This window comes from Perognathus longimembris, chromosome 6 (genome assembly GCF_023159225.1).
Source record: "Perognathus longimembris pacificus isolate PPM17 chromosome 6, ASM2315922v1, whole genome shotgun sequence".
Lineage (NCBI taxonomy): Eukaryota > Metazoa > Chordata > Mammalia > Rodentia > Heteromyidae > Perognathus > Perognathus longimembris.
Window position 1 is genome coordinate 80,624,014 of NC_063166.1, and position 71,743 is coordinate 80,695,756.

General features: G+C 45.2%; 1 protein-coding gene across 4 annotated transcripts; it reads right to left on the bottom strand.

Annotated features, from left to right (window-relative positions):
* Window positions 1–9,050: 9,050 nt before the first annotated feature.
* Znf217 (zinc finger protein 217) lies at window positions 9,051–52,477 on the bottom strand. Of its 4 annotated transcripts, XM_048349637.1 has the most exons (7): window positions 52,355–52,477; window positions 44,649–44,738; window positions 22,164–23,892; window positions 15,326–15,442; window positions 12,779–14,332; window positions 10,399–10,533; window positions 9,051–9,236 (listed from the first exon to the last, which is right to left on the bottom strand). In XM_048349637.1, the coding sequence occupies exons 3-6, from the start codon at window positions 23,548–23,550 to the stop codon at window positions 10,421–10,423; spliced, it is 3,171 nt and encodes a 1,056-aa protein (XP_048205594.1). In that variant the 5' UTR covers window positions 23,551–23,892; window positions 44,649–44,738; window positions 52,355–52,477; the 3' UTR covers window positions 9,051–9,236; window positions 10,399–10,420. The 4 variants fall into 4 exon arrangements, with proteins under 4 accessions (XP_048205594.1, XP_048205596.1, XP_048205593.1 ...); XM_048349639.1 differs by lacking the exons at window positions 44,649–44,738; window positions 52,355–52,477 and adding an exon at window positions 36,702–36,936; XM_048349636.1 differs by lacking the exons at window positions 44,649–44,738; window positions 52,355–52,477 and adding an exon at window positions 33,400–33,549.
* Between the last annotated feature and the right edge of the window lie 19,266 nt (window positions 52,478–71,743).

Consider the following 71,743-nt stretch of genomic DNA (forward strand, 5'->3'; position numbering starts at 1 on the left):
ACTGGAAGCAAGAATGACCTGGGGGGGGGGGGGAAATAGGCTGGGGAAGGTCAGAAGGTTAAAGACTGACTTTGGTTTTTTCATATTACTAGAATAATGCCCAATGTGCGCCTTGTTTTCTTGGGACAAGATTGCAGAGCAGCAGAGTGAGACAAGGCTCAGAAGACAGAAAGATGGCACTTGTGATGAAAGGATGTAAAGAGAAAGATATTTCAAACAAATGGCACCTGAAGATAAACAGGAGTAGCTAATGCTCACATCTGACAAAGCAAACTTCAAAGATAGTCAGATGAGACAAAGAGGTTGCTTCATACTGATACAAATGCCAGGCACCAGTGGCTCACACCTGTAATCCTAGCTACTCAGGAGGCTGAGATCTGAGGGTTGAAATCCAAAGCCAGCCTGGGCAGGAAAGTCACCTGTGGGCTCATGGCTTGGGCAGTCACCCATGTCTACCTGCCTCGCCTGTGCCTCCTGCTTCTGTTTTTCTACCCTCGTCCAGGTGACTGCCTGTCCTCAGCTACCTCCGGATAACTCACCTGGAAATTCTGCTCACACACACAATGCTCACCTCGCCTCCTCCCGGGTTCTTCCTGAGTCTCTGCCTCTGCTTGCTCCTAGCATTCATGACATAGTCCTGGGGCCTTAGGTGCATTGGTGAGACAGGTATGAGAATGTACTGCCTAGCCACTGAAAGAAAAAGGCTTCCAGGGTTATCCTTGGGGTGGTCCATGGAGCCCCTGGAGAGAGGCTACCTTGTAAGGCCCAGAGACTGCAAAGAATCAGCTGCAGGAACCCTGTAAGCTGGACTCTTTCAGGAGATTCAAGGCCCAGGCTGGCCTGCACATAAAGACAAGACCCTATTCCAATAATAGTGAAGACAAGACCAGTGGCTCATGCCTATAATCCAAGAAGGCTGAGATCTGAGGATTGTAGTTCAAAGCCAGCCCAGGCAAGGAAATTGAAGACTTTCATCTCTAATTAGCCACCAAAAGAGACCTAAGTGGAGCTGGGGGAAAAGGGAAGGAAATGGGGAAGGGGGAGGGAGGGAGAAAAATGAGAGAGGAGGCAACAAGTTTGATAAGAAATGTACTCACTGCCTTACGTATGAAACCGTAACCCCCTCTGTACATCATTTTGACAATAAATAATTTTTTTAATAAAATACTTTGAGAAATTAAAAAAAAATAAGTAGAGCCGTGGTTTACAGGACAGAGTGCTAATTTTGAGCACCAAGACCAAGTTCAAGCACTAGGACCAGCACCAAAAAAAAAGGGGTGGGGGGCGACAAAAAGGGCTGATGGCATGGCTGAAGTGGTAGATCACGTGCCTGTCACAAGCAAGGTGCTGAGTTCAAACCCAAGTGTTTACTGAAAGAAAAAAAAAATCTCAGGGGCTGGGAATGTGGCCCCGTGGTAGAGTGCTCGCCTAGCATGCATGAGTCCCTGAGTTCGGTTCTTCAGCACCACATAGACAGAAAAAGCCAGAAGTGGCGCTGTGACTCAAGTGGTAGAGTGCTAACTTCAAGCAAAACCAAGCCAGGGGCAGTGCCCAGGCTCTGAGTTCAAGCCCCAGGACTGGTGCGCATGTGCACACACACACACACACACACACACACACACACACACACACACACACACCCCCTCAGGGAATTGGAGCTAAGTCACTAATTTTAGCTTCCCTAGGGACTTCTGGCTGCATTTGTTAGGTGGCTATGATTTTGCTAACAAAGGTTCTTGTGGAATTAAGCTTACCATCAACATATAACAACCAGGCAATGCCAGGCCAACATTTGATTTCTGGCTTCCCTTTAACCACGGGGACCTGTTCGGTTCAGCAGCGTTTCTTTCCCAGCACACCCCCGTCTCCACTCCTCCCTACCACCCCTTTGATCTGAAGACCCAGCGGCAGTCCTGCTTGCCATTATTCAGGCTCAGATACTTGTTTTGCTTGGAGTAGATAATTATTTCTCTGTGCAAAGCCATCCACGGGAAAACATGAACATGAAGGACAGCCCCGGAGAACCAGAGGATCTTCCTGACAAACCAGGTCACCTTCAGTCCACAGCCTGCCTGGCTCCTGAGGATACGCGGATGATGGCATCACTCATCTGTCCTCCTAGGAGCTCTGACTGGGGAAAACAGAACTCAGATTTGCTCCCGTTTCTGCTTGTCCAGTGTGTTCTGAGGGCAGTTAAGGGCAGAGCTGGCCATCAGCTCCCTCCGAGGAGAAACAAAGTCGGGAAGAACGGGAATAGTGAAGCGCCTGTGCGTGCCACAGGCTCCGTGTGGCCAGTGGCTCTCTATGCCCTCTCTGAACGCATCCGGAGCTGAGAAGACAGCGTGAACGAGGTAGGAAGCCTGCACATCCCGCTTCCACTGTCCAGGGCAGACATTACTAATCGATCACGGCCCCCTTCCCTCAGAACTCCCATGCGGCCTGAAGTCTCAATGTACTTTCAGGCCTTTTCCAAATGATGGACGTTGGTCGAAGCATGGGTTTTGTGCCAAGCTTCCAGGAGAGTGTAGTGAGTCCACAAACCCTGGTTCCTAAGTGTTTAAAACAGCATCACATAGATCCAAGCCTGGGCCCAACCTTCTAGCTCAGGAGCTGCTCAAAGCCTTCGCAAGCCAGGAGCTGGTGGCTCGTGTTTAGAATCCTGGATACTCAGGAGGCTGAGATCTGGGGGAATCATAGTTTGAAGTCAAGCTGAGCAGGAAAGTCTCTGAGACTCTCATCTCCAATTAACCACCAAAAAGACTTAAGTAGAGTTGTAGCTCCTCTCAAGCCTTGAGCGAAGATGATCAAGGACAGCATCCAAGCCCTAAGTTCCAGCCCCAGACCAGCAACAACAGAAAAAGGCCACTCAAAAGTCAATTTCTAACGCTTTTCCATCTTGATGAATATCAGCATTGTTTAAATATTAATGATTCTGTTTTCTTGAGAGTTCACTGACTGCTGGTTTCTCTATGCTGGAACAAATTCACTGGTAATGTTTTACAACCAGTGACATGGGTTTGGTGTTTATCATTATGTCTGCCTTACAGAGAAGCCTCGTGTTCTGAAAGGTTTAGGAACAGCACCCAGGGCACACGGCCCATGAGGAGCAGTGTGGGAACTTGGCCTAGGCCCTGGTTACAGCACACACTTGTGGTCAGTGTTCCGTACCCCTTCTCTTCTTGACCGTTCGCCTAACGTTGAGGACCTACAGCCCTGGCTTCAAAGACGAGGGAAACCCACTGCTCTACACGTGCCTCAATGAAACTTACGGTTTGTATTTCTGCTGAAAAAATCTTTGGGGTGCGTTAAGCTGTTAGGGTGCGTGGAAGTCTGTGTGATTGACTGTTTGGGGAATGTTAATCATCCCCAAAGAGCTGTTTCAAAGTTGAATTTTTTTCCTTTTTGTTTTGGACACAAGGTCTTCGTGTTGAGCACCAGCTGGTCTCAATTTCACAATCTTCCTGTCTCCACCTGGTGGAGACAGGAACTACAGGTGTGAAACGCTATACTCAGCATCGTGATTTCTTCCTAAATTGCCAGGAAATTCACTTCTTCCAAAAGCAACCAGAGGGAAGACAGGAACAAGGCCAGAGCAGCTCCATGGTGGGGGCGGGGGCGGGGGCAGGGGGAGGGAGGGATTCTGGGTGTTCCCGCGTGGATTCAAAGCTTAGTGCCCTGCCTTCCCCAAGTGGGTAAGGGTGCCATCAACTTGGAGGGTTGGTTGACTCCCCTGGAAAATGGAGATAGCAGTTTCCACGATTGGGGGAACCAGGAGACAGCTGGTGGAAGGCAGCAGCCCATGTGTGGAAGACGGGGGCCTCTACATGAGCTCCGTGATCAGTGTCCCCTTGTCTGCCCACAGGGGGTCTGCAGGGGGTGGGAGAGTCACGTGAGCGACCTTGGCTCTGTGGCCTTGGATCCCTTCAGAGTAACACCTCCGCCGATGTGTGCCCGTCGGGAGTTCCCACTCCCGGCTCCTCACCAGGTTTTCGGCTGGCCACTTTGAGGGGTAGGGGACCTGGGGACTGATATGGCCAGCACAGTGTCCAGTGATTTTCGACTCGTGTAGCTCGGTCCTAGAGACACCTCATAGACCCTTTGCACAATGCACCCCAGGAGGTGCTTCTCTTGGGAACCCCTCCTGTCCAGAGGGGTTTAATGTGCCAGTCTTGGGTCTTGAACTCAGGGCCTAGGTGCTGACCCAGAGCTGTTTTGGGCTCAAGGATGGTGCTCTACCATTTGAGCCACACCTCCACTACTTGGAGAGTCTCCCGGACATTCTCTGCCTGGACTGTCTTGGAACTCTGCTCCTCAGATCTCGGCCTCCTGGGTGGGGAGGTGTGGGTCACCAGCACCTGGCTTCTGCCTAGCTTTCCTCAGTAAATCTTTGCTGTTTTACTTCCCTCTCTTTGGATTCATTCTTCCAGACCATTAAGACAAAGATCATGTAGGGTGTTACAGGTTCTCAATATACTATGTTTCCAATTACTTTTATCTGTTGACCTTGATCCCATCTATGAACTGGTGGGGAGAAGAAATGTTACCTAATTTTCCTTTGATCTTCCTTACCTGTGAGTCACTATAAAAGGTTTCCCAGCACTTCCAGAAAAAAGTTCCCTGCAGACCTTGGGGGACCTGTGTCTATGGGTGAGAGCCCTTCCTCTGTGACTTCATAGGCAGGACCACCGCCCCCACCCTTTGAGTCTGAGCTGAAGCCTGGTCAGTTTTATTTTTGTTTACCCAGAGTAACAGTTACTGATTTATTTCCTTAAGTTGGCCTAGAAATCCGGAGCCAGAAATCCCAACCGCAACCGATTGCTACTCTTAGCTAATGCTGCCCCCTTGTGGCCAAAAGCTGCATTGCCAGCGCCAGAAGGGACGGGAAAGAAAGCTTTTCTGACCCACCATATAAGGAAGTGCCTTGTAAGGCTCTGTTTCAGAGGGCCAGTGTTTCCTGGGACTCAATACGCCTAGGATATAGACTGCATGCCTAACAACCTTTCAAATGCATGAAAACCAAATGTTACAATGACCAAGATGAAAATTCACTGACATGTGATAGGTGTCTTGGTAGTATTTGTCACTCAATGGCCTAAAAGTGGGCATGGTGCCACAGCACGGTAGTCTCTGCTATTCAGGAGGCTGAAGATCACTGTGCCCTGGAATTGAAGACAGCCTGACACAGAAAACACTATCTTAAAAATTAAAGAAAAGTTGCCTCAACATTTTTCCATTCATTAAATTAGAGTTCTAAGTTCAAGATATATGTGTTCAGATTAAACCAGTATTCTGGGCACTGGCAAATCATCCTATTTAGATTAAGAGCCCAGACAAAAGGATTGCAATAACCACGTCAGTCATATATTAAGCAGAAGAAAACAAGAGACCAACACAGTGATTCAAAAAATAGCTGAGTACATCCACTCCAACTAATTCAGACAGAACTTGGAGCCAAGAGCCAGTGGCTCATACCTGCCAGCCTTGCTACTCAGAAAGCTAAGCACAGAGGATCAAGGTTTGAAGCCAAGCTGGCCATGAAAAACCCAAGAGACAAGTATCTCCACCAAAAAGCCCGAAGTAGAGCTGTGGCTCAAGTGGTAAAACACCAGCCTTGAGCAGAAAGGACAAAGGGAGAATGCAAGGCCCTGAGTTCAAGTTGGTCCAATACTGGTACCAAGAGGGATGGAGGGAGGGAAGGAGAGAGAGAGCAGAGAAGGGAAAAATGGGACAGGGAGGGAGAGGGAAGGAGGGAGAGAGGGAGGGAGGGAGGGACACCAAAGCTCAAATCTGACCATTCTTTGTCTTTAGCATTTTCCATAGTCAAGGATAGTGCCTCAAACTCCTTGGGCAGCTCCCCGCATCTCTGCGGCAGCTTCAAGCCCTTCCCTGCCACACAGCCCTGACCCTGTGGCCTTGCTGCCTTGCACTGCACTGCAAGTGCAACCTCCCACTCCTGAAAACAATTATTGAGTTAGCTGCCTCCTCCTCCTCCTCCTCCCAGAACCCACCCCCACCCCTCCACACGCTCCTTGTGAGGCTCAGGTGTTTGTACAGACAAGTACCCCCTCAGCCCCAAAAAGGAGCTGCAGCTCAAAGTGGGAGAACACTAGCCTTGAGCAAAAAGAGCCCGGGGGCCCGCACACAGGCCCTGAGTTCAAGGCCAGGAACAGCAGCCAAAAAAACAAAACAAAGAAAAAAAGAAAACTATTTCTTGTTCTCAACATCAACCACCAGGAGCTCACGGCATCAGGAAAAATGAGCCTTTTCCTATCCCTTCCCCCCCCCCCGTTCCCCCCCACCCCCGCCCTGTCATTTCTAATTCCCATTTCCCACAAAAGAACCCAAAGGCAGCCAGGTGTGGTAGCGCCTATCAATCCTAGCAACTTGGGGAGACTGAGGTCCAAGGCCAGTAACAGCCAAGATTCTGAGGGGTGTAAGGTTCTGAGGGGTGTGACCTAGTAAGAGCAAGGCCCTAATTCAACCCTGGTTCCACACAAACTGAGGCCACTGGACAATGATTTCCCGGGGAGTTGGCTCCAGATTGCTTACCATCTTTGTCACAAAAGGCAAAGCTGCCACTCTGCCTGTCAAAAGAAAACATCCAATTCAAGACCCCCTGGGGTGTGAAGGAGTTTTAAGTCCAAAAGTTTGGTTCTGGGCTACCTCTGGAGAACTGGTAAATGCGGTGGGGGGGGGGGGGGGTCACACCAAACTGAGGCTACTTCTGAGAAGTCTCTGAGACTGCTTTAAAAATCCTCCCAGATGGAAGAATATGGCTTAGCAGTAAAGTACTTGCCTAGCATGCAGGAAGCCCTGGGTTCCATTCCTCAGCACCACAGAAACAGAAAAGGCTGGAAGTGGTGCTGTGGCTCAAGAGGTAGAGTGCTAGCTAGCCTTGAGAGAAAAAAAAACTCAGAGGCAGCCTCCAGGCCCTGAGTTCAAGCCCCAAGATTGGAAAAAAAAAAAAAAAAATCTTCCCAGAAAGGAAGGCCGCCGCAAGCTCACACCTGTAATCCTAGCTACTCAGGCTGAGATCTGAGAATCAAGGCCTAGCCAAACAAACATCTAACAGGTTATTTCCAATTAAGCAGGAAAATGCTGGAAGTGGAGGTGTGGCTCACGTAGTAAAGTGGCAGCCTTAAGAGAAAAAGCTAAGTGAAAGCATGATGCCCTGAGTTGAGGTGCCCTCCCCCCCACCCACTGCCTGACCCAGACACAAAAACCTCCAGGAGGGGGGTAGGGGAACATGGTGACCAATTTACATTCACCTGCTGGGGTAGGTGGACATGCATGTGTGCGTGCATGCATGTATATGTGTAGTTGCACCTATTAAAGAAAATCAGAACAGGGACACAATGAAGACCAAAAGCCAAGATTGCAAAACACCAAATCTATATTTACATCCACATAACATAACTTTAAGCTGAAATATAAATAAAACAAGTAATGTCTACTGTTTGACGACTTACGTATCAACAATTAAAATAAATCAAACTGGGATGAAATAAATAAACAAAAATCCAACGAATTGTACCTCTACATATGTACTGTTGTCCCAAAGGAAAAAGAAAAACATACAAAACCAGTAGTATCCCAATAGTTAATACTGATGGACCAAAAAAATAAGATTTTGAAGTACAAAGGGCTGTCAAAAACCGCTGGTTTTCTGCACTCCGAAATGTAGTTGAAAAGGAGATCTGAAAGCCCTCTGATTTCAGCAGAACACATACTGACTTGTTTTCAAATAGATTTGGTGATTTTTTTTTTAAATACAAGTTGAATTTCAGCCCGCTATCATCATCCCCCCTTTAAGATTTACATTTATAGCCACAGCAAGCTTCCTGTAATACTCACTGCATTAGGCAAAGATCGAGTCAATCATCTTGCAAATGTGTTAATCTTCAAAAATAGAATATAAAAGTGCAAAACTATGGAAACAAAATCTAGACTATGTACATATGGCTCAGCTTGACAGGGAGAGGGAGCGGTGAGCGCCTTCCTTCCTGACCCGAGGCCCCGCTGCAGTGGCCGAGACCCTCGTGGGCCCCATCTCCCTGGAACACAGGAGTTAAGACTTCTACCAACACCACCTTGTGCTGCATCAAGAAAACATTTAAAAAAGAAAACTGAGATTCTTGGCGCGCTTTACCTTTGTTCTATGGAGAGGACTGAGGCAAGGAAAGGAAGCAGTGCAAACTTTGTTTTGAAAGTTTCTTAAAATAATTTTGGGGTGCTAAGCCCACAAATTGCTGAACAAACTCAAGACACTAAAGGAACACAAGTTTAAAAAATCTCCAGCAAGCCGGCTGGTGTAGGGACTGTGTGCAGCGGGGAAGGGGAGAGAAATGCTGCTGCATTGTAATCCAGAAATGGGGGGCGGGGGGCGCCCAGAGGCTCAGCCAGCTGCTCCGGCTCAGCTCGGAACCGACATGGTTCTGAAACGCTGCCCTGTGTCCTCACTACCCCCCCCCCCCCACAAACCCTTCTCTTCCTTTTCAAAGTGCTTCCGGCCTTCCTAATCCCCATGTCTCTTCCAGCACTTCGATACCCCCAAGAAACTGGACTTCCTCCTCAATGACAACCCTGATAAAAACAAACGGAGAGAATGCCCCCGTGCAGCTGCTTCCAGGTAAAGGCCCCTCCTCCCCATGCTGTAACAGGCCAGGCCGTGCTCCCGTGAGGAGGCTCTCAGAGGGGGCCATCCGGAGAGAGGCAGCACGCACTTCTGAGAACACTTCTGTTAAGACCACAAGATGGGGAGGTACTGGCTGACACACATCCTTGATATTTGTTAAACAAAAGCAGACAGACAGCAGAAACTGCTCAAAGCACTGAGCTCCATAGGGAAAAGAACAGACAGTATCTAAACAAGCAGGTTTACAACTTAAGTATTTACAGATTTTACCTGAGGTGCAAGATTAGTTTTTTTTTTTCCTCCCACCCAAGTGATTTCTCCAGCAGCATAAATATGCAAAACTCCACTTATTTGGTCAATTCTTACAAAAAAAATTATTCTGGGACAAAACAGACTTCCAGTCCCCACTGTGTACAGCCAACTGTTCCAACTAGTTTTATTGCTATTTGGTACATTAAGAGAACGTTATAAACTGTAGTGTTCCTCTGTGCACCGCACACATGTATACAATCACAGCTTATTTCAGTAGCTTTCACCATTTTCTTCAAAGGACAAACTAAACCATTTTCCTGGAGACTGCGGAACTTATATCCAGCAAGACCTAGGAAGAGAAAAGTTTCACAAGGTGATTGAGATCAAAAATGAATGCAGGTCAGGAATCAGAATTTTCAAATGCTAGCAGTGAGTAAGAAGTAATGAATGGGATTGGAAACACTATGGGTGAGTCTGAGCAAGATTGGAGCATGGTGGTTTTAGGAGGCTGAGTCACCGGGCCACGTTGGGCCACTGTGAAGCCCTTCCTGTCCTCACCACAATTTAGAGAACATTTAGTGACAACTACTCCATACATGTGAGGCGGCAGCTCACATGTGACACATTACCAAGGAGCTACCTCGGTAATGTCTCGACTGAAGTTGTGAGTCCTAGTGTACCCTGCATACACAACTCGGCCTATGCCCAACATCTTTCCTGAACCTGACTCCAACTATACTAGTGAGTACAAGGTCAAATAGTCCACCTCCTCCAACAGATACAGATCTGAGAAGTCATTGTTGGTTTTGTGTGTGTGTCGCCCAGGACTCTGGGTGCTCTCTCAGCTTTTTCTGCTCACAACTGGCACTATACCATTTGACCCACAGCTCCACTTCCATCTTTTTGGTAGTTAATTGGAGTCTCACAGACTTATCTGGCCAGGCTGGCTTCAAACTGTGATCCTCAGATCTCAGATTCATGAATAGCTAGGATTACAGGCATGGCTCTGAGCAGCTCGAGCTAGAAGGCTGAGGCCAGGATTGGACTTGTGAGAACACAGGCTCCTGCTACAGTCTGGGCAGGTGACATGGCCCCAGCCCCAGCCTCTACTCTATTTTAGGCTGTGGGCTATGGGCCTGTCACATCTACCAGGTTTGCAGGGAAGTAGCTATATTCACTAAGTAAAACAAATAAATAGACCTGGCTGGATTCCAATAAAATTTTATTGACAAAAACAACCAGGTAAGAAGGCTGACTTGCTGATCCTTGTCCTAACAACACCCCCCTGCTGGAACGAGGTTAAATGACTGATGTTGAAGCACTTCAAGTGTTATCAGGACAGTTCTTCCTGTTATCACCAGTAAGGCTAGCTTTCCCCAGCAGTCCCCTCTGAGTTCTAAAACACACACACACCACTGAAGTAAATGAATTGCATATTCTATTCGAGAACTAGAGTTTATTTTCACTTAAGTAAAACCAACACACTATATTTAATGAAAACATATGCTCACCTTTTTCCCAATAAATAGGAATTCAAGTTGTTTTCTTGTCATTTGGTCGATAATGGGTATTCCCAATCAAAGTCTCATAGTTCCTCTTTTGTAGCATGCTGCTAGACAGGTGCTGGTAGGACACAGGTCTCTTTCCTGAAGGGAGAAAGTATAAAAAGCATAGGCTCAAGGGACTGGGTAAGACAAGTCACTCACAGTGAATTATTTAGTATGAACACTCAGGAACCCAGAATTTTAGGCCATACTAAATTTAAGGACCTTCCAGACTGTCATCAGGTAAGAATTAAAAAGCCAAAAGAAAAGGACAGAATAAAATATTCCGGGCTGGGAATGTGGCCTAGTGGCGAGTACTTGCCTTGTATACATAAAGCCCTGGGTTCGATTCCTCAGCACCACATATATACAAAAAGGCCAGAAGTGGGTCTGTGGCTCAAGTGGCAGAGTGCTAGCCTTGAGCAAAAAGAAGCCAGGGACAGTGCTCAGGCCCTGAGTTCAAGTCTCAGGACAGGCAAAAAATAAATAAAATAAAATATTTCAAACCTATGTGTGTTATGAAAACACTGGGTAGAGTGGAGGTGGGGGGAGGCCCATTTAAGAGAGAATTTGACAGCAGTGCTGGTGGCTCACACCTGTAATCCTACCTACTCAGGAGTCTGAAATCTGAGGACTGTGGTTCAAAGCCAACTCAGGTAGGAAAAGTCTATGAGACTCTTATCTCCAACTAACCACCAGAAAACTAGAAGTGGCGCTGTGGTTCAAAGTGGTAGAATGAGATTGCATGAAAAAGCTCAGGGAAAGCACCTGCCAAGTTCAAGTCTCACAACCCAAAATTAGAGAGAGGATTTGACTTACAACAGAGCATTTTCTCTTAAGCTTATGTTATGTGTTTGCTTCCTAAAACAAGGTCTTGCCACACAGAGCCTAGAGTAGCCCCAAACAGGATGCTCTTTCTGCCTCTGCCTCCTGAGTGCCAGTATTACAGGCCGGTATTACAGACCACCAGGCCTGGCTTCGGTAGTTTTAATTCATGCCCATTTTGAGCACCAGGGTCAGAAATGGACATTTTTAATCAGAAGGCAGCAAAAAAATTACTATTTCATCGTAACTTTAATAAAATCCAGTGGAGTGTGTGAAAGCAATTATTCTCCATGACACCAGGCCAATCACCAAGTCATCATTGATGGGCACTGTCACCACACTGCGCCCTTCATTCAAATTAACGCAAGCTGGAAGGTCAGAAGCCAGCAGCTGCTCCCTATCCTGAAAGGGAAGGTGCTGCCAGGGGGCCTGGTTTTCAGACACCCATTTTCCTTGCCACCTGCACACCAGGCTACAGAGCACATGACATGAAGAAGCACTTCTATGCCAGTCCCCCTGAGACTATGTTTGTTTAGTCGTGGGAAAATAAGGGCAACTCTCAGATTCACTCAAAAACTCGTCAAAAACTAATGAGCAGTGGGGTTCTAGATGAGCTCACATCAAAAAGGCGGCTCCTACTTCCTGCTCTGCACTGTAGCGCTTACTGAGCAGGGCCACATGGCCTTATCCTAAGAGCTTACAGACCAGAGGGGAGCAAGACACATGGAAGGACCTCAAACCCCACAGGGGACAGGCGGGCCTTGTGAGCATACTACTGTTCAAAGGAAGCACACCTGTGATCCCAGCCTTCCAGAGACAAAGCTGGAAGATCACAAATGTAAGGCCAGCCTGGGATAAAGCAAGACGGTTCCAAAAATTTTTGAAAATTAAAATACCTCCTAGGATGGCATAGTTCAGAGGGCTGTGGTTCGAGGCCAGCCCAGGCAAAAAGAAATGTATGAGACTCCACATGAGCAATGGCTGGGCATAGACGTGCACCCTGCCATCACAGCTCCTGAGGCGCAGCACTCCACACCTCGATCCCCAGGAACACTGGGAAGCACGGTGGTACTGCAACGCAGGCTGAGCCCAGCATAAGGTGAGACACTATCTCACAAATAACCATGGCAAAGTGGCTGGAAGCACGGTGTGGGTGGTAGGGACCCTGGCTATCAAGTGTGAGATCCTGGGGGTATGGACAGAGGGAGAGTGGAAGAGGAGAGGAGAGGAGAGGAGAGGGGTGGGGAGGGCACAAAGGAGAGAAGGGGCTTTGATGAGGTGGGGTGAGCTAGGCCTGCTCACACCAGGCACTGAGCAGCAGGGGAGAGATGGGAAGGGGCGGGGCACTCTCTCACCCACATCTCCATCAAGCCCCAGCTCCAGACATGGAGGAACACAGGCCACGACTGCCCTTCTACCCCCCCAAGGCCTTCCCTCAGGGTGCCACAGACAGCCAGGGAGGGGGTCAGGTGCAGCACCCTGGCCTAAATGCAACTGCAGCCCATACTGACACCCACAGTACCTTCAAGGCCTGGGCCAGGGGCTGGAGGCGCCGCAGGGTGGCGGGCGAGCAGCGGCCCCGAGCTGCTGTAGGGCTTGGGCATCGTCAGCATGCTGGGGGAGTCCACCTCCCCGGAGCTCAGGAACCGGGGCTTGGGAGGCAGCGCGGGCTGGGCCGGGCATAGGCGCTCCTGCTGCGGCAACAGCGACGGGAGGCTCCTGACCACTTGGTACTTGGGGAGCTCAAAGCCCCTTCTGCCATTGGGCCCGGGCTGCTCCACATCAAGGGCAACCACACTGGACTTGAGTCTTTTGGGGAGTGACTCCCCAAGCTCGGCAGCCCGTTTGCAGAAATAGTCTCTCCCGGAGGGTGCCCAGGGGCCATCAGCCTTTGGGGGGTGGTCAGTGGAACAGTTGCTGCTGCTGCTGCTGCTACTGAGGGAGGCATGAGAAGAGGCAGCCGGCAGCAGTTTCAACTTGGCCTCGGGTCTCTTTGATTTCTCAGGCACAGGAGGAACACTGGTCTTGGAAAATGCCTCTGATGGCTGCTGTCTGGCTGCCCCGGGGCCCCCAACGCCAGGCAGTAGCCTATGCGACTTCAGGTTACTTGGTGCTAAAGTGCTGGAGTCCGTCCCTGATGACAGGGGGGCCTTGCCTGGCCCTGATGGGCCCTGCCGCCCCTTCTCAGGATGCAGGGATTTGGGCTGTGCTGGGAGAGTGGCCTTGGACTTGGCTTTATGGAAAGTGGGTAGGGGAGGCACGTCTTTGCCCAGCAGGGCAGGTGGACAGCCAGTCCGCCGGCTCCTCAGCAGAGACTTGTTCCTGCAGCTTTTCTGGATGTCTGGGTTGTACTTGTGCTCTAGCCTCTGGTGCATCATGAGCACTTCCGGATAAAAGGTCTTAAAGGTACAGAATGGGCAGGTGATGCTGGGGATTAGACTTTTACTCAGAGAGAGTGCAGAGCAACCAGGGAGGACCCCCAGGGATAAGTTCAAAGGCTTCTCCTGACAGTCCAGGCTGGGCTTCATTGGCTTGCGATCGGCTGCAGTCTCTGACTGCTTCTCTATGTGGCCGGGGTGGCCCCGTGGGGCAAGGCTGCTGTCCTCGGAAGCCCCAACTGCTCCGGATTTACAGGTGAGGCTGCTGGCCTGAGGTTGACCCCCTGACCGCTTCTTCAAAAGGTCCAGGTAGGCAGGGGCAGGGATTCTGCTCCCTTTCTCAGTGCTACTGCTGGCTGCATTTTTATGGAAATCCTGAGTATCTCTGTGTGCTGGTGGCGGGACGATGGCACTGCCCAGAGCATTCTCAAGGACAGATGGCATCTCGCAAAGCTGCTTGGCAGGTGGACTGCCTTTACCATCTTTGGCACCATTGAAATACCGCTTTAGGTTTTTGGTCTGCGTGCTGTCGGCAGCTAATAGTGCATCTTCAGCCTCCTGGCCTTTGCCCTCGCTCTTCACATCAGCGGTGGCGGCAGCTGCCTGTCTGTCCTTGTGGTGTCTTTCCAGGTGGTACCTCAGAGAGGTCTTCTGGGCTGCAGCGTAGTCACAGAATTCACATTTGTATGGTTTTTCACCTAAAATAAGAAATGTTGCTTTATTATCAGATTGTGAAATGCACCAAAGTGAAACTTTAGAAAATCTATGAGAGTGCACCTCCACCCCTCCCTTTCCCTCGGCACCTAAGATTTCTCAGGGTTTCACTGCTCTCAACAGCCCCCATCCTAGAAAGCCACGTAACACGAGCACGCCCCTCGCCAGACAAAGTAATAGTGCTGTTAGCTAATTTACCTTCATCCTAGCCCCATGGAGACAGAGATTATCACCCTTTTTCCTCTAAGAAGATGGATACAACAAATAGATGTAACTCTGCCCGCATTGTACGCGGAATGAGAAGATGCTCAAATCTACTATGCCAGGTTTGATTCCACGACACTAGATGTGCTAACTTCATTCCACGTTGTAAAACATCGCTTTGAAAAAGCATGTGGCATTCAAAAATGCCAGAGAGGGGCTGGGAGTATGGCCTAGTGGCAAGAGCGCTTGCCTCTTATACATGAAGCTCTCGGTTCGATTCCCCAGCACCACATATATGGAAAACGGCCAGAAGGGGCGCTGTGGCTCAGGTGGCAGAGTGCTAGACTTGAGTGGGAAGAAGCCAGGGACAGTGCTCAGGCCCTGAGTCCAAAGCCCAGGACTGACCAAAAAAAAAAATGTCATGCGATTTTTACCTCCAACTAACCAGCAAAAAATTGAAAGTGGAACTGTGGCGCAAGTGGTAAAGTACCAGTATTGAGCAAAGAAGCTAAGGGTCACCACCCAGGCCCTGAGTTCAAGCCCAGAACTGGAACTGAAAGAAAAATGAATGTGTCAGTAGGTAGAGTGAGGTGTGTAACCTACATACCCCTGTGGGAAGGAGAACAAGGCCCTGCAGCAGTGCTAATTCAGCATTACACCCTTATTATGAGCACTTAGCTCTTTGCTTTTCACTCATAGGCATCGCCACAGTGCAACAGAGAATACATCTCAGCTCTTACCCACTACATGCGTTAAAAAACAAAGTCTTTTACCTGTGTGCGTCCTGAGATGAATATTGAGGTAATAGTTGGAACGGAAAAACTTTCCACAATAACTACACTCCCTCGAGGATGCGAGATGCTTTACTTTTCCTCCACCGTCACTCTTATCTTAAAGCAAAAACAAAAGTTTTTACGTAAGACAGCTTAAGCATGCAAACCAGGCACATTGTCCCAAACCTTCCTGATATAAACATGTTTATTTTAGTGGTGGGGTAGAAACAAAAGCTTTGTTTTCCAGCTTCTTTTGCTCAAGGCTAGTGCTCTACCACTTGAGTCCCAGTTCCACTTCCAGCTTTTTGCTGGTTACTTGATGAGTTTCCTGCTCAGGGTGGCTTTGAACTGCGATCCTCAGATCTCAGCCTGAGTAGCTAAGATTACAGGCACGAGGCACTGGTGCCCAACTCAACTATTTTTTTTTTTTTTTTGCCAGTCACCAGTCCTAGGGCTTGAACTCAGGGCCTGGGCACTGTCCCTGAGCCTCTTTGTGCTCCAGGCTAACGCTCTACCACTTTAGCCACACACAGTACCACTTCTGGCTTTTCCTGTATGTATGTGGTACTGAGGAATGACCCAGGGCTTCGTGCATGCTAGGCAAGCACTCAACCTCTATGCCACATTCCCAGCCCTGAACTTTTATAATGTATGACTTTGTTTTGTGGACACAGTCTGGAAAAACAAACTAGATCACAAACCAGATCAGTTGATGGAAGAAGTAAACCGGCAGCCTCCACCCATCCTCTCCACACGCAGTGTGCAGGACCAGGAGCCCCTGAAGGTGGAGGTGCTCACCACTCGATAATCACTCTTCAGTCAGGGATTTTCAAACTGAGTCAATGTAAATTATCAGCACTCCCAACCTCCAGGAGAAAAATCTTTCTTATCCTAAGATCGTACCAGTTTCCACTAGAGGGCAGCAAGCACAATCTAATCAGGCCAACACCTGGAAGTTTGAGAAAGCAGACTGTGTATACACTCCAAAAGCACCTCATAGGGCAAACTCTACCTCACAGGTCAAAACCTGTCTGTCCCTCACACTAAGGCAGTAGACCTAATGTGCAGGAGCCCACTAGGACTCTAATTAAAAGGTCACCAAGGCCCCAGCCTGTATCTGTCCTCCAACAAATAACTATGATCCTGGTTCAATACCACCATGATTATTCAGTTCTATATACTCCCTACTGCAGATCATATTTACACACATTACAATCAGAACTGACTACAAGTCTGTTCATCTCTTTAAGTTTAGCATAATCAGGGTTGGAGGGCAGGAGGCAACAAGGACATAAACTCAATTAAGAGTTCCCTGCTCCTCCTCCAAGATTCTTCATCCTAAACCCTTACAGCTTACTCATTTTGAAAGGCACCTACCACAAATCCCTTCAATGTAATATACAAAGGATTTCAATCCTCCATTTCACCAGAGCCCACTCTAGGGAAGGGTACAAGAGACAACCCTTGCCCTAAAAAGGAACCAGAAGACGTTCAAAATTAATCATTGACTTTGCTTTTTGATCTTACAAGTAAACCTAAGCCTGTAATCCTAAACTACTCAGGAGGCTGAGAGCTGAGGATTGCGGTTCAGTTCAAAGCCAGCCTGGTCAGCAAAATTCATGAGACTTGTACTTCCATTAACTACCAAAAAGCTGGAAGTGGAGTTATGGCTCAAGTAAGTGGTAGAGAGCCAGCCATGAGCAAAAGAGCTCAGTGACATCACCTGAGTTCAAGCCCCCAAGACAGGCACAAAAAAGAAAATTAAACCTAGCTATGCTCATGCTTTAACTGTAGCTATCTATTCAGGTGGCTGAAATATGAGGATCATAGTTCAAAGCCAACCTGGGCATAAAAGTCTTCCCGGGCCCTGAGTTCAAGCCCAGGGATCAGCGCAAAAAAAAATAAAATAAAAAAAAAACCCAAAGGAAAGGAAGCCAGACTGATAGTTCAGTAAGAGAACCTTGAAACTTGGAAGCAACCTAGCAACACAGATGTAGAAAAATCTATTTCCTGTGTGTCCAAGACCTGTTTCTTCTTCAGCATTTTCCCTGGGTTTACATTTTCTTTAGTCTTGGGCCTCCAACTGTGCATCAGAACATCTGTCACATCATGTCCAAAAAGTTATGAAATGTCTTCATTTTAAAATGAAGGATATGGGGCTGGGAATGTGGCTTAGCAGTGAGGTGCCAGACTTTGAAGTCAGGCCCCACCACGTGAACCCCATTTTAGAATCGAACCCTGAGCCAATCAGATTTGTACCTGTGTTCTAATCTTGCTTGCACAGCTGATTGTTGTAACCTTGTTCTTTGCCTTTATAAGCCCTGTGTAATCACAGCTCGGGGCTTCCTCCTAACCTCCGCTGTGTCGGTGGGTAGGACGAGGCCCGAGTTGGCAGCTCGTTAAATAAAGCCTTGCCTTGCTTTTGCATTTCGGAGTGTCTGAATCTCGGTGGTCTTCTTGGGGGTGGTCTTGCGCTTGGCACAACATTTGGGGGCTCGTCCGGGATAGCCCCAGAGACCCCGAGATCCCAGACTCCGAAGGTAAGAAAACAGCGCTCTTCATTTGTCTTGTCCTGGAATTTGTCTGTTTGTCTGTTTTGCTTTTGCTTATACTTGTAGGGCACGAGTCAGTTTGGTTTTTGGCCAGAACTGACCAGGAGGGCCTCCTAAACGAGACTCAACCCGCCCACCTTGTACTTGGGTCTGCTCCTTCTGCTTATCTGGCAGGAGGTTGTGGGCCAACTTGGGTCCACTCCTCCTGTACCCTGGCAGGAGGTTGTGGGCCAACTTGGGAGATCTCCAACTCGTAACTCGGGTCCACTCCTTCTGCACCCTTGCAGGAGGTTGTGGGCCAACTCGGGTCCACTCCTTCTTGCAGGAGGTTGTGGGCCAACTCGGGTCCACTCCTTCTTGCAGGAGGTTGTGGGCCAACTCGGGTCCATTCCTTCTGCACCCTTGTAGGAGGTTGTGGGCCAGCTTGGGAGATCTCCAGCTTTTCTTAGGCCTGTGTGTTTTCCTCCTTTTGTATTAATTGTTTTGTTTTTGTAGCCTTTTGGAAGAAATTTGGAAGTAAAATTGTCCTAAATAATTATTGCAAAGTGAGAAAAGGAGAATTATGGCTACCAAAATGTTTAATTGCCATTCCAGCTTCTTTGTAGGTTTTTTTGTAACAGTTTCCAGCAGGCCCACAGAGAAGCACAGGTGATTCCTACAAGTTTGTCGAGATCTAATACTGACCCCTTAAGTTCCAGGTAAGAGCATGCTTAAAAACTACTGTGTGGACCACCTTGTTGCTTATAATTGGAGTAAAGTGGCCCCTTATAAGACTCATTGATCTGAATCTGCGGTTCGAAGCCAGCCCGGGCAAAGAAAGGTCCCTGTGAGAGGCTTGTCTCTAATCAGCCAGCAGAGTGCTGGGAATGGAGTAGTGTGGAGCTCAAAAGTGGTACGGTGCTAGTCTTGAGCTGGAGAGCTGAGGGACAGCACTCAGGCCCTGAGTCCAAGTCGAAAGTCACTCCTCCTGGGACAAAAGTGATGGAGCATCCAGAGGCAGTAAGCCACTGCTTGGATGGCAGAGATGGTGTCAGATCCTAGAGTCACTACTGTTGGCCTTTCAAAAGTTAAAGCCGGGAAGTCCTAGAAGAATAGTTCCTAAGCATGCCTTTCCAATGCCCATGTCTGTCTACTGGGCAGGAATTTACCAGTCATCTGTGATAGTGGTTAGTAAGGGTAAGTTTGTCAAATGAGAGGATAGATTAAAATCTCACCCCCCGCATTTACTCAAAGCCCTGACTGGCAGTGAGAAAGCTCATACATCTGTTTAGTAAAGAAAGCTGTAGACCTGAGATTGTGTCCTTATTGAGATCTGTTAAAGGCCTGTCAGCTTGCCAATGCCCCCAATCAACAGATTACTAAAGGAGCTCGCCTCTGTGGGAATAGGCCGGGTGTGTATTGGGAAGTAGATTTCACAGAAATTACAAATATTTGCTAGTTTTTGTAGACACCTTTTCAGGATGGGTTGAAGCCTATCCAACAAAGCATGAGACTGCGAATGTAGTGGCTAAGAAGATCCTGGAAGAAATCCTACCCAGGTATGACTTCCCATCCACCATTGGGTCAGACAACGGACAGGCTTTCGTCTCAAAAGTAAGTCAGGGAATAGCTGCAGCACTGGGGACGGATTGGAAATTGCATTGTGCTTATAGACCCCAGAGTGCAGGACAGGTAGAGAAAATGAATTGGACTCTAAAAGATGTGATTCTGCTTCTGTCCCTACCCCCCATTTATTCAGACCAGGGGACTGAAATCCTAAGAACCATGGTGGAAGGAACCCTAGACGGCATCGCCACTTGGGTTCATTGCTTCCACGCCAGGCCAGCTGACCCCTATGCCCTGGATGACAACTACCGTGGTGGAACATGGGAGGTCTCCAAGCACCGAACTCAGCCGCTTTGCCTTTGCCTCAAGAAAAAAAAAAGTTAGACTGAGACTAAGGTTGTAGGTTCCTGGCTAGGTAAGGTCTACGCCCCTGAGTCAGCCTGAAGAAGTTACAGAAGATGGATGATCTTCACCCATCAGCCCCCCTTTAAAATCAAGGGACCAGAGTTGTTTTTGGGAAGATGAGGCAGGATAAACTAGAGACATGCAAAACAGAGGTACAGAGACTATTCTTGTAAGAAATTGTGACAAGTCCTTTGGTTACTACATTGGGCCCTACTGGCCCATGCCTTACCTCTATGTCATCCCCTAGACATGCAAGCGATTGAAATGGACAGAATGGAGCCATGATTGGCTCCCATGTACCAAAAAGAAAAAGGGGGAAATGAGGTGCCAGACTTTGAAGTCAGGCCCCACCACGTGAACCCCATTTTAGAATCGAACCCTGAGCCAATCAGATTTGTACCTGTGTTCTAATCTTGCTTGCACAGCTGATTGTTGTAACCTTGTTCTTTGCCTTTATAAGCCCTGTGTAATCACAGCTCGGGGCTTCCTCCTAACCTCCGCTGTGTCGGTGGGTAGGACGAGGCCCGAGTTGGCAGCTCGTTAAATAAAGCCTTGCCTTGCTTTTGCATTTCGGAGTGTCTGAATCTCGGTGGTCTTCTTGGGGGTGGTCTTGCGCTTGGCACAACAGCAGCAGAATGCTTGCCCAGCATGCACGAAGCCCTGGGTTCCATTCCTCAGGACCACATACACAGAAAAAGCCAGAAGTGGCGCTGTGGCTCAAGAGGTAGAGTGCTAGCCGTGAGCAAAAAGAAGCTAGGGGCAGTGCTCAGGCCCTGAGTTCAAGCCCCAGGACTGGCAACAAAAACAAAACAAGCAAACAAAAAATAAGTAAATAAAATGAAAGATGTGACATTTCCACCATCACCTGCTTTTTAGTTTTTCAGTGCTAGAGAGGGAACTTTTTACCAAGAGCCTGGGGAGGGAGAAGATGGGTTGTGAGAAACCATTTTGCAAATAGGGAACCAGAGCAAAGAAAGGTTAAGTGGCTGAGAATGGGTCACAAAGCACAGAGACAGATGCAGAACTGATGGCCTACCTGTGGGCACCAGTGAGTGGGCGTCCTGTCCCTAGTGATCCACCCTCCACCTACTAACAGCTCCATCCCTGTCGGGCATCAGGACACCTCACAGGAACCCAAGGTACTGACACTACTAGAAAATCACGGGGCAACTACAGGGCTGTCCTTAAATTGGTGATGCCATTAGCAAAGGTTTTTTCCTATGATTCTGGAAATGAGATTTGAGCTATGCTAAGTGCTGGATGCCTTGTGTCCCAGGAAGAAGCTCAACATATTACTAAACATTTCTGATGGAAGCTAAGGGACCCAAGTCAGTTACATGAACCAGGAAAGAAACCTGAGCGCCAGCTTAGGGAAGCTACTAGTGACAATTCCAGCACACTGTGCTGTCCACATCTTCCTGGGCCACAGAGTTCTCACAAAAACCTGAAATACATCTGCTCTCAGCTCCTGGAAATGATGAGTTCATCATCACTAACCACGTATGTCTCACAGATGGGGTGAAGACCTGTGTTAAACAGCAGAATTCCTACTTAAATATTTCAGGGGGTATGAGACTCAGGTGGACTCCTTTGCCTTAGATCATGCCACCAGGCTACTCATGAGATGTACAAGTACAAGTACAGGTCTCATCTTACATCTATAAATGCCATTGGCATGCTGGCAGGTCTACTGAGCCAGTATGAAGTGAGCTCACAGCACCTAGATTTTTACCAACAAAACATCCCAGTCACTGAAGTACTTGGTACTGGATCCTGGCCACCCAAATGATCACATCACTCAGGTGATCAGAAAGCTAGATGATTGCCCGAGCAAACCCTGGCTCTGCTTGGCAACCCTTCCAATGTCTCCTGTACCCGCAAAGAAGCCTGTCTGAAATAAATGCACAGAAAGTGGGCTTGGCTAAGGCTTGGTCTTATACATGGGGTAAGGAATGAAGGCCAGAATTCATCCTTCCTGACACCACTGCCTTTCTGGGCTAAGCAATTCTCTCATGGAGATCCCTGCTCGCTTAGGCATATGTAGCAACACCAGAAATATCACCAAACATTGCCAGATGTCCCCTGGGGGCTCCAGGTGAAAGAGCCAGGACTGGAGGACGGTTATAGAAGAGACAGATTACAAAAACATGTCTTTGGGAACCAAACATAAAAATGACAGAATTTTCAGAACAAGGAGAAACCCTGACAAGCCAAAACTTTTAACACAACCCCATTATTATACAAATGAGAAGAGGAGGAGGAGCCCGGGAGGTTAAGTGACTCCACATAATGGGACCACCCGTGAGGTGATGAGATACATGTGCCAAGGTGCTTACCCAATTGAAGCCCTTCAGGGAGCCCATCCTCAGATCCATCTTCAGATCCTCCTTCTCCTCGGTCGTCCAGAGTGGGAGCAAGGTCCAGGGAACACGATCCAGGTTGCCTGCCATCCACAGATATGGTGGGTGAGCCAGTATCTGTTCTCCGGTCCTTCTTGTGCACTCGGGAGTGCAGCACCAGCTGGTGGTAGGTCCTGAAGGCTTTGCCACACTCGGAGCAGTGTGTCGGCTTCTCCTTGTTACTGGCCAACTTGGCATCGGCGTCAGCAGAAGGCACTTCCCCACTAGCCTGCCTAGCTTTTTCTTTGTCTTGCGAAAAGCCTGCACAACTGCTTTTATTTGTTTTGGACTTTGCAGACCCTTCTGATTTATTCCCATTCCAGATTTCTCCCAGCTCTTCTTTATCAGAACATGAGTCGTCATTGTCAGTGCTCCCTTCTTGCCCAGGCTCCTTCACCTCCTCCTGGGCGATGGCAACTTTCCCCTTGGTGGCCAACTGCCATGCCTGGTAAGTGGTGAACGGGTCCAGCTGAGGGATGCATGCGGTGGCCTTCCTTGTGGTCTCAGGGTGACACCTGGGTCTTAAATTTAAAAACTGCAGCAGCTCTTCCCTCGGGGATGGGCATTGAGAGGGCGTTCCCTCCTGCCAGGCATCAATCTGTGTGTTGCTGGCAGCACCAGTGGCTTCTTTGGTGTGCACCTTGCTGTGCTCCATTAGATTCTCTTTATTTGGAAAGAGGAAGCCACAAACCATGCAGATTTTGTAAGGCGATGTGATGCTCACAACTGCATGTGCCTGGACCACCTCATTGATGGTGGCCGGGCTGTCCAGGCCCTGTTGCAGCTTGCTCTTGGCACCTGCCTTGCCACTATGGGTCCGCATGTGGTTCTTCAGAAACCAGGGCTCCTTGAACCTCCTGCCACACAAGCTGCAGCCATATGTGAATGAGTCCTTGTGTTTCTTCATGTGCACCTCAACATCAAAAGCCATGCCAAATGTCTGCCCACACACCTCACAGCTCAATTCTTCCTTTTCGATGCAACTTTTGTCCTTCACAGGTTCTGCTCGCACCTGAATTTTATCAAGAGGGCTGAGGTACTCGGCTTCCACACACAGAACGGCCGGCTCACACAGAGTGGGCCGGTGCTGCACAAAGACGTGGTTATTCAGGTCCTCTGACTGTGCGAAGGTCTGGCTGCAGAACATGCAGTCCAAGGGCATGTAGTCTTCTATCTGGATTATGCTTTTCTCCTGACAGGCTCGGAAAGGAACCATGGCAGCCCCTTTGAATGACACGGCATCATCCACCTCCATCTGGGTACCAAGAGACCCCCGGACAACTTCTGGCCCATCTATGTACATCATGAGGGACTGAGTTGGCATGTTTCCTGTTGCTTGAGGACAGGATATAAACCAAGAGTCAATGTATCACCGGAGAACTCCTGGGGTTGGAATAAGGCCACTTGGAAGACTTGTCTCGCACCTCAGCAGCTCCTGTCCCCTCCAAGACTAGGGCCAATACGTACGACACAGTTCAAGAGAAAGCATCTAACTTATCCTCCCAAGTTTGGAGAAGCTTAGTGATGTCACTTGCTACTCGCAGGATGCAGAGAAAACCCTACACTGTGCCTTACATAGTACTCAGCACAAGTATTAGTTCCATTGAATCTTCACTGACTGAGCAAGAAGTCAATCCCTACAATGTGAACACCAGGTTTCCAGAACCTAGGGAGGGGGCGGGGGTGGGGAGAGATAAAAACAGTTAAGAATGCTAGAAAAGAGAAGGCATTCTGAGTCAAATGGCCTACTGCATACAGAGGGACCTCGTTCAACTGCCTCATATCTACCTCATATCCAGTTAAATATGTCTGTTAATTAAACAAGCAACATTCTGCCTAGTCAGTACATGTATTAAATCAATGAACAGAATTTCATCCAATCAAGAAACTAAAAGCCAGGCATCAGTGGCTCACACCTATAATCCTAGCTACTTGAACAAGGCTGAGACCTGCCTCTGAAGTAGCTAGGATTGTGGTCCAAAGCCAGCCTGGACAGAAGTCATGGGATTCCTATTTCCAATTAATCATCAAAAAGATCAAAGTGAAGATAAGATGTGGCTCAAGTGGTAGAGTGCCAGCCTTGAGCAAAAAGCTAAGGGATATAGCACCTTGACCTTAAATTTAAGCTCAAGCCCAAGTACCAGCACAGAGGAGGGGAGGGAGGAGGGGAGGGAAAGGAAAAGGAAAGGAAAAAGAAAAGGGTACTTTAACATGTGGTACTTCGTACTTCACTCTTAAATTTAAACATCAAATAAGTTGAGTGTAGTGTGCACAAGGGACACTGACAGGAATACTGGGACCCTATCTACACACACACGCGCACACACGTCAAGTATAAAGACCAGTTACCATATTCTGAATGCCACTACAATGTGAGTGCACATCTATCAGCCTCCCATACTGCAAGCGTCAAGTATAAAGACCAGTTACCATATTCTGAATGCCACTACAATGTGAGTGCACATCTATCAGCCTCCCATACTGCAAGCGTCAAGTATAAAGACCAGTTACCATATTCTGAATGCCACTACAATGTGAGTGCACATCTATCAGCCTCCCATACTGCAAGCTGTAAGAGTGGAAAAAGATGACATGAAACCACATCTTCAAGCCAAGTGGTTTTCTACATACCTACAGACAAGGCCCAAAAAACATGCTACAAATTAGGAACCATCCCCAAAATCTTCATGGGAGAAATGTATCGCCTCAGCATGGTACCAGTCCTGGCAGAGTGCACTGGACAGATCTGGCTCTCTGCATATCATGAACTGCAGTCCACTGTTCAGCAAGCATCACACATCAGGCATCCCAGTCCAAACAACAAGGAAATGTGCAAACAAAACCTGTACTTAGTGAATGTACATACTCATGATAAAATCCACAACAGAGCTGTTTCTATGTGGTTTAGTTTTTCACCAGAAAACAGGTTTTATCATCTTTTTAACCTGTATCTCCCATTATGGCTGGCCTGAAGGAAAAAGGCTTGCTTTATGTAGCTCTGCAGGCCCTGATGGAGAGGTTGATTTTCACTCAGAGAATTAACCTCTCAGGTCAATACTTTCCCCTTTATGGCACACGGACAACCTGCCTTTCAACGCTGCCAGCTACTTCAACACTTAAAGTCAGTTAATTCTACCCAAGGAAACAAACACAAGCAAACTGCTGCCCCCCACTGTCATCAGTGTGAAAGGAGAAAGCTGTCCTTCAATCCAGCTCCTCCAAGCTGGGACTGTATGCGTTCCTTTCTTCATTTCTTTCTCCCTGCTGATCTTTAGTTCTGAATAAGCTAGAGATGTAACATTAAGCTGTTCTACAGCAGTTCTACCTAAGACTCCAGAGCAAGGCTTACGTAAAGAAAACACTGGAATTTTATCCCCATTTGTACCTTTCCTCTGTTGTAATCACAATGCAGGATAAACACATAGGCTGGATACCTGCCTGGGTCATACATAATACAGCCCAATCCAGAGACCTGAGTTCCAGTCAGCCTCACCACCACACCCATGCATGCCCCGGGCCACATCTTAACAGAAGAACTAAGGCATGCATTCTAGAAAACACTTTACAGATAGACCAACAATTCCGGAGAAAATAATTCACTGAGTTCTATACCAAGCCACAAGGATTAATTTCAATAAAGATCACCATTTATATGTTGGATGTGTGGCTCGAGCAGTAGAATACCAGTCTGGCAAGCACAAGATCCTAGGTTCGAATCTAAGTGCCTTCAAAAACAAAGAAAACACATTATCATTTTAAGATCCTGTCCTCTTTTTAAATGCTAAAGTAGCTAAGACAAAGTGGAGGTTACAGACTGTAATTTTGTGTTGTTTTGAATGTCCTTAAATTAGCAAAATCAAAGTCAGCTTAGGGCAGGCCTCAACCTTTTTATTTTTTTTCTTAAATGAAATTTGGCTGGGCTAAGAGTATAGCTCAATGATAGGAACTAGTTTAATCCTCAGCACAGTAGGTGGGTGAAGGGGGGGAAAAACCCTGGCTCACTGTTCTATGTACAATTTAGGGTAGAAGCCTCACTTCCCTTAATGTTCTGGCAGCACTGGGAGAGGCCTACTTTTCCTTCGGCACCAAGGTTGTAGTAGAAATACGTGGAGCCCTCTGCCTTCCCACCAAGCACTATACTCCAAAAATCCAAGGCAGTCTAGTTCCAATGCTCGTCTCTGAAATCCTCAACTATCTGCAGTAAGAGTAAGAAGCTAGCAAGAAGTTTGCCATCATCTCTAAGATAAAACTCTAGATCCCTTCCCCGAGGGTAGGGGAACACAAGGCACAGCGGGAACAGTGCTAGGAAAAAGAGGGAGGAGAGTTCCAGCCCTGCCATGACCCACCAAACAAACAAGCAGGACCTGCTACAGAAATCTGCTATGGGTCTGAACTTACTTGGAAACGACAAAACTCTTAAACGTTAAAAAAAAAAAAACCCACAGATTTCTTAAGCTCTAAAGCAACCAATAGTTTAAACTACATATACACCATTTTAAACTAACAGGCTAAGCAAAAATCCTTAAAATGGCTGTAATAAATACCTAAACAATCAGAAATAACAACAAAAATTCTAATGTAATTAACTAATAATAAACCCCTAGTCCAAATAAAGGAAGTATACACAGCCCTCTCAGAAACCCCCAGGCTCTCTTCTAAGCACAGAAGCAACAGTAAGTCCGGAGGCCCCTGATAAAAAGAATTGGTCTTTCTTAACAAAGAAGTGAGGGAATATACCACCCTACAATCCAAATGCTCTTACTGGGCAGGACAGTGAACATTCAGAAAACACCAGTCTTATTGAAAGGTAGTTTGCAAAATCACTTTGTGTTTAAAATAGCTGAAAACCTCTGCTCAGAGGTAAACAGTTACCCTGCCAGCCATATGCCCAAAGCATCCAAGTCAGGTGGTCATTCAATACAAACCTTATGTTTTGAGACAATACTAGGACTTAATTTACTACGTGATTACTGAGTTACCTTTTTTAATGTACTACAACATAATCTTTGAAATTCAGTAAGAATATTTACATTACTACCTAGACACTGATTTGGGATGAAAGCTACTCTAAGGTCTATCCCTACCGGGAGACTGTAAATTAGCAAACATTAATCACACATTGCTTAATGAAAAGTGTGCTAAGTTGTGCTAAGTACAACAAATTAGGTGACCATCACCTTCCTGGCAGTGACTCTTCTTTGGAAAATAGTATTCTTTACATACAAGTTCTATGTTACACCACCTTTAGAAAGCAGTAAGATATTCAAAGTCACCAAACACTGTCAAATTAAAAACACACATAAAAATTCTATTCATCTCTACTTTTTTCCAAATTAGCACTATGCCCAAATCTGTGGTTATTTAGTAACTGAAGTTAAGACTGCTAGTCTCTGGCCAATTCATTTGAATCCTTAAAACTATAAGATTACTTCCAAGTTCTGGTTATGAAACTCATAAGCCTCCTGTGAGTTTTTCTTCTACATTCACACACACTGTATTTCCCTAATCCCAGTCCTCAGAGTAGTTACTGGACAGAAGCAATCCAAACCTGTAACCTCACACTCTCAACTCTCCTGCAAGAAAATCACCAAGTCACACAGAACTTCCCTTATAACCTGTGGGAAAAGATGCTTGACAGAAGTTGACAGAAAATGATTTAATTAAAGTTTAAATTCAGTATTACAACACAAATCCCCATATACTTTAAACAAAAACCTGCTCCAAGGCCAAAAACGTAGGGAAAGCCAGGGGAAAATAATCTCATTTTCTGAAAACTACATAAACATACTCAGCTCAACAGAATGAGATGAAAATACCACAAAAATCATAGTTAGAAACTGCCCGATTCACCCAGGTCAGTTTGGCTCTGCCAAAGATTCTTCCTAAGAACTTAGAACGACAGACACCCTTCATTTTACTTTCAGTATTATCAATGCTGACAGTCTTCTGCCAACTCCATCTTGATGTGGAAGATCCACAAGGGAAATAAACTTAATTTTTAACTAGGCAAGGTTAAGCACTGCAATCAGTTGAGTTTCTGCTAGTATTACTTTTACACCGAGAGTATAATCATAAACATTTTGAAAACTGACAGAACTGTGTCTAAGGGAAAACAAAACTTGAGGAAATGAAAGAGCCTCGCTGTTGTAGCACCCTCCTTCACCTGTTCCTCAACCTACAGAGCAATGCTGGCAGTGTTTCTCTGTGTGTCACACAAGCCAACACATGTAGATGAGCAGTAACTGCCCATTACACTGCACCATATTCACACTGGACTTCCTTCAGGCCAGGAGTGTCTAAATTAAAGCAATCCAACCAAATGCAAGTTAAACAGAGGCTCAGGAAACACAGGCCTAGGATCTTTCCTTACTATCTAAATGTTCCCCTTCCCCAAATACTAAAACAAAAAGTAAAAGTTAATGTCTAGTCAAGTTACCTGCTTGCTTTCCAAATGAATGGGGGGGAGGGGAGAAATCCTCTTCTAGTTAGTAATAACAATCACTATTCAGGCCACTTATATACTAATTTATCATACTATCAAACAGAAAAAGTAACTGTTTTTAAGTTATCTGGATTTGACAGAGGTAGGACAGGGGGAAAAAAATTCCTAATGCTGACTCGACAAAAAAACCTGTATATGTCTGTCACTCAATCCATTTAACTCCAGGTTAAAGTAATGAACACAGAAACACCACACAGCCTATGAACCCCAGCCTGACTGGGGCAGGCCAGGTCACAAACTAAGCAAGCTTCCAACCAAAGCTAGGGAGCTAAACCCACTTGGTTCTACAATTTACTCAGCTATCTATTCAAGGTTAGTACTTAATTTTATTTCTCAACTTTATCATAAAATTACCAAACTGGTCCCAAATTTCCAGTAACTCAGTTATGTGGGTACGTTGGGCAGGATGTTTACAGCACTGTCAACAAGTGTCCAAATGCAGAATTCTTTAAGGAACATTCCAGTGTTAATATAAAATTGATTTTGATTTGTGGTGGCAACTGGCTGATGTGGGGGTGGATGGGGGTCACCTCCCTATTTATTTGGAAGACAGATGTATGTAAAGAACCAGCTTGCTCACAGGGGCTGAGGACTTTAGAATGGCCCTCCTTCCACTTCCTTAAAGACAGATTTCTATCTGGCCTCATGGTCTAAATTCAAAACCCTTTGCCCCACATAGCATTGTAAATGTGTCCAAATGTACTATGGCTAGGAACAATAATCGACTTCACCTTAACCTAAAAAGCCAGCATTTCAGGAGAGTTTTGACACTGCCCTAGGGGGAGTCCATTAAATCAGGCTCCACAACCTGGCTTCCCTAGCTGCTGTCTTTGTGTAATAGTACAGTCTTTCCTCCCCACGTGCCTGTGTTCAAACTAGTTAACACCCCTCCCCCCAAAATCTGGAGATGGGGTGTAGAAGGAAGGCTCCTCTATTGTCACAAAGTTAATTTACATGCTGAACTAAAAACCCTTCACTGTTCAGAACATTTGGTATGACTAGGATTCTTTTAACTCAGTTTTGGTAGCTGTTCTGTATAAACTTTCCAGGCTTTTATTTTTTAATACTCTAGTGATTTTAAAAATTATTCTACATATTTGACAGTAATGATTTAACTTAAAATCTCTTTACACTCATTTTAATGACTGGCATTTGGATTGCCACACTGTCTCATGGTTTTCATTCTTATTTATCAATTCTAAGGCTTGTAAAACTACAGCCACTGTTCAGTATTTATTAACAACTGTTCAACTTTTCAACTTCTTAAACACACTTCAACAGATTTAAACTCAGATGGGAAATTAGGAATCATTTTAACACATCATATCCAACAACCTCAAATGTACAACCAAAACATGAGACACTCTGAACTGTTTCCTGAGCAAGTAGAGACAAAGCTTCATATGAAACATCTGTAAAAGCACCATTAATTTTCAGAAGAGTCAGAAAAATGTAGATCCCTTTTTAAACTGGTAGGCTTTAGGCAGTCAAGGGTCATTAAAGCTACTCACTCCAAAGTTCTTATCAACCAAGATCATGTTTGTGACAACTGTGCAAAAAGAATGTAACTTGGCAAAGTGGAAAATGGTCCATCTTTGGGACACCCAAGGCTCTAATCAAGCTTCTCAGAACAGAGTGCAGCGGCTGGAGAGGGCAACCCGCTGGGGTAAAAACACCATTTCCTAAGACCTGATGTTAAGGGAGCGAGGTGATTAGCACTTAACCAGTGCCCAAGAAGATAGAGACTCCATGTCCGCCATTGTTGCCTTAATTATTTCATCAGTGCATAAGTGACTTGATTAAGTCTTATTTTCAGATTTCCTCTAAAACAAGTCCCTTGGAAGGGGATTAGGGGCTCCTAGTACTGTACTCCCTGAGTTTCACTGCCAAAAATGGGGGATTACAAAGAGAATGCAAATCTTCCCTCACCTAAAAGAAAGGAAGCCCGAGTCATAGCTTTCACTCCCCTTTTCCTCCCCAACCACCTGGAGGGGGAAAAAATTGAGATACTTATGACACTTATATTAAAATAGATTCTTCAGCATAAAGGGGGAAATTTTTCGAAATGGTCTCTTACTTCCTTTTTTTTTAACTAAGAAGTGAAAGAAGATAACATGAATCCAAGGCAACTGCTATAACAGCGATCTCACAAGTTATTAAAAACAACAAGGGTCCAAATGCCAAGTGGCGGAAGGTGTGCTGAGGCTGGACAGTGGGAGGCCAAGGTGTCCTTTCACTGTGAAAAGGCAGCAAGGGTCCCTCTTACTTCCTCCTCCTGTATGCAAATGAAGGTACAGTTCTAAAGGGCAGCCTTCCACCACACAGTGAGTCTCCAACGGCCAGATTACTAACCCCATTCTAACAATCCAAATACACTACAAATCTGCATTGTAACAACTGACACTGGGTTTTCTAAGTTCCTCCTTCTTGACTCTTAATACTTCTGTAACTGAATATAACTGTCAGTAATTTGGGAGATGGGGGTCACTTGAACTAAAACAGGAGGATTAAAGAAAGAAACCAAAACAGTACACTACAGACTCCAGAACTCAGAACAGTATCTAAAATAAACATGACTTCTCGGAAGGAAAAAAAAAAGTCATCCACCATTAAGGACACACCTTAAAAGTTCTTAGCACACATTAACTAAGCAAGCACAAACTAGTGGTTTAACTGTTGTATTCTGGAGACATAAAGCAATTAGATTTTTCTGCACTTGTCACTACAGACACACAAAGGCTTTAAAGAAACTAGACCTATTATTACTCATCCTAAAGGCCTTAAAAAACTTCGCATTATACAGTCTGATTTGTGATCAATCAAGTCAAGTCTCTCCACTTCAGGGGAAAAGTACAGTAAATGAGAGCTGACTGAGCATCGTTCCCACATACAAAGAGAAGGTGAATAGCCCCTAGAGACCCCTACCTACTGGCCAGGCCTGCACGGCAGCTGTCGTTACCCTGCCTCTCCTTTTGTTGAGCTTAATCTCATGTCAAGTCATTCAGCCAACTCAAAAGGGATGAAGACATAATTGAATCAACCTGAACTAAATCAGACTAGGCTTCTTCAAACATACAGCTTAATGGTTCCAAACCATCCACCAAACCAGGAAACTGGCAAGGCCCATTCAGAGGTACATAAGGTGGCCAGCAACACACGACCCCGAACTGGCTCAGGGCCCCACTGCAGCCTCCATTTCTTTAATACCTGCTTAGGAATGCCCAAGCCTTCCAGGCCTATGGGCTGATTCAGAAAGATAAGTCGAGGCTCAACAAACTTCAAAATGGAACAACAACACGCTTGAAACGACCACCCTTTCCTTGGGACAAAAAGAGGGGGAAGGGGAGGTTTCCGCTGATCTAGTATGGCAGACTTCTGGTGGCCTGGGCTGCTCCCAGTAACCCAAGCTTTTGGAGAAATTCACCGCCTGATCTCCCCAACCCTCACTCCGACCCACCAGCCAAGAATGCGCTTCCCGTCCTCCGTGGCCCTGCCCCATCCCAAAATGTGGGTCCCCGGAACCTAGGCATCCCCAAAAACCCAGTTCGGTCCCCCGCGGCACGGCACACCGTCCCGTGCGTTGGGGTTCGGGAGCAATCATGGGTGAAGAGGACTCAGCCTCCCAAACAGAGCGGTTTCTCCACTCGGCGCCTCCCGACACAAACTTCCTTTAGGAAGAAAGCGAGCACTTTGGGGCAGACGCGTCCCGACCCCTAGGGGCCCCGGGAGTGGCCGGTGCTGGCCTCGCTGGCCCTCCCCCAAGCTGCAGAGGCGCTTTGAGACTTCAGGACCCACGACTGCACTTTGGGGGGCAAAAGAAATATGTAAAAGAAGAAAGCCCACGCCACCTTATCACACAGCCAGGAAACGCAGTCTGAGCGCGGCAGGGTGAGGACCGGCAGGAGCCGGGGCGGCCCGGGGCTCCGTGGACGCGGGCGCGGGGCGGGCGGCGACCCCCGCCGCGGCCCCCGTGGACGCGCCCCCGCCCGGCCCGGGCGCACCGCGGGCCATTGTCTGCGGGGACGCCTGCGAGGACGCATTATTTTGGCTGTTTCCAACTTGCCGCCCCCCTCGGGGCCACCGCGGGTGCCCGCGCCCGCCCCCCGCCGCCGGCGCGGGGACCCGCCGGCGGGCCACCAACTTTTCCCAGGACCCCTCCGCCCGCCGGGCCCCGCTCCGAGGCCGGGGAGCGGGCGACCCCCGGGCGTGTGTGGTGGCTGACACGGTGCACCGCCGGGCCCGCACCGCGCCGGTGGGGAGGGGGCGCCCGAGAGCGGAAGCGGCGCGAAGCGGGGCGCGGACGGGACGCTCGCGGGGCCGGGGCTCCCGGGCGCCCCTTTACCTGGGCCGGCTCCGCGGCCGCGCCTCCCTCCGCGGCGCCGCGCTGCAGCGGCCCCGAGAGCCGCCGGGTTTGAATGAGGAGCGGCGCGGCGGGGGCGGGGAGGGAGGCGACGCGAGTTCCTCAGCCTTTTGTGCGGGCACCTCCCGGAGCCCGCGCCCGCACCCGGCCCCCCTCAAGACTCGGGGGCACCGGCTGAGGGGCGGGGGGCGCGAAGCCGCCCCGCCGGGACGCCGCAGGGGCCTGGCGCCCGGAAGACCCTCCCCCGAAAAAAGAGCGCCCCCACTCCCACCGCCCCCGCCCCCGCCGGAGGGTTGGGGGGCCGGGCTCACCTCAGGCGCGGGGCTAAGGTGAGCGGGGCGGGGTGCGCACGGGGCAAAGGCGCGGGCGCCCCCTACTCGTCCGCGCGGGGACAGTGCAGGCGCGGGGGTCCCTAGAGCCGCCCGGCGCGGCGCGGCGCGTCCGGCGCTGGGGGACTGTTGGGTCAGAAAGTGCTCGGAGCAGCTGTTGCGCCCGCCCCCAGCCCCGCCGCTCCGACGCCCCGCCTCCGGCCTCCACTGGCCGCGCGGCCCCGCCCCGGGCCCGCCTCCGGCGCCCACGTGATCTGCGCAGGCGCGCCCCCGACCCCGCCCACCACTCTGGGTCCCGCCCCGGGACGGGAACGCGCGGGCCGAGGCGCGCACGGCCGGCTCCAGCACCGCGATTCCCGCGCACGCGCGCGCCCTCCCGCCGCGCCCCCCGCACCCCACCCCCCCGCCCATCCGGCGTAACGTGGCGGGCTCGCGAGCGCGCAGTTCCAATGACAGGTACTAAGGGGGGGCGGGGAGGGGAGGGAGAACCTTTCTGGCTAGCGCGCAGGCGCAGACCCCGCCGGCTCTCCCTCCCCTCCCTCGCAAGGTGCGCCCAGGGAGGGGAGGGGCCCTCCCCCCAACTCCCGGGTCACCCAGAACCACGCAGAATCACAAACAAAAACCCTTTACCCAGGCGTTGGGTAGGTTAGAAGAGAGCGGTGTGCAACAACATAAAACACTTTCAGATCTTCAAGTGTGAGATAACAGGATTGATTTTTCCCTCGGAATCAGTATCTTCATAAAGCTAATCACATTTTCTTTTCCCCTGAAGGCGCTGGGTTTGCGTTTCTATTTTAACTCCAGATGTCTAAATTGGACCTAGGCTATAAAGGACGACTTCGTTTTTGAAAAAAAAAAAATTCACTTGGATGAAACTAGGCTGAAAGTGGGAACCAAAAATACAATGAAACAAAAACGCTAGTCTCCTCCCCCCCCCCCCCCTTTTCTAGCTCCAACTCATTTAAAGTGTTTCCCAACTGCTCTTCCGGGCTCAAAAGATGAAGAAGAAGCAGGAAGAGGTCACGATTCGAGGCCGGTGACAGATACCTCCCATGCCAGGAAAGCCCCAGGAGAACCTTGGGCCGACAATGGCATCCACTAATTTTTCTGCTCTAAAATGCAAATGGTTTCTAGTGTGAAATCCATCCATTCAAGTTGCTACAAACAAAACAGCTAAACTGTTTATCTTTTAAACTGGCTTCCAGTGTATCCAAAACGAGAAAAATCATCCATTAAGAACAGCATCAAAAATACATTATTTCCTAAATCAAAGTAAAGGGGCGGAGCCTACCAAAAAGACCCGGAACTGGTGAGCAACAGCAATCCTTAATAAATTTGAAAACCCAGCTTCGCCAAGGAGAAGAATGTGCCCAGTGTGAAGCTTTGCTGTCGTTTTACATATAACTATTAATGCCACGTACTTACAGTCTAGTTAGGCAGTAGATCAATGACAATTAATTAGTAGTGCCAGAATGTGATCCTTAGGCCAGTACTATTTGTTTTCACTCAAGTACATATATATGGATTGTTTTCGTGCTAGGATTCCCTTTCTCCCCCAAAGATTAATACCTTTCTTTAAATTTGTAAACGCCTTTTAAGTATTCACATCCAATGTAAAAGCACACTGTTTATAACCAAGCAAGAAACCTCATTTAACGTTATCAAAACAAATGACTGATCCTCTCCAAGAAAAAAAAAAAAAGTATTCTCCAGTGGAAGCAGGTTGAGCCAAAACCTAAGTAGTAAGTAACCTCGCTATACATGTTAATGGATAACCTTTGAACTCTGAAGCCTTGAATGTCGTAAACACAATAGTGCTGATAGTTAAAAATCCCAGTGTCAAAATGGGGCGGAAAGCAAGTCCAAACTTTTCAGCAGGAAGAAGGAAACAATCAAATATTTTGACAAATAATCGTTTCACTGGGAACAATGAGACTCCTGGCTCTGGGATTTAGTTGCCACTGAGTTATTTTCGGAGCAGGGACGGCGGTGTGTTTGCTCCCGGCCGGGCACAAAGCCTCCATTTGTTTGCACCGGGGCCTCATAGGGTCTGTTACAGTGTCCCTCCCCTCCCCCCCCCCCCGCGCCCCGGGCCCACGCTCTCTCGGGGCTGCGAAAGTGGCACGGACCTCTCTGCGGAGTTCTGTGTGGGCTTCCCGATGTTTGCGCGAGGAATTACAAAGAGCCTCAACTCCGGGCGCCGCGCCAAACAAAAACACGAACCCGGGAAGGTGGCGAGACTCCGCCGGTGGAGGACGGACTGCTTGCCCCAGGGCGGAGGGGCTCCGGCCCGGACGGTCCCCCTCCGCGGACACCCGCGCCCCGCTGGACTTGGGAAGCACGTGGGGTGGAGACAATTAAACACGCCAAACCCCCAAGTGCCCGGAAGCCCCGGGTTTCGTCACCGGCCCATCTTGTGCCCGGTGGCCACCGAGAGCCCCGGCGTGGGTCCTGGGGGCCCTGGCTCCGCCCCCGTGCGATCCCGGCGGACTCCCAGAGACCAGGTGCCACCAGACACCCGCAGCCCGGCCAGGCGCGCGGCCGGCGGAGGGGCGCCCGGGGCCGCCCGCGTCCCGGGGAGAAGCGGGGAGGGGCCTGCGGGTCACCTTTCCAATCCACCAACGGGCGACTCCACTGCGGCTGGCTCTTAAAATCAGCCTCCTTCGAGACCCATCTCCCAACCTGACTCATGAAAACAAATGTTTTTAAACTATTGTCTGATTTCATCTCGGACCTTCCCGTTACCAAAAACTAATGTTTTATCCCCACCCTGCCAATCCCAGCATTAAAAAAAAAACAAAAACAAAACCCAAAACTACTGGCTTTATTTCCTATCTACTGGAACACCTTAATGAGAAGAGCAGAATGTGATAGGATCTTTTTCCCAAGTATTTCTTTCTTTCACTCTGGAACTACAGAAAAAAAAAACAATTTGGAAACTGGAAACCCCAGAAGCTGATACAGAGCCAACATAGATACTCCGGGGTAAAAGAATTCAGTGTTCAGAACAGGAAAACCTGAAACACTGCAGCGAGAAGTTCACAAGAAAAGAAAAAGAAAAAACTTGGACAAGCCTTGCCAGCAACTGCAAACTACAAAGGAACATTTGGGGAGGCGCAGGGATAGCCCTTTTACCAAGACTCAAGGCACTAAATAGGAATAACAAAACAACTGGAGGGACCCAAACACTTTTTTCTGTCTACTACATTTGATTCCACACAAATCATCATGGTTTTGTACCTCCTGTAAAACACTGTATGATAAAAGTATGTAAGAGAGATTACCTTAAAGAAGGACAGGCAGTGGTGTCTGGAAACTGCAGGCGGCGGTCCACCTGGCTCAGAACAATACTGCAGGAGATGTGATTGCTGGGTTTTTACAAGCAAACCAAAAAGGGAGGAGCCAAGAAGAAAGCTCAATTTAAATAGAGGTTTAGATATAATCCTGTCTTGAATAAATCAATCTGGATGGGCTTATCAATAGGACTAGACTTTAACTTTAGTTGTGCCTTGGTAGGTCAGATTTTGCCTTGCTATGACTTCTAATATTTTTGGATTCTTTTCCTGAAGTTGATATAACTCAAGAGTATTCATGGAAATTTGCTTAACGATTATATTTAAGACATAACATTGGAAATACCACTCTAACCCCATCCCACATCTGGTACAAGGTCAGTGGGGGTCTTTGGATGCAGGGGAAGACTGAGGCAATGTTCACTGAACTCCAGCTATTGTCAGGAGGCTGAGATGGAGCTTTGAAGCCGACAGTCTGGGGAGGAAAGTCTAAGAGATTCCTATCACCAATTAACCAGCAAAACGCAGGGAGTGGGATGGGCCAGTGGCTCACGCCTGTAATCCCAGCTACTCAGGAAGCTGAGATCTGAGGATTAATGGTTCAAAGCCAGCCTGGGCAAGAAAGTCTGTAAGACCCTTATCTCCAATAAACTACCAAAAAAGCCAGAAGTAGAACTGTGGCTTAAGTGCTAAAGAGTGCCAGCCCTTGAGGGACGAGGTAACAACCAGTACAAGAAATGTATCCAATGCCTAATGTATGAAACTGTAACCTCTCTGTAATTCAGTTTGATAATAAAATATATATAAATAAAAAATAAATGCACATGTTTAAAAAAAAAAGAGTGCCAGCCTTGAGCAAAAGAAGCTCAGGGACAGCACCCACGCCCTGAGTTTGAGCCCTCAAATTGGCAAAAGAGAGAAAAAAAAGAACAGAAAGAAAGGATGAAAGGAAGGAAGGAAGGAAAAGAAAGAAAGGAAGAAAGAAGAAAAGGAAAGGAAAAAGCAGGAAGTGGAGCTGTGGATCAAATGGTGGGCCACCAGCCTTGAATAAAAAAAACTAAGTGGACAATGCTCACTCCCCAGTTCAGGCCACAGTACTGGCGGCATGGACATACACATACACACACACACACACACACACACACACACACACACACGAAATCCAAGCCTGAGGAGACACTAGGACCACACCTCCCCTCCAGACACAGGAAGTGTGCACAGGTTTCTTCCTTCCTAGGTTTACCAGGGTCCTTTGCCCTTCCCTAATACAAAACATCTTCCTGGGTGGATATCAGATCAGATCATGTCACCACCCTGCTAATGGTTTCCTATCACCTTAGGAAAAAGAACCAGTCTCCGAGCTAGCCCTGGCTGCACTGCAAGCTCAAGTCTCTGCAGGCCCTCCCTGGGTGCCCCACACTTCAGCCAGCAGCCTTCTCAGCCTGGGCCTTCACCCTCCCTTCCTTTGCCACCACCCCTTCTCATTCTCTCCTGGACAGCCCTGTCTCTTCCATCTCCAAGCTCTCTGACAGGGCCGCTTGATTGTCTCCTTTCACTACAGGACTCAAATCCTGGGATTCCACCACTTAAGAGATTCATAAAGGCAAATGACCTAATCTCTTAGGGCTCAGTTTCCTCATCTACAAAATGAGATGAATATGGTAAAGAGATAATGACAATACAGTGGCTTATATTATCTAAAAATAATGAGTAAATAGCCATATTTTGAAAGAACTGGAGACTTAAGTGAGATCCACATGCCGGCTTACTCACACGGGTTGTGTTGACCTGACACTGTTAGAAGAATGGGAGTAAGCAATACAGACCTGTCCCTCTGGGGCTGATATTTTTAGAGAGAAACAGACAACACAGCATGTGTGTAGCCCCTGGCAGAGAGAAGAGAGACAGACAGACAGACAGACTGGGGCCACCGGAAGAGCAGAGACATCCATCGTCCTAAGAAAGTTGAGAAGCAAATCATAATTACATGGGGAGTAAGGCTCCATTCAGTGGGGACACAAGGGTTGAGGCAGCCCAGAGAGAGCCAGGCTTGGAAAGCACTGAACAGTGAGTGGCTAGTAATGTTGGTCGTCTGAAATATGAGCACAGGATGAGGGTGGATGAGGACCAGGGAACAAGGAATCAAGGTGGGACTTTGAACTCCTCCCACACCTCAGCAACAATGACACTAGACAGCACTGGGTCTAGTCTCCTCCCACCACTCAGCCAAGCCTCCAAGTTCCCGTTCCCTCTACCCAAGAGATTGTCATCTCTGAAATGAACAAGAATGGTCACACAACTGTCTATCCCCAAAACAGAACTCTTTCCACACAGACTAGGAGGCAGTGTTTGTAAAATTAAAATATCCCAGATAAGATATCCACCTTCCTCCTTCTCTGCGCTCCACCTTGCAGCTCCAAGCAAAGAATCTCAGAGATCCTATCTCAGACATGCCCTTCCCTTCATCCCAGATTCCTTCTGACCTATGTGACCATCCCATATCTTCCCCCGTACCCTGTTTCTTCCTAGTCCAGAATTATGTCCCTCTCTTCCCACTTTGAACCATCTTGTTACAGGCCTATACACAAACCTATTTTACCAAAACAAGTCATAGTTCATTCTCGGAATGCCAGGATACAAAACCACACTTGGCCCCAGCCAAACTTTCAGCCTGATTCATTCAACAAATATGTATTGGCCACTCCTTTCTTCCAAGCAAGTGGGCTACACAGTCATTACAGAACAGGCACAAAACAAATCCTATTTCCTACCCTCATACAGCTTCTATTTTAACAGCACAAGTAGACATTAGTCCAATTAAAACACAAATAGATTAGTATGTAATTACAGTATCTACCCTAAAGACATAATCACTCCTGTGCTTTAAGAAGCATACTTGGGATGTTCATTGTCGATTGTTTGTAACACTGACAAACCAGGAACAACTTGTGCCCTCCAGAAGGAAGAAAGCCACACCAACCATGATATATCCAAATTACTGTGCCAAGAAATCAGGGCATTTGAGTGGTAGATAAATGTTTAGATTTTTCTATATGTAAAACATGTAGGGTTTTTTTTTAAGAGGTTTTTGTTTTGTTTTACTTAGAGTTAAGAATCAGTAGGCTGGTGCTGGTGGCTCATGGCTGTACACTCAGGAGGCTGAGACCTAAAGGACTGCCCAGGCAGAAAAATCCATGAGATTCTGTCTCCAAAAAAATGCAGGGCTGGAGGCAGGCATCCAGCAGAGCAAGCAAGTCCAACTGTACTACAGGAAAGTGTAAGGAAAACAGAACTTATTGGCATAGGCAGGAACTTCCTGAATAGAACTCCAATAGCTCAGCAAATCAGAGAAAGAACCGTGAATGAGAATGAATCAAGCTAAACAGCCTCTGGACAATAAAGGAAATAGTAGTCCCTAAGCTAAAGAGACAACAAAAAGGTAGATCTTTGCCCACTTAACATCTAACAATGGCTCTACCATCTAACCAACTAATGTCTCATGCCTACAATCCTAACTCTCAGGAGGTTGAGATCAGAGGATTTTAGTTTGAGGCCAGCCTAGCAGGAAAGTCCAGAAGACTCCAAGAAGCCATCGAAAGCCAGAACTGAAGGTTCAAATTAGAAGAGCAAAAAAGCAAGAAGCCTTAAGTTCAAACCCCAGTATTAGCACTAATAATAAAACCTAAACTCTAAAACAATTAATAACCCAATTAATAAAAGGGCAAAGAAACTAAACATTTCTTAAAAAAAAAACTAGTCAATAAATACATTAAAATTCTTTCAACATCCCAGGCCATAAAGGAAATGCAAATCAAAACCACGCAGATTTTTTGTCTACATCTAGTCAGAATATCCATCATCAAGAGTGTCAGCCTTGAGCAAAAAAAAGCTAAGAAAGAATAGGAGTTCAAGCCCCAGTACTCACACACAAACACACACACACACACATACACACACGAAAGAAATGAAAAAAGAAAAGTTTCAATGAATCAAGAGAAAAAAACTTTTCAATATATATTATACAATATGACTAACATTAACATGTATTGTTAAGAGATTTTAATAATAAATAAATGTTAGGTACACGTGTTCCCTTAGCTGGATTTAAATATATATATATATATATATATATATATATATATATATATATATATATATATATACACACACACACACACACAACATCACATTGTATGCCATAAATATACGGAATACATGGCCACTGTTACTTACCAATTAAAAATTAATAAGTAACTTAAATATATTATTTAAAAACTAAGAAGCCTGGCAATCAAGTGCTGGGGGCTCATGCCTGTAATCCTAGTTCCTCAGGAGACTTGAGATCTAAGGACTGTGGTTCAAAGCCAGCTCAGGCAGGATAGAAAGTCCATGAGGCTCTTATCTCCAATTAATTGCAGAAAAAGCTGGAAATGGATCTGTAGCTCAAGTGGCAGGGTGCTAACCTTGAGCAAAAGCTTAGGGACAGCGCCCAAGCCCAGAGTTCAAGTCCCAGAACCAGGGAAAAAAAAAAAGGTGGGAGACATTGGTTCACTCCTATAATCCTATATACTCAGGAGGCTGAGATCTGAGGATCTCAGTTCAAAACTATAGAGTCTGTGAGACTCTTAAGTTTAATTAACCACCAGAAAACCAGAAGTGGTGCTATGGCTCAAAGTGGTAGAACACTATCTAGCCTTGAGCAAAAAAGCTCAAGGACAGAGCCCAGGGCCTGAGTTAATCCCATGACCAACCCTAATCAAAAACAAAAAACTACAAGTATACTAAAGGAAAAAAATAGCTAATATTTCTTTTAGACAACCAATTAAATACTTAACCCCTTTTCTGGGCAGTACTTGCCTTGCCTTTTTTTTTTGGTGCCTGGTACTGGGGCTTGAACTCAGGGCCTCCAACCCTCACTAGGGTTTTTTTTGCTCATAGCTGGTGCTCTCCCACTTGAGCCCCTGCTCCACTTCCTGCAGTTTGGTGGCTAATTTGAGATAAGAGTCCCATGGAGTTTTCTGCCCAGGCTTGCTAGGAACCTCCATCCTCAGATCTTGAGATAGCTAGGATTACAGGCATGAACCTCCATGCCTTGCCCTGTCCTGCTTTCAATCCCACAACACAACACAACACACACACACATGCAAAACCCAGTCTGTAGGGGATGGCACTGTAGCTTAACAGTGGTAAGAACATTTGCCCAGCAAGCAAGAGACACTGGGATCTTATCACTAGCACAAGAAACAAAATAGCTACTAAATCTTTAGCTATTTCCACCCACCCACCCCAGGAACTCTCCAAATGGAACCTCCTCCGGTCCCTGCCCTTTTACTCTGCCCTTCTTTAGGACACTTCCTGGATTGAGCCTGACCTGGAAGTGAAGTGGATACTTATTTGACCCTCTCAAGAATGGCAGGCTGAGGGAGGAAGGGGAGAGGGGAAGGGGGGAGGGGGGAAGAAAAATGAGGGAGGAGGTAGGTACAAGTTTGATATGAGATGTACTCACTGCCTTAGGCATGAAACTGTAACCCCTCTGTACATCACTTAGACAATAAATAAATTTAAAAATGAAGAAAGAAGAAAGGAAAGAAGGGAGGGAGGGGGGAAGGAGGGAGGGAGGGAGAGAGGGGAAGGAAAGAAGGAAGGAAAGAAGGAAGGAAGGAAGGAAGGAAGGAAGGAAGGAAGGAAGGAAGGAAGGAAGGAAGGAAGGCCCACTGAGATCCGGTGTTCACACCTGTAATCTTAGCTACTCAGGAGGTTGAGATCTGAGGATCTGGGTTCAAAGCCAGCCTGGGCAAGAAAGTCTGTGAGACTCTTAACTCCAATAAAAACTACTCAGAAGAATCCCAAAGTGGCACTGTGGCTTAAGTGGTAGAGTACTACCTTGAGAAAAAGAAGCTCAGGACAGAGCCCAGGCCCAGAACTCAAGGCCCAGGACGGGGTGGAGGGGTGGGGGAGGGGGAGAATGGCAGGTCCCCAAAGGCACCTTGGCGAAAAATTAGCAAAAAACCCAACAGGAAACACCTCAATATTTAGCTGTTCTATTTAATTATGTAAGTATGCTTCCTGGATTTTTCACCCACTTGTTCATTCATGGACTTCTCATTCTTAACTATATATATTTTTTTTTCATTGCCAGAGCTTGAATCCAGGGCTTCCCACATGCTAGGAGAGTCTTCTATCACTGAGCTACATTGCTCAGCCCCCCCAAAATATGTACTAATCACCTACTATGTGCCAGACACCATTCTAGGTTCTGGGAACACAGCAAGATACCACACAGATCAAAATGCTTATCCTCATAGAGCTGACTTGTAATCTTATAGGATTAGATGATTAAGTAAGTGTGAGGGAAAGGGGGATAGACTGGGTGATCCTGAAAGACTGCAGTGTGGATACACCTCCGACAGGGAAAGTGGGGGGACAATGGGAGCCAAGAGGAGTTCTGGAAAAAGAGCATTCCAGATTCAGGGAAGAGCATGCAAAGGCCTTAAAAAGCAAAAGTGAGTCCCATGGTTAAGAAACAAAGAGGTCAGTCCTAAAATCATGGCTGGCGTGAAGACAGAAAATCAGCCTAGGGCTAAGAATGTAGCTTAGTGGTAGAGTGCTTGCCTAGCATGTTGAAGGCTCTGGGTTCTATACCACATAAACAAAAAAATAGTAATAAAATTAAATTAAAAGAAAGAAAGTCAGCCTAGATAGGACATACAAACTGCATGGAGCCTTCTGGATGTGATAAAAGCATGGCAACCTAGTTCACTTACTACATGAATGTACCATAAATGTAACAAAAATACTCCAAAACAGAAAATCTTAATTGGCCTCCAATTTTGAAGTTCATCTCCTAACAGCAATCACAGGAAAAGTAAAGAAAGCAACGAAGGGAGAAAAATAAGGCGTAAAGACCACATTATGTTCCAGAGTCTCAAGTCCACATCTGGTTTGTATCATGGTGTTAATCAGTTCTCGGGATAACTGGTATATTTAAATCTACTTACAGATGAGGAGAGCATGAGCAGCCAAAGTTAACTTCCTGACTTTCTAACCTCCCTTAGCTGAGGCCCTATACTCAGAACAAGCGCCCTTCTGACCAAGCACTGAATTCCACAGTCCAGATGACTCAAGCCTTTTTGGTTATCAGTTACCTTGGCCTTAGGAGAATAACAAACAGAAATGGGGACCAGGCCCACTGATGCACTATTTAGGGACATGAGGCAATGACTATGGGGTCTTCCCTGTTATAATGTCATCACAGGGAGCAAATATACCCACAGACCTACTCTGGAACATGGATGTTTGGTTTCAAACCAAGGCTTCCCTGCCCCAAGGCAGTTCTGCTTTGCCACTTAGCCATTAACTGTTTCCCCTATTTTAAGATGAGGTAAAGATATGCAGTATGGCGACTTGGCACTCAGGAAGCTCAAGAAAGAGCCCATGGCACAAACACCAAAGACGAGGTGGGCCACCCACAGATACGTTCTAGCCCAAGGAAGCCCCTGGCAAGTATCCATTCAGAGTGGAGAAAAAAAACCAAAGCCTTAGTTTGGGCCCAGCTTTGTCTACTCCAGCCTCAGCTGGACCTCCCAGTGCAGGCAAGGCTAGCAGCATTATCCTGTGCTCACACACACATACGCGTGCACGTGCCTGTGGGGGTGGGGAGTTATGCACGCATGGGTAGGTGCACACCTGTATCGGGGCTTGAACTCAGACCCAAGGCATTGTCCTTTGGTTATTTTCACTCAAGGATAGCATAAAATCACTTGAGCCACAAATCCACTTGAGGCTTTTTGTTGATTGGACAGAAGAGTCTCATGAACTTTTTCTCCCAGCTGGCTTTGAACTGTGATCCTCAGTTCTCAACCTCCTGATTAACTAGTATTATAGGCATGAGCCACCAGCATCCAACAGAAAGCAAATACAACCCTTGTTAGTATGTACCTGGACCTGATGATCCTCGCGGCAGGTGGGTCTCCACGGGGCCTTCAGCAGGCCCCAAGTATCCTTGGCAGTGGCAAGGTTTGGCTGGGCCTGTGAGGGAGGTAGAAGAGTTTGTCAACCACCCAGGAGACAGCAGAGACAAGACCAAAAGGCCTAGTGCAGGTGGGCCTTTTAACCTCACTCTCAGATGAGATTAGGGCGGAGCCACACCCTCTCCAGGCTTTAGATAATCCCCACACAGGCTCTAGACTCCCTAGGAAAGGTTCAGTTCTGTGACTGATCCAAAGCCACACCCTTAAGGCACTTTCTCAGAACCAGAAGTGAACAGAACAGCTTTTCTAGGCCAGTGGAATTGAGGTCTGGGACTCGGCTCACCTGTGCAAAGGGAGCGTGTGTCCCAGATGCAGGGGCAGTCCTGAGGGTGGCCAGCCTGAATCACCTGAGGCCTCCAAGTGAGCAGTGCCTGATGCCTGGTTCCAAAACAGCACTGCAGTTGAACTATATAATCCCTCTGGTTCCTTTGACAATGTTTTTAATTTATGCTTCCCCCCGCCATCCTGGGCCTTGAACTCTGGGCCTAGATACTGTCCCTAGGCTCCTTTAGCTCAAGGTTAGCACTCTACCACTTGGGCTACAGCACCACTTCCAGCTTTCTGTGGTTAACTGGAGATAAAGGGTGGCTTCAAACCAAGATTCTGAGATCTCAGTTTCCTGAGTAGCTAGGATTACAGACCTGAGTCACTGGCATCCAGCAACTCTTTCTTTTTAATATAGTTAGCACATTATGTTGACTTTACCAAAGTCAAGCTACCATGTCGTCTTAGAAAATATTTTAGGTGGTTATGTTTTCTTCTCCTTGTGAGGAGTAATTGTGACATGGTAGGACAGAGAAAGAAACCAGAAAGGACTTCCCTTCCCCCGCCCGCCCCCCATCCCCACAACTTGTTTCGAAAAGAAAGAAAAAGGAATTAAATATTCAGATAATTAAGAACCATCACGCCGAATATTTTCTTATCAGTTCTCTCCCTACTATCCCAGCCCAACATAAACCCAGTATTAATGAGTTTTTATTTTTCTCTGCCTAAAAGAAATAAATTTAAAAAGAAAAACAAAACTGTCACATAAACTTCTCCAAACCAATATAGTTGATGTTTCTACAATGATTTGCAATCCATGTGCTATAATCCTTAAGGAAAATATGAACATTACAAACAGAATAAAGTTGGTTGAACAAAGTTACAAATAAAAACAGCATGTCCCCAAGGAAGCAAAGTAGAATTTGGAGTCCTGGTTAAGATGACTGTGGCTTAATCTTCAGTTACCCAGCCCTGTGGGGCTGCATTTAACCCAAACTCTGTTACTACTAATTTGCACCCTCTTCTCTTTTCCCTCCCTCCCTTCCTTCCTTCCCATCCTTTGTTCTTTTTTTTTCTTTCCTTCTCCCTCTCTCTTCTTTCTTTTTCCCTCCCTCCCTCCCCCTCTCTCTGTTCTTTCTTTCTCTCTTTCTTTTCTCTTGACATAGTCAACTCAGTCCTATGGGAACAAATAAAATTAAAACACTCAGCTTTTAAAAACCAAAAGCACACATACACACACGAAATAAAATGGTAAAGGCACCGAAGCTGAGCTGGGCAAGCTACCTTCCTCGGATGGGGCAAGGCCGGAGGACACGGGCTCCCCTCCCCCTCCCAGCCTGTGCTTCCTGGCTGCCTGTGAACTATCTCATTACTGCTTTTTAACCAGACTGATTTCCTCATTTAATCAAAGTTACTTTGTGGTTACTGGCCCAGTATGCGCACACCATGTTTTTATAGCTATAGAAAATGCACATTTATTTATTTCGCGATGACTGAGCATGTGACGAACTCAAGTCAGCCTCTCCTAGCCAGTGATTTGTAAGAGCTCTGGAAAGCATTTTAATAGGGCCTCTCTCATCCTTTCTAAGTGGAAGTGTAAATTGGTACAGTCCCTTTGTAAACAACTCAGTGAGACAAGTCAAGGGCCTTACAAATGTTCAGACATTTGGGTGCAGAAATAATACTTCTGGAAGGAATCCTAAGAAAACAATCCTCCTGTAGGAAGACGCATTGGGAACAAGGATATTCATAGCAACAAGTTACTAAAAGAAGAAAAATACACATTCTCTTCACATCTCAGCAGACACGCAGAATAAAGGAATGGCTAATCACCCAAGTTATCCACAGGGTTACACACAACCGTCTTAAAATTAGAATTTTATTTTTAAGGTTTTGCAAAGTGTTCCACTGAAAACAGTTGTAAGAACACATGAAAAAGCCAAGTTGCAAAGCAGAATTTTAGCCAATGACATATTTTTTAATTAAAAAGAAAAAAGCTATGGTGTAGGGCTACATAAAAATATTTTTAAAAATCAGCCCAGTAGAGATGAGGGAACAGGATCAGGAATTCAAGGCCAGACTGAGCTACACAGTCAGTCCCTGTTTTAAATTGCAAGAAAAAAAAATCAAAGTAAAGTAAGATAAATAAAAGGCAAAATAAAATATAAAACAAAACTTTAAAAATAAAATGTGATTTTCTTAGGGAAATTTCAATATGGGTGGAACATCATAGTGATACCAAGAAACTTGCTGATTTCATAATCTGTAATAATGGCTATATAGATTATTAGATTATTAGATTATATTATATGGATTATTAGAGTTGATATATATACACATATGTATATACATGAGACATTGAAACATATAAAAGAATGATAGGATTTATAACAGATTAGCATATAAAGAACAAGAGAATTGAAACATGTGGTTAGTATGTTGAAATTACAGAACCCAGTATTGGGCTTCTTTTACTGTTTGTTTTTATTTTTACTATTCTCTCTACATTTCAGTGGTTGTTTTTTTAACAATGGATACATGCATGAACTTTTCTCTACTTCCTGTTTTCCTTTTAATTATTTTTCTCTAAAAAATGCCTGCTCTGCCTCTGAGATGAAACACATTAACATGTATTTTACCACAGAGACTGATTTTTTTGTTTTTGTTTTTTTCACGGCTTTGAGGATTCTCAGATCTTTCAAATGCCCTGGTAAGCCTGTAGAACTCAAAACGTGAGCTCTTAAATGGTCAAATCTGCTTCAGGGGATGGGAAGAAGCCTTCTGAGACTTAGCTGTAAATATGATCAACTGATAAAAGTTCAGCAGCAAGTAGCTATTTTAAAGATCGGGAACCATTTAAACACACACACACACACACACACACACACACACACACACACACAGTAGTGCCTGTATCTTAAATGTTAAGTACAAGAGACTGGTTTTATTTCTAAAGTTTCATGCAATTATCATGTAGGCAAGCAAACAGGGCAGAGTTCTACATACCGAGGAGCTGACTCAGAAGGACCGGTTCCACATTCCTTAATTAGCAGCATTAGAAAGCTCCACTTCCGGTGGCAAGTTCCCATTTCATCCTGAGACCCAGAGGGCTCAGACACACACACACACACACACACACACACACACACACACACACACACACACACACACACTCCCCTCCAAGTCTGGATACCTCCACAGCCCTTCTTAGTTTATTTTGTTTTGTTCTGCTTTTTCTATTATTCTCTTAGTCTCTCTAGTCTTAATGTTTATAAGGTAATGCTACGGCTACAGTTAAGGCAGAGAGATCAGATTATGTACATTCTTTATTTACCTCCAGGCAGAAGGAGCCAAGATAGATGAGTATATAGCCAACGTGAAAAGACAGCTTTCTTGATTATTCATAGACAAGATTCAAAGTCCTGGGCCAGAAGTTTCTTTTTTTAGTACCAATTACTGAGCTTAAGTTCATGATCTGTATTAGTGTGCTCTGGCAAGACTCACACAGGACCAAAGATCCTGAGGATGGTTTCCAAACCAGACCACCCAGTGGTCCAAAGTGGTGTATTTGTGCAGGTTTAAAAATTCAGTGAGAGGGCCAATGAAAATTTAATCAAAATGTCAGATTATCTGCTGGTAAATAGTGGATGTGAGCAATGGTTGTTTCTTTTAAACTGCAGAGGTCTGAAAAACATGTACAATAAACCTAAAAAGGCAATGAGCAGGTGTAAAGGCTTTTTTTTAGTAAATTATTTAGTAAAAGATTTTCAGCCAGTGCTGGTAGCTCATGCCTGTAATCCTAGTTACAGGAGGCTGAGATCTGAGGCTCGCTGTTCAAAGCCAGCCTGGGCAGAAAAGTCCGTGAGACTCTTAACTCCATTTGACCACCAGAAAACTGGAAGTGGCTCAAGTGGTAGTGTGCTAGCCTTGAGCTGAAGAAAACTCAGGTACAACGCCCAGGCTCAGAGTTCAAGTCCCAAGACGGACAAATATATATATATATGTGTGTGTGTGTATGTGTGTGTGTGTGTGTATGTGTTCAAAAGTTGAAGTATCACAAATCTAATTCTCCTATATATTATTCCATTTTCCTTATGTATGTATTCACTTATGTAATTGTTTAGTGCAGGTAGCGGGACTTGAACTCAGGGCCCAGGTACTATCCTTGAGCTCTTTTTTTTTTTGGTCAAGGCTAATACTCTAGCATTTAAGCCACAGCTCCACTTCCAGCTTTTTGCTGGCTAATTAGATAAGAGTCTCTTGCACTTTTCTGCCCAGGCTGGCTTCAAATCTGGACACTAAGGTATTAGCCTCCTGAGTAGCTTTACAAGTGTGAGTAGGATTACAGGTGTGGTCCACCCATACCCCACTCCTTATTTATTTTCTTACTTATTTACAGACTCTTTCCATAGTCTAGTCTTTTTACAGAGTCCCCTAACTCCTGATACTGTGCCTCTACCTCCCAAGTGCTGGAAATACAAGTGCCCCACCACAACAAGGCTCTCTTTTCCCCCATTCAACCCTTGGACCATCAGGTTGACAGACTTATATCCAGTATTTCATTAAGTACTTTAATTAAAAGGATACTTAAAAGCCCTGAGACAAAAAAGGTAAAAGCCCAAAGCCTTGGGGGAAGGATGAAGTTAGAAAGAATAATAGGAATGACATAACAGGTTCTGAGTTCAATTCCCAGTACCATTTTTTTTTAAAAAGAAAGAGAAAGTAATAGAGGAGTGCAAACAGTCAAATGTATGATAGACTTGTGTAGAAATGTAAAAAATGAAAACCCTAAGACTGGGGATGTGGCCTAGTGGTAGAGTGCTTGCCTAGCATACATGAAGCCCTGGATTCCATTCCTCAGTACCACATAAACAGAAAAAGCCAGTAGTGGTACTATGGCTCAAGTGGTAGAGTGCTAGTCTTGAGCAAAAGAAGCTCAGAGACAGTGCCCAGGCCCTGAATTCAAGTCCAAGGACTGGCAAAACAAAACAAACTCTAAGCTGTACAATTAGTGTATGTTAATAAAAATGTGGGGATTTTTTTTTTTTAAGGCCAAATGGGCTGGGGTTGTGGCTTAAGTGGTAGAATACTTGTCTAGCAAGCACAATTCTCTGAGTTCAAAGCCCAGTACTGCCAAAAATAAAAATCCCAAAGGCGTATCCCAAAGAAAGCAAAGCAAACATTTCTTCAATGGCAATCTAAGAAGGGAAAAAAGCACATTTATGGGTTCTATTTCTTCCCATCTGAGAATCGTGGGACTGTTTAGTGAAGCAAACCAACTCTTGACTGGTTCTCCTGAAATATTGTTTTCTTCTGACCCCAAACACCATGAATTACTTCTAACAACATATGATAATTGTAATAAAATAAATACACCTGAAGCCAGGGACAGGTGGCTCATTCCTGTAATCCAGGCTACTCAGGAGGCTGAAATCTGAGAAGCATAGTTCCAAGCCAGCCCAGGAAAAGTCTGTGAGATTCTCATCTCTACTTAACTACCAAGAAGCTGGAAATGCAGTTGTGCCTCAAGTGGTAGAGAGCTAGCTGTGGCCAAAAAAGAGCTTAGCACACAGGCCCTGAGTTCAAGTCCCAAGACTGGCCAAAAAAATGTTTTTAAAGAAAGAAAAAAAAATTGAACTGGGAGTGGCAGTGTATATCAATAATCCCAGCTAATTAGGAAGCTGAGGGGCAGTTTCAATCCAGGCAACCAAGGCCAATGGGCAAGGTAGTAAAACACTGTCTCACATATATGTGTGTATAAATATATGCATACAAGTTTGTATTATATATGTATGTATATATGTACATGTATTTTATACACATGCATTTTTGAAAATACATTTTAAATAACAATTTTACAATTTTAATCAACATAATCGTCTAATGACAAGAGCATAAGTGAATTAAATTAACCTTGAGTTGATGATGTAGCTTAGAGAACACCTACTTAGCGTTAGCCAGGTCCTGACTTTTAAATCCCAGCACCAAAAAGTGATAGGTAAATAAACAAACCTCAAGCTTTTGGTATTTGGGGGTAATGTCTGTCACTGACTCAGTTTCCCTTCCTGTCCCATGTTAAAAGACACTATGACAATGCACTGATGTGTCCCCTAATGAAAAAACTTCCCTTATGCAGACATGATGTCACAGACTTGTTTTTCTTTAATAAGATCATGTTTACATGGGTTAGTAGTGTAGCTCAGTGATAGAATGCTTGTCTAATATGGGCGAGGCCCTAGTTTCAATCCCAGTCTCTGAAATAAAATAAAATGAAAGCAAAATGTTTGACAAATAGCATGCTGTAGGTCATAGTCTTAACCCAAGAAGCTAATCTTTCAGCTTGAAAGAAATCAGGATTGGAATACAGTTGTTCTTATTAACGTTGGGGATGTGGCTCCCACAGTAAACTGCTTGCTTACTTAGCATGTTCAAGGCCCTGAATTCAACCTCCAGTGACACACAAAAGAAAATATGTGTGACGTAGATAGGTAGATAGATAGATAGATATTCTTCTAATTTTGAAGTTAGAGCTTGTAGAACAGAGGTAAAGTGCTTGTGTCATATGCTGAAGGCTCTGGGTTCCTTCTTCAGCAGCACAGAAGCAAACAAAAGGACAAACAAGACAAAAAAAATCTTCATGCAGAACATGGAGGTGGAGGTGTGTATTCAGGAGGCTAAGGCAGGAAGATGGGACAGTTTGGAATCAGCCTGGGCTACATAGTGAGACTCTGACCACCACCACCACCACCACCACCACCACCACCACCCCCCCCCCCCGAAAAAAAAATAGAAAGAAAGAAAGCAGGCTGGGGGGCGTGGCAGAGAAGGAGATGGGGGAGGAGAAAGAAAGAGAGAGAGTCTTTAACTCCCATTTTCTATGTAGGGAGCAGGAAAATAGTCTCTCCCTCTATTTCTCCATACTTTGTTACACAAAAAATAAGACCTTGGGAAAACTTCGAAAAGAAATATAAGTGCTGGAAAAAGAAAAAAAAACCTGGAAATATTAGCTTAAATATACAGGGAAAGTTAGGCTCATTAACACAAACAAAAACATTTGAATTCACTCTCAACTTTTATCTCCTCCCCTTCCAGTATATTACAAAGCATCTCTACCCTCTTTCAATCAACTAGGGTGACTATGGAATTCTAAGCCTTAATAATCGAAAGAGTTCAGTGATAGAACATTGGCTAACACGTGCAAGGTTTGATCCCAATACAGCAACAGCAGTAGCAACAGCAGCAGCAGCAGCAGCAGCAGCAGCAATAACAACTGAAAGTTTCAACTGGAAGAACGGCTCCCAGTATATTCGCTGTGTTCTGTTTATGGAATCCAGAGTGAATGGTACTCACCTGAGTGAGCAGCTCACTGGATTGCAGTAATCCCCACAAATTTGTCCTGGTTTGAGTTCAACCTCTGCTGCTTTGCCACCGGGACGCCAGCAGCTGTTGTCAGGACTGTTTAGATAAGGACCTCCCTCCCAGGCCTCCTGGCTCTGCTGATATTCCTTTGCATATCATTAGTTGGAGTATTTTCTTAGTCACAGACAGGGCCGTTTATTGGAATGCTCTCAGTATGAACTATATTTGAAGATAACAAATGGGTATTTAAACAGGAATGCAAGCCAATAAATATTCTTTCTTTGGCCTGAGATGGTTTGGTAGTTTTTGTGTTTTCTTTTCTCTGCTTTGCTAGTTTTTTGCTTAAACTTACTTAACTGTTTTTCAGAGTAGAGATTTGATTTTTTTTTCTTTAGGCTTTCCTATGACCTTTGAATGTTTAAGTCTTTAGAAAGCATTTATTTTTACTAATCAGCACTTAATATCTTCTATGCTTCCTAACATTAAGGAAAAAAGGTAAGGGAGGTAGAAAAAGATTTAGCACCAGTATTAATCTTGAGGTAAACAGTAATCTTGAACAATAATAGATGGGTTTAAATTCACTGAGACATTTGAAAGCAATTTTTTTCATCCCAACTTATTTTTGTGCCTTTTAAAGCACACACAGGCATACAACTGAAAAATCTCATTACAAGTATAAATGAATTATTAAACTGATCAAGACAAGAAAGTATAGTCAGAGGTCTTTGCAGCAGAATAGGGTAGAATAATCCATTTTCAGGCTATTGTTGGTACCAAGATTAACCCTGTAAGAAAAGTTGATCCAGTCTTCAGTATTACAATATAATTAAAGTCCACTGACCTGAGAAAGAAAGCCCTACATAGGATTTGATATGCCATCTTCAACCAGGTGCCTGAGGCTCATGCCTATAATCCTAACTACTCAGGATGCTGAGAGCTGAGGAACACTGTTCAAAGACAGCCTAGGCAGGGAAGTCTGGGAGACTCTATCTCTAGTTAGCCATCCAAAAGCTGGAAGTATATGAAATTGAAACCTCTTTGTACAACTGCTTAATAAAAAAAATAGTAAAATAAAAAAGAAGCTGGAAGTGGAGGTGTGACTCAAGCAGAAAAGTGCCAGCTTTGAGCAAAAAAATTAAATAATTGGGATTCTAATTAATTCGAATTCTAAGTCCTCAATAACCTAGAACAGTTATTATGTCTGTGTACTTGCTTTCAAATACAAGTCTTCACGTTTTACAATATATGTTAGCTTTAATGATTTAAAAGCTTTACTAATCATGATACAAAAATTAAAAACTGTTGAAAATACTCATAAACTCATACATCACACATAGAAGCACCCAGCTTCTTCTGCTTTTGAATGTATTACTTCCTCAAATCCTGTTGTCTTCACCTGACAGCCATCATTATTTTTCTCAGGTGTCAAAGATGGTGTCAATAGGGACTGAAAATGTGCATAATGTCACTGGCTGTATCCTAACTATCCAGGAGGCACAGATCTTACAGCCAAGGCCAGCCCACAAAGGACTACAATTAACCACCAAAAAACAGAAACAAAAATCTGGAAGTGGAGCTGTGACTTAGGAGTTAGAGTACAAACCTAGAGCAGAAAATGTTCAGGGACAGTGCCCAGGCCCAGAGTTCAAGCTCCAGGACTGGCAAAAGTACTTGTTTAGCACATGTAAGGCTCTGGCTTCTACTCAAATAAATAAATAGCAATAATAATGATGTCAGCTTTTAAAATCATGTCTTATTTTCTTTACTTATAGATTTTTATAAGATGTAAAACTGTGGTAGCTCCTCAACCCAATGATTTTGGACCTGCAAAATGGTTCAACATAGCTCTAAAATTTAGGGGGGGAAGGTTTCACTGATAGTCGAATCAAAGCCTTGACATGAAGAAAATATCACACCATTTAAACTTTTCCTCTTCAGAAGTTTATGATATTTCAAGGTCCATGATTGAGGAGTAACAATCACAAAGGAGGGTTACAGTGTATTGGAAAGCCAGGTGGACATGGTAGTTACCCCCTTTTCACCAGCCTTCATGGATGCAGAGGAGACCCCAGAAAGGGGAGGAGACCTGTTAATTTGGCGGACATCTGGCTTGTCTCATGTGTACTTTATATATCAGCATCACTTTTTGTTTTGTTTTTCTTTTTGGTACTTGCTAGGCTAGCAAGTACAAAGTCCTGAGCCATACCTCCAAACTGTTTTTTGTGTGTGTGTGTGTGTGTGTGCATATGTGTGTGCATTGGTGCTGGGGATGGAAATCAGAGCCTCAAACTTTTCTTTGCCTTTTTTGATTGAACCACACCTCCACTTTCAGGTTTTTGCTGGCTGCTTTTTGTTACTGTGCAGGAAACAGGCCTTAAACTCAGGGCCTGGGCACTGTCTCTTAGTTTTGTTTCCACTCAAGGCTGGTGCTCTACCACTTGAATAACATTTCCACTTCTAGCTTTTTGCTGGTTAAGTGGAAATAAGTCTTGAAAATTTTTTTCTGCCCAGGCTGGCTTCAAACTGCAGTCTTCAGACCTCAGCCTCCCAAGAAGCAAGGATTACAGGTGTAACCCACTGGCACCCAGTCAGCCCAGCTTTTTGTTGGTTATTTTGAAACTGGAGTCTGCCTAAGGTTGGCTTTGAACTTCAATCCTTGGGATTTCAGCCTCCTGACAGCTGGGATTACAGGCATTAACCACTAGAACTCAGGTTATTAGTATTGTTTGGGGGAATTTTGGGGTTTTTTTTTTTGAAACAGGCTGTCATTTTGTAGTTAGGTTTGGCCTCAAACTCGATCCTCCTGCCTCAGCCTCCTCAGTACTCTGATGTTAGGCAATGTCTACATGCCCTTTTTTTATTTTCGTGTGTGTGTGTGTGTGTGTGTGTGTGTGTGTGTGTGTGTGTGTGTTGGGCCTCTCATTAGGAGGTTTGAGCATCATAAAAATAATTACAGATTATTTTTCAGTGTCGTTGTGCAGTTATCTCTGGAACAGTCTTTGGAAACCCAAGCTCATGATATAGGAAACATACCACCCCTGTTTGCAAGCACACAAGATTCTCCTCCCTTCCTTCACTTTCCATTTCAGGAGCAGTTTGTGGGAGAGGAAGCAAAAATAGCACACCTGTTCCATTTTGTCAATGGGTAAATTCTCAGATAAATTCTGGCAGCACCCCAGAACAGGGCAGCCTCACCATGTAAAACAGGAACACCTACAGAGGTTTAGGTAATACGATCTTGCACTACTGTGGTTTACGTTCGCTCTCTGGACACTTGGGCCTAGAGGATGCTGAGCAGGTGGGGGGAAGGCAGGATAGTGGGGTGCCTAGAAGGCTCACTGTGTGTCCCAGGCCTGAGTGTCTTCAGTGAAAGCTTCCATGACCTTCCAGATTACCACCAGCATGAACCCTGATTGCCCAAGCATCTCCTGTAGTTTCTTCCTATTCTGGTCGGCATTCCTTTAGGTCTTTCCACACCTGTGTTGAATCTCTTCCTGTGAAAGAAATTCCTATGGAAGTATGGACGTTGCTCACCATGGAATATCCTGGAAATATTTCTCACCTGACATGGATGAGCAATTTCACTGAAGCAAGTTTCCTTCTGGAATACAAAATGAATGGTGTGGATTCACACAGGTGCAGACACAATATAGGATTTAAGGTTTTTACAAAACAAGAGGACTAGGGGTGGAGCTTGGTAGTAGAGCATTTCCTTTAGTGTGCTTAAGGCCCTGGATTCTCCCAGCACAGCAAAAACTATGAGGATAAAGGTTTTAATTGACGACAAGTGCAATTTGTTATCCAGTGTGAGGATGGAGCAGGGGTCTTTCTGCCTTGACTTTCCTTCCTGGGTTTTAAGTTCAACCTCACAGTGGAAGCCAGCAGACTCCTGAAACCCCAAGGAGAAACAGAATCTACTTTTGAGTGACAAAAACATATGCTTGTGCAATTCTCTCCTTAAAGATAACCTGAGGCCAGCAGTTGGCCTATTTGTTCTCAACGTGTGTGAGGAAGTATTTTCAGTGCATTCTGGATTCTCACACTCAGCACTTTTACTTGTGAATGGCTGTGCTTCTTAGGAGATGGTATTTTGAGATGTGAAAGTTGGGATTTTTTTTTTCATCTTCCTACTCTACTTTAAAAACAAGATAAGCCTTATGCAAATAGATTCCTGGTAACCACAGTAATACTCTCAACTGTATTTATTGAATTACTGAGTCTTCCTTTACCCTATTAAGTGCCCTATTTGCATACCTGTAATAGAAGCAACATTGATTACATAATAAATCAGTAGGGACATATTGGTGAGTTTATGGCTGTAGGCTGGATTCCGCCTGGCTGAAGCTGGAGGGTCTTCTGGTGGAGAGAGAGAATTTTTCGAAATCCTAAAATTAAAAATCTGGGCACTGGTGGCTCACATGTGTAATCCTAGCTAGTCAGGAGGCTGACATTTAAGGATCACGATTCAAAACCAGCCCAGGCAGGAAAGCCCATGAGAATCTAATCTGTAATTAACCACCCAAAAGCCGAAAGTGGAGCCGCTCCATTGGTAGAGGGCCATTTTAAAGAGAAAGATAGATAGATGGATAGATAGATAGATAGGACTGGGAGTATGTCAAACTGCTTGCAAGGATCTGAATTTTCCCTGGAAGAAAAAATTTTAAATTAAAAGTAGAATTGTAATGTGCCACATTCATTAAAACTATCCTTTGATATATCTTGCTATGTGTTTTACATTCACAAGAAAAGAATAATAGGCTGTTCTCTTGGGCTAACTATGATAACTAATATCTTAAGAACAAATCTTAAGTTTATATGTTGAGGAGTCTTAAGTATTGGAGAGAAAGACACAGAGAGAGAGGAACTTTTCTCAAAAATTACAGGAAACAGAAGGAGGAAGTTGGTGACGGTTTAGTTTTCAACCAGCACAAATTATCATGAATGAAATTCCTCTGAAAGCTATCACAAAAAAAAAAAAAGACTGGAGGATGGTTATGTTCAGATAGCTCAAAAAGCTCCTTAATGTTTAGAACTTCTTTTTTTCAAAGTGGAGTTATTCACCAAAGCCAATTATTGCACTTTTCCAAAAGGAAACACTGAGTCACTCATGAAATGATCTAAGATTTCGAAACTTGCTTACACCATTTTTCCCCCCTCCTTCTCTACCTGTGCCAAAAGTAGGCTCAGAAAAGCTAACCCACAACTGGGGCCTAAAAGCTGGAATCAGGCACCAAATTAGTTCAGGATTGGCCTCATTTTCAGACTTCCAGTGGCTCCAGGGATTCGGGTCCCATCAGGATGGAAGGAGAGCTCAGCACCATGGAGGGGCTGGTTTCCACCTCCAGAGGGCCTGTGATTAACTAGCGCTGGCAGAAGAATTATTTGGCCATACCCCTGGCCTGCCTCCCAGTTTCATGTGTAAAGCTCATGGGCGTGGGCCCCCACATCGGCTAGCCTGTGTTCCTGGGAGGTATTATATATGTGACTACATATTTACAGCCTGAGCCTACAGAGCGTGGCCAGCAGAGGGAACACAGAGGAGATGTTGTTTGACTGGAAAATACCGGCTTCTTGATTCATTTATCATCCCTGTGTGAGCTTAGCCATCACACTGTGGCCAAGAGGCCATCAGCAGATGTTTGTATCAGAAATAAACTGTGAGTGAGGTGGCTTTAACTCGGGACGGCTTCATCCTGTCTCTTTCCTGGGCAGGGAAACCTTTTTAAAAACCTAATTTGAAGTCGATTCCCTTAGAGTGAAACCATCAAGGTTTCTGGATGGGCAATCCTGGAAGCTGTGCTTTTAATTTCTGTAAACAATTAAGTCCATGTAAATAAATAATGTAGACAAAGAAACAATGGCTTGATCCGAACAACATAGAAAAGCTCAAAATTATGCCTCCATAATGCGGTGCCTTTTGTTTGCCCTGTGCTTGCTTTCTTCTTTTTTTGATGCCAGTAAGTGAGAGTTGATCTAATCTACTTCTAGCTTTTTGCCAATTAATTGGAGATGAGTTTCATAGACTTTCCTGCCCAGGCTTTCTTCAAACTCATCCTCAGATCTCAGCTTTCTGAAAATTCCAGGCACCCAGACCTTTCTTAGGTCACAAAGTCAGTCCACTGCAGAGATCACGTAAGGAGCTAGCCCTGGTCTTCCAGTCTTGCTCCTCCAACAGGTCTGCAGAGGGGACTCCACTATTTTCTTTCATATTAAATCTTGCTTTTAGCCAGGCACCTGTGGCTCACACCTGAAAACCTAGCTACACAGGAGCCTCAGGATCTAAGGAACATGGTTCACAGCCAGACTGGGCAGGAAAAGTCCATGAGACTCTTACCTCCCTTGAATTACAACAAAACAAAACAAAACAAAAAACAGGAAGTGGAGCTGTGATTGAAGTGGTAGAGTGCTAGCCTTGAGAAAAAGAAGCCCAGGGACAGTGTCTAGGCTGAGTTCAAGCCCCAGGACCAACCAACCAACAAACAAACAAATAAAAACCCTTGCTTTGAACTTGAAGATTTCCCAAGGAGTGACAGCCTGTGTTCCCACTCCCTCCAGGAAGGAGAACCTTTCTCCACCATGAGGGCAGTCACTGATTGGAAGGAAGGGGGGTGGGACCAGTAGAAAATGGCCACTTCTTTTTTTTCTCTCTGAGTTTATTATTTTATCCCAGTACCTTCCCCCAAATCCCACTCTCGATCTTGAGATTGTAACAAATAATCACTAGTGTTTTTTAATTTCATATGTGTGCTAAATGTTGCACACTTTAAGCAATGGTGTAGAATTGTGGGAAAATTTTTGTTGTTTAGAAATGTATTTTGTTGTTGTTGAGAGATGAGAACTCGAACTCAGTACCGGATGCTTTGTTCCTTGACCCTTTGTTCCTTGGCTCTCTACCAACTGAGCCAAATCTCCAACCCCGGAAAAAAAAATTTTGTTTAACATCTTTCCTTTGTGTGTAATTCACACAGTCACCCACTGCTTGGGGGGGAGGGGGAGGATCATTACTAACACCTAGGTAAACCATCACAAAGTTTGGAAAACGCAAGAATACGAGGATTAAAAACCATGGCTTGGCCTAATTTCCCCACGTGCTTAGGGTGAAACCCCAGGAGACCTTGGACAATCAGTTAGGTTTTACAATCCTGGGGAGGAGGAAGGGTAGCAAAAGGAAGAGGGCTTTATTACTCAGCTAAAAGTCCCTGAGCTCTGCCGGGCTGCCGGGCTGGACTGGGCTGAGCTGGGCGTTGCCAGTGAATTCTGTCTTCCTTGGCCCTTTACCAGAAAGAAGGGTTGTCTGCTGGGAAAGAGGTCGTTTTCATAAACCATCCAAGAAAACTTCTTTACTCCATGATTTCTCCCCCACCCTCGGTTACAAATTCCTCCAGGGGCAGTTTCCTCAGCTCCTATCTGCCTGCCGTGCAGAAGCCATTTGGGGTTGGGGAGCTGTCTGAGGTTACCACATCATCACGATGACCAATGTTTCAGACAGTGCTCCCCAGAGCCCCGTCCCTGCACAACTGAAGCCCCACTGAAACAGCTGGACCCTTATTCACTCATTTAATCCCACTGCAGCCCTGCGGGGTGGGCACTCTGGAAATCCAACTTGAGCACAGAAATGTCAAGCAACCAGACTGAGATCACACAGCTAAGCCAGTCTCTATCCCATTATCTCTGCTGCCAGGAGCTATTTCTACAGCTTGAAGCGGTCAGTGGGTCAGTGAGTCTCCCAGGCTGAGATGGGCTTGCAGATCTTACTCAGTCCAAGAAACAGAAAGTTTTTGTTCTACAATTTTTTCTAATCTCACACAGGAGTCGGGGTGAAAGTCAGGAGTCTCCATGTGGAGACAGACTGAAGAGACGCTTGGAACACAGTGAGAAAGGAGCAGCGTAAAGGGGTTGATCTGTGCCTGGTTTTCCTCTTTACCCTGTCCGATTTCCTTTCAATCTAGGAGGCACCTCACAGGTTACCTCACAAATGCACCACGGCTCCCTCCGCTGGTCAGGGAAGCCGGAAATACAACAGATAACAACAGCTACCGAAGCGCAAGTCCTGAAGCTTCTGAACAAATAACCTTCTGCCAGTACATTCTCATGCGTCTAAAACTTACATGCTAAAATGTTAGTACTTGGAGTTTAGCCACTAGCTGAAGGACTGGTTTTTCTCTCTTAAAAAATAACAACGAATAAGCAAAACAGAAACAGACCATAAAAACAAACTCAACAAAGGAAACTAACAGATTAGATTAGCTAGCCATAAAGCTTAAAAAATACCTATTTTGCTTGATTATCTCTAGCTACTCAAAAAGCAACAAGTAAGCTTTGTTTTACTTGTGATATACTGTGTATATCTGAAAGTATACTTCTGTGTATTTCAATCTCTCATATTTTAACCTGGCAAATATTTTCCAACCTTTAAATATGTGTAATAAGCCAACGATGGCATTTTTTATTAAATAAAGTTTGAACCATGCTTGAACAAGTAAAAAAAAAAATACCACTTTTCATGAAGCATTTACCGTTCTTCAACTGCATTCAATTCTGAATGCAAACTCATTCGGAATCCAAGTAATCATAGTGAGACTAGAAAGCAAGATTAGCTTCTGCTCGCCCTTGGAAAGTGCTTTTATTTGGACCAAATCCTTACTGTCAGTTCAGTTAAGATTTGTCTCCTCTTCCTAAAGGAGAAGCAGAAACTAAAAGGCTAAGTATTTACACACAAACATACATACACACACACTTTTTTTTTTTTTTTTGCCAGTCCTGAGGCTTGAACTCAGGGCCTGGGCACTGTCTTTCAGCTTCTTTTGCTCAAGGCTAGCACTCTACCACTTGAGCCAAGGCCCCACTTCCAGCTTTTTCTGTGTATGTGGTACTGAGGAACTGAACTCAGGGTTTCATTTCATGCATGCTAGACAAGCACTACCACTAAGCCACATTCCCAGCCCTCCACCCCCACATTTTTAAAAATACAGCACACACTCTGGAATATTGCAGGGCAATGTTTTATTGTTTGTATTTGTGCTAGTGCTGCTGTCCCTTAGCTTTTTCCACTCAAGGCTGGTGTTCTACCACTTGAGCCACAACTCCATTCCCGGAATTTTTGTGGCTAATTAATTGAAGGTAAGAGTATCTGGGGGCAGGATAGATTCCATGCTAGCCCAAGCAGGAAAGTCCCTGGGACTTTTATCTCCAATAAATAAACTACCAAAAAAAGCTGGAAGCAGAGCTGGGGCTCAAGTGATAGGGTACTTGAGCAAAAAGAAGTTCAAGGACAATGCACAGGCCCAGGATTGGCACACACATACACACACACACAAAAAGTCTCTGGGATCTGTTTGCCAACGCTGGCTTAAAACCTCAGATGTCAGTCTCCTGAGTAGCTAGGAGTATAGGTGTGAGCCACAGTGCCAGGTTAAATACTAAATAAAGAATACCTGAATGTGAGCATGGAAACTTGATGAATAAACAGAACTGCTCTACCGGGGTGAAGGAGAGGGTAGTGTACACACATGGACACTGGATAAAGGATGGCTTGGGTTTCCTGAAGAACGGTGTGAATGAAATGTATCATGCTATTCACAATGACATGCAACTATAAACTCCCAAATTACTCATTTCTGGAATTTTCCATTTAAGGTTTTCAGACTGAGGTTGACCACAGGTAACTGAAACTTAAGGGAACTGCTGGCTGCTGCAGCAGATACCAGGCAGCTAAGGCTCAGGCAGCTGGCCTGGGGTGGGGGGGGGGGGGGAACTGGCCTCCTCCGTACCACATTCAGGATATGTGTATGAGGTCTACTAACACAGGCCTTAATCAAAGACAAACACAGGGCTGAGATATAGTGGTAGGACACTTGCCGCACACTCCCCATCCCCGGTTAGGACTTCCTCTTGGATGTTTGGCAAACAGTTGTGGTGTTTTCCTGCATGTATGACTGATACATGCACCAGGATGGGAGATTCCCCACAGATATCCAAGTTGCAGTCACAGTGACTTTCTGTACATTTCTTACCAAAGGAGCAGTGAGGCCCTTTGTTCCTAAGAAACACATTAAAATAAAAAATAGCAGTTCCCTTGGAAGTAAGGAATTTAGAGCAGTGGACTGCTGCATACCATGGAAGCTTTCATGGTTTTCTTTTGTCAAAGCTCACATGAAAGCTGGTGGCTCCCACCTATGGTCCTGAATATGGAAGGCTGAGATGAAACAATCGCAGTTCAAAGCCAGCCTGGGTAGAAAAATCCACTGGAGTCTTAGCTCCAACTAAACCAGCGAAAAGCTAGAAGTGGAGCTGTGGCTCGAGTGGTAGAGCACCAGTGTTGAGTGGATAAAGACAAGCAAGAACACAAGACCCCGAGTTCAAGCCCAGTACTGGACCAACAAAGGACAGGAAGGAAAGAAGGAAAGAAGCTAGGTCATGAATTTGACAGACACAGATGAACCTCATGTCAACTGTAGACTTAAGTCCCTTATCAAAGATGGGGTGTCTCGTGGTATACTCAAGATAAGATGGCATTAATGGGGCAATAGAAGGAGTATTGAAGTGCTGAAGAGGATAGATGGAAACCTGCACTCTACCCAATATTAAAAACTAAAACTGTTTAAAGAGTTAAGTGAATTGCTGGGTGGCTCATGCTTGTATCCTAGTTCCTCAGAAGGCTAATATCTGAGTATTGCTGTTCAAAGCCAGTCCAAGCAGACAAAGCCAAGAGACTTATCTCCAATGAAACAGCAAAAGTCTTAAAGCAGAGCTGTGCCTTAGGTGGTATAGCCTCAGTTTGAGGAGAAAATCTGAGATAAAGTCAAGCCCCAGTACCAGCACACACCACACATGCAACAAGTAAAGTCAATTGAGTTAAAAATATACACCCAAAAGATGCGCTGTTTAATGAGCTCCAGACTTGGGGTAACTTCCTTGTTATCTTCCCATCCTTGTTACCAATAGGAATAGAAACATTCTTAAGCATGTGGGTTCCCTTGGGTGCAGCTGAGAGCAAGGCTAGCCCTTCATTTCTTTTGAAATGGACCCACTGTCACTATTTGAGCAGCAGGTGGCTTTGCTGGGGGTTTCATTACTTTTGTTGTTTTTGTGCTGTGGTTTTGGTGGGGGGGGGTTCCTCACCAAGTGCTTGTGCATATATATCCTTGTCAAGTGCTCAAGCCTCATGTTGCTTTTTGTTTGTTTGTTTTGACTGAGCCTGCCACCAGGCTCTACAGTTCCCCAGCTTCCTGTTCCTGATTTGTAATGTTAGATTTTGGTATCAAAAAAAAAAAACAAAAACAACCCCCCCCCCAAACAAAACAAAACCCACTCCAGAAAGCATAGACACTCTAAGAAGTCTCTATCAAATGGTTCACCAACTGACAACCTCAGATTTCCTGTATTTCTCTAAATTGCCTCTCCCCCTTCTTTCTCCTTTCCTTTGTTAATGATTCTGGGGCACCAGCTCTGTCTAGCAGTTTCTAAGTAGATCAGTGGATCAAAGGTGAGGCTTCCTAGAGTAATCAGTGTAATTTCAGCCGAGCAGCCAGCTATTAAAAACCAACCTGCAGGGTTTTTCAAGGACACCCAAGGTATGGACCTGGCAACTGAAATCTGTCATGCAGGCAGTGAGGCACAAGGAAATCGCGTCCGGATTAGGGGTTAGCTACCATCCTGGGCTCTGTGCCCAGGTCCTGGGAGCTGTCTCCCAGGGGCTACACCTGCCTTCAAACGAGGAATGCTACTGCCATAAATGTCACCCAGATGCAGGCATTGGGGGCTCACGCCTGTCATCCTAACTACACAGGAGGCTGAGATCTGAGGTTCCTGGTTTGAAGGCAACCCCCAGCAGGAAAGTCCACAAGACTCTTATCTCCCACAAAAGCTCAGAGAAGAGTGTCCTGGCCTTGAGTTCAAGCCCCAAGACTGTTAAAACTACAAGAGAGCAATAAAAGAGAGTATCAACTCCCAAGCAGCAGTGAAATAATGTAAAACAAATCCACCAGCACCTTTGAGAAAGGCAGATATTAGTTGATTTTTCATTCAAGGCTGGCACTCTACCACTAGAGCTGCAGCTCCACTTCCAGCTCTTTGAGGGCTAACTGAAGATAGTCCCACAGACTTTTCTGCTGCTCTGGCTGTCTTGATTCTTCAACCTCCTCAATAGCTAAAATCACAGGTGTGAGCTATGAGTACTTAGCTGAAAAAAGTAGTCAATCCTGTGCTCAACCTCAGGAAAATATATTTATATTACACCCACAGAAATAATATTCATAGACAGCAAGCATCTTTGAAAAGGGCTGGTCTTGTAGTCAGTTGATGTATATGGCATTTAAAGAAAAAAGGTGGGGGCTGGGAGTGTGGCTTAGCAGTAAAGTGCTTGCCTAGTATGCATGAAGCTCTGGGTTAGATTCCTTAGTAACACATATTCCTTAGTACCACATAAGCAGAAAAAGCCAAAAAAATGTTCACTTTAAAATTATTATGTCCAGGCATTTCATGAACAGAGACATCACAGAGCACTTCTAAAGGTAATAAGTTATTTTTTTTTCCTTCCTTCAGGTTACTTTCTCACAGACCCAGTGCTTTGAGTACATGCCCTATTTTTCCCAACATCAGTCTTTTTTTTTTTTTTTTTTGGTCAGTCCTGGGGCTTGGACTCAGGGCCTGAGCACTGTCCCTGGCTTCTTTTTGCTCACTAGCACTCTGCCACTTGAGCCACAGCGCCACTTCTGGCCGTTTTCTGTATATGTGGTGCTGAGGAATCGAACCCAAGGCCTCACGTATATGAGGCAGGTACTCTTGCCACTAGGCCATATCCCCAGCCCCCCAACATCAGTCTTTTGGGGAGCAAATTTCTATGTAAATCACCTTGAGATATTACCAATATTTCCTGTATTGTTTTTGTTTGGTGACATGCATGCTTCACCATCTGTAAAATTTGGTACTCTACTGTACCTTTGTAGTTAAGTTCTTTGGAAGAAAGCAAGGGATAAAATGAATGCATCCTCCCAGGCTGAATAGAGTACACAACTGTCAGATACTGGTGGCTCATGATCTAACTAATTATTCAGACAGCTGAGATCTGAGGATTGTGCCACCCTGGGCAGGAAAGTCCATGAGACTCTTATTTCCAATTAACCACCTAAAAGCCAGAAGTAGAGTTATGGCTCAAGTGCCAGCTTTGAACTTTGAGAGGAAAAAGCAAAGAGATAGTGCATAGGCCCTGAGTTCAAGCCCCAGTACCACCCTCCAAAAAAGTACAAAAGTTTCTCTTTCTTCATAAAAAAAATAATAACAAAAAATGTGTTTGGGAATGTGGCTTAGCAGTAAAATGCTTGCTTAGCATGCATGAAGCCCTGGGTTCAATTCCTCAGCACCACATATACAGAAAAAGCTGGAATAGCACTGGGGCTCAAGTGGTAGAGTGCTAGCTTTGCGCAAAAAGAAGCCAGGGACAGTTCAAGCCCCAGGACTGGCCAAAAAAAAAAAAAAAAACCCCACACATTTGACTGTTGAATACAGGTGCTAATTCACTAAGTCAGTTCATTCAGGAACTGAGAAAGATCAAGGCACATATGAAACTGCCCTCTTCTCAGAGCAGAAGACAGCAAAGGTTGAGCAAAACAGAAAATAGAGTCCCTTTCTAAATATAGCAGTGTCATATGATCCAATGGCCTCCGGCCTCTGGCCTTGGAATCTAGGTACATGCATGCTTCATGGATGTGGCGTGTAATTAACGTAGGAGGGGACATGGCCAGGCAGGGCAGATGGGAATGCCCAACTTGGGTCTGTGCTATACCCTAGAATGGTGTGGGCTGTCCTCACTCATCTGGGTAAACTTTCTTACTGAATGCAACAAACTAGTTTTTCATTCTTTAGGGTTTAATTTTTTTTTTTTTTAATTTTCGGTGGTGCTGGGGAAAATCATTGAACCCAGGGCAACTATCAAGTGAGACCCACCCCCATGTGAGCACCAGTTTATTTTTATACCCCTTAAACAGTAGTTGATATCTAAACATTTTATTCGTTCGCTTTTCCTACTGACTTCTTTATCTGTGAAGTCTCACACTGAGGCTAATTCAATTTTGCTGGTAATTATGATCATTCGTGACAACATCCTATAGTTCTCAATTTAGATCCCCTTGTCATCCATCTCAGTGAATGCGGCTTTTTGTTTTCTGTTCCTTAGAGGACTCTTTAGAGAGTAATTTGCACATGTATCTTTGTAGATTTTAGCGCTTGTTCCGCCCCCCCTCCCGCCCCCCATCTTTTCATTCTTTACTTTTAAAGAACATTTTAGGGTTTTGCTTTTCTGGGACAAATTAAGGAATCACTTGGGAATGAGTAGTTCACAAGTTACCACTGTATTTAGATGTGGTTAAATATAAACTAAAATCTTTCTAACTCTACTTCTAGCTTGCTGGAGGTAGATTTTCTAGACCAAGCGAGGATTTGCAAAGCCACAGTAGGAAGTATGATTTACTTGTTAGGGGAAAGTGGGAATCAGATCACATTAAAATGGAAGAAAAACCTGCCCCAGCTTTAGGGAAGCTGCCAGGCTCAACTGCTATCCGGTTTTTCTGGGAGGAAATTTTTACTTTTGCCCTCTAGGCCCTTGGGGGGAGGGGGGAAGGAGGAAGTGAGCAGGGTTGTCTCCCAGTTGCAGGAAGCAAAGGCCTCAGCTGGTTGCTAAAACATCAATTCCAAAGCATAAATAAATAATGCACTCTGGCACATGGCAAGTTGTGGACCAGAGCTGCAGAGCTGCATATCTGGAGTTAGGAGGCTGAGGTTGCTGCTTGCTAAGCTATGGCTCCATTTCCTTACCCTGTCTTTGCAATATATTGAATAATGATTGATACTGATTGATCAGCTTTAGGTCTTCTTTACAAAATCTATTTTTCCCCATAAAACGTATACTGTGTCCCAATTATTTTTATTTTATTTCTTGTGCCAATGCTAGGGCTTGAACTTAAAACCTCATGTTTTTTGTCTTGGGCTTTTTCCATTCAAAATTGGCATTCTACCACTTGAGCCACAGCTCCATTTCCAGATTTTTGCAAGTTAGTAGGAGATTCAAGCTTCTGGACTTTGTCTGCTTGGTCTGGCTTCCAACTGTGATCCTCAGATCTCAGCCTCCTGAGTAGCTAGCTTTAACAGACAAGAGTCACCACTGCCTGCTTCCACCTTTCAAAAAAATTAGAATACATTTTTGTATCAGTATATAAAACTTTTGTTGTTGGAAATTAGTTCACTGCTTCTTTCTTTATTTTTGGCCAGTCCTGGGGCTTGAACTCAGGGCCTGAGCACTGTCCCTGGCTTCTTTTTGCTCAAGGCTAGCACTCTGCCACTTGAGCCACAGCGCCACTTCTGGCTTTTTCTGTGTATGTGGTGCTGAGGAATCAAATTCAGGGCTTCATGCATGTTAAGCAAGCACTCTACCCCTAAGCCACATTCCCAGCTCTTGCTTCTTTAATTTTTTTTTTAAAACAATGTATTTTGGTAATACTGGGGTTTGAACTCACTGGGGTGTGTCTGCTGAACAGCATTCTACCACCTGCCATGCCTATACCCATTTATTTACTTACTTATTTATTTAACTTTCTGTTGCTGATCAAACCCCCAGGGCCATCTACCACTGAGCTACAAACAGCCCCAAATCTGTTTTGTTTTTTTTTTTTCTTATTTATTTTTGTGTGTGCTAGTAATGGGGCTTGAACTCAACCCAGGCAAGTGTCCCTTAGCTTTTTTTTTAATTAAATTTTTATTGTCAAACTGATGTCCCTTAGCTTTTTTGAATCAAGGCTAGTGCTCTACCACGTGAGCCACACTTCCATTCCTGCTGGTAGTTAATTGGAGATATGAGTCTCACAGACTTTCTTACTCAGGCTGGCTGTGAACCATGATCCTCAGATCTTAGCCTCCTAAGCAGCTAACATTACAAGTGTGAGCCACTAACACCAGGCCTTTCTTTTATTTGACAGGGCTTTATGGAGCGATCCAGGATGGTCTCTAATTCCAGATTTTCTAGGCTATGCCACAGCCTAAGTAGAGTACTGGGACAACAGGCATGCACCACCACACCCAGAAAAACTATGTGTTCTTGACCAATAAATCAAAAGACTCCAAAAAATTTTAAATACTCCTCCCTTTAAAACCACCTTCTCAAAGAGTCTCATGGGTGACCTTTGCTTGCTCGTTTGGAATGTCCCTCACAAAAATGATAAATCATATTTTTATCAACTTCCCTACAGGCTTCAAAATAAAAGACAAGGTTCAGCTAAATTCAGTACTCTGTAAATTCACCCCAAAGTGGCCATCTCCACACGTCCCCTCCTTCCCACCCCCACCCCCCCCCTTACAGGCAGCATGTAAATAACCATGGAAACAGGCTTTTTCTTTTCAGGCTGCAGTGGCAGATCTGGGTGGTGATTACAGTGGTCGCTCAGCCCCAGGTTTTAACTTCCTTCATTGCATAAGTGAAGCCGCCTTAGTCAAAGAGTTTCCAAGTTAAAGAAGCAGTGAACTAATTCCCAAGACTATCCCCCTGCTTCTAGTTTTCCAGTACAGAAACTTTCTTTGCTTTTGGCAGGTGGAGTTTATAACTCAAAATACTAGATAGCGTCCTAATATTAAGGGAGTTTTACAGTTTACTGTATCAAACATTCCACACATAGAGAAAGAAGAATAGTTCCCCCCAAAACAGTATTTGTGAACATTTCCTGCCTTCCTCCTCCTTCTGTGTTTTGGGACAGTATCTCAACAACCAGCCAAATTCTTCCATCTTTGTTTCTGTCTTGTTGGGATTACAGACATGTGCTACTATGCCTGGCTTCTGCCACTTCTTGAAAACTCCTGCTCCTGACCAGACCTGAGGAATCACTCAGTAATTCAGGAAGTAGACTCCACGGCGGGGCTATCTTTAGAAGAATTCCTAAAATTCACTGTGTTCTGTGACCTGGGCTTGCCTATAGGTTTCCTTTCTTCTAAAGTCTGGAGAGATTTCATCTTTGCAATGAAATGAGAAGGCAGAGGTTTTTTTTAAAAGCTCACTATTTCCCCATATTTCTGTAGTCATTTTCCTTTAGTGTCAAGTATGAAGTATTTAAAATTTCCAGAAATATTTTGCTTCTTTAAAAAAATATGTATAGTCAATAGGTAAAAAAAAAAATGAACACCTTCTGCATGTAATAGGAAGTGAATACTTAAGACACATGTTTAGAACATCTGATCACATAAAAATAATTCAAACAGGAATCCTTTAAGTTTTATTCCTATAGAATAAATAGTTAAATGGTCTGGGGTTTGTTGCCCTGCATATGATCCCGAGCCCCCAAACAAAACAAAACATGATTCTGGTAGAACTTTCCACCATGTGATATTTTCACAGATATCATATGTTTGTTTATGTTTGCAGAGACATAAATACTTAGGCATAGGGAGAGGTTACTGAGAAAGAAACCTGGACTGAATCATGGAAACTCAGACATGGAAACCAGAATGCTTTTCAATTGGAAACCATACAATGTTGCATATGGTAGCTCTTTAATTACAGGAAGAGATGTCTCAGCCAAGAGAAGTTATTTAGTTTGCTTTTAGGATCTTTAAATTCTAGTCTGGGATTTGCTGTGTAATTTTGCACTTCACCTTTTTTCTTTATAAAGGGGAGATGGGCCAACTGGGAGACAAGATTTTAAGATAGTGAATTGTGTAAGATTTGGCAAGCATTGACTGTAGATCTTGCAGAAGAGACTAGCTATCCAAATTTCTAGATGGTCCAATTTTTTTTTTTTTTAACCAATGAGCCAATTCATTTGGGTTCTAGGTCTGTATCAGGTGTCTCTCCCCCCCACCCCCTCTTTTTTTTTAAATGCCAGTACTGGGATTACCACTTGAGCCACAGCTGTATTTCTGGCCCTTTATTTTATTATTTTTTCTTTTGTCAGTTGTGTGGCTTGAACTCAGTATCTGGGCACTGTCCTTTTTGTGCTCAAGACTAGTGCTCTACCATTTGAGCTAAAGGGCCACTTCCTGTTGTTGAGTGGTTAATTGGAGATAAAGTCTCATGGGAACTTCTCTGCCTGGGTTGGCTTCAAACCACCATCCAAAGATCTCAGCTTCCTGAGTAGTTAGGATTACAGATGTGAGCCATTGCTACTTCTGGCTTTTTGCTGGGTAAGTGGAGATAAGAGTCTCACAGATTTGGTTTGAAACCTCAATCTTCTGAGTAGCTGGGATTACAGGCGTGAACCACCAGTGCTGGCATCATCAACCTGAAGGTTGTGCTCTGGTGTTTCTAGTCCAAAAGACCTGTATGTTTCATCAACTTGAACTGATTGCTTCCATTCAAGTGGCAGAAGATAGTGGGCTCCCAAATGGTTAGAATCATGTTTCCTGCTCCACCAGCCTCCTCGTTTCTATCTCACACGGTTTTCAGCTTTGCCAGAAGGCATCTGTGTTGTATGTTTTGGAATCTCCTCCAGCACCTGTCATTCCAGGAAGCAAGTTAGTGAGGAACCCAGACAGGGTTATAATTGACTGCAGTCTCTAAGGAAAGGATAGTTTGTCAAAGCTCCATCTTAAGACTAACTGGATATATTTTGTAAGAGCTGTGATTAATGCAAGGTAATTTCTGAAGATGGCCTTCGCCAATTAATAAATCAATCACATTGGCTCATCTTAGTAGACTAAACTTTAATAGTTCACAATAGACTGGTTCAATAATACCAGGATCAAACAGGGCACTAGTGGTTCACACCTGTAATCCTAGCTACTTAAAAGGCAGAGATCTGAGGTTTGTGGTTCCCTTTTGGCCCAGGCAGAAAAGTCTTGAGAATCTTATTTCCAATTAACCAGCAAGAAGCCATAACTGGAACTGTGGCTCAGGTGGTAGAGTGCCAGTCTTGGGGAAAAGGCTCAGGGACAGGGCTCAAGCCCTGAGTTCAAGCCTCAGTTCCAGTATACATAAAGTAAGCAAATAAAAGAAGCCAGGATCCCATAAACACAGAGGTTAGTGATTTAAAGGGAATTGGTTGCTTTAAGGAAGCAAAGATTGAGCAATACTTTAATTCAGAAACAAGTTGCTCAATGTATATCCTGCGAAAAGTAACACTCCTGAGAAAGGGAAGCTACAAAATGCACACGGTAGTCTAGCATATTCTTGCTTCTGGTTTGTGGTTCACACCTGTAATCCCAGGCACTTGGGAGGTAAGGGAAGAGGATGGAAAGTTGGTTGGCCCTGGCAAAGTTGGCTGGGATCTTATCTCAAAAACAATATACAAATAAAAGGGGTGGTGTGTGGCTCAACTGGTTAGTCGTTGGCCTAGCATGAGTTGGGTTCAATTCCAGACTGGAAAAAAAGAACAAAACAAAAATTCTGCTCCTCAAGGAATAGGG

Bases quoted from the DNA above. Each gene is read 5' to 3' on its own strand.
- Znf217 (XM_048349637.1), bottom strand. From the start codon at position 23,550: ATGCCAACTCAGTCCCTCATGATGTACATAGATGGGCCAGAAGTTGTC. The intron at 15,443-22,163 runs GTAAGCACCTTG...TTTTGCTTTAAG, and splicing joins CCCTGAAGGGCTTCAATTGG to ATAAGAGTGACGGTGGAGGA. The intron at 14,333-15,325 runs GTAAAAGACTTT...TTCTTATTTTAG, and splicing joins TCATCTCAGGACGCACACAG to GTGAAAAACCATACAAATGT.